Consider the following 54488-nt stretch of genomic DNA (forward strand, 5'->3'; position numbering starts at 1 on the left):
TGTTAAACACTGTTTAACAATTTTAATGTCTTTAAGAAAAGACATAGGTTGCAAAAATATAAGACTTTAAGTATTGCTTTGTACAAGGAAGAAATTGCATGGACTGATCCTATAGGAGCAGATTATCTCGAGGAGCAGCTTTTGAAACGCCATGGGATTAGGTTGAACTTTTCCCGCAGCGACACCTGTCAGCTGAGTTCCCGAAGTGCAACTGTATTCAACAAAAAGTAATGGCAACGTGGGAGTGAGGGACTCCTTTTCCCCCTTTTTCGAGAAGATTCATTCGATTTCTTTGTGGGCCCCCTGATGTACGTCTGTGCATCAGGGAGGCGTGGAGTCTGATTTTTAGAAGAAATTGATGACGATTTTTTGAGCATGAGACAAATCCATTTACATCTCTAAAATTGTTCTATAATTTTTAATTTGTGGCCTGTGTGGCTGTAGATAGTGATGTTTTGCATTTATACGTTTTTTAATTTTTTTAAAAAAAAGAGTGCTGTCTAACAAATAAAATGTGGTGAGTTTACAAATTTCTGTATTTTTGTTTTATCTGTCTCATGTGTTTTTTAACTCTAGGCAATCCATTCCTTTTCAGCTATTTATTTTTCTTTCAGGTTATTGCGACAACGCAAATCTTTTTAAATTATACTTTTGGCCATGTTTCGAATTAAGATGATACGTATCCGTTTACAGGATATTGTTATTCTAGTAATTTGTAATTGTTTCTTCTAAATTAATTCTTAATGGTTCATTCTAAATTAATTATTTAATCTTTTTTACTTATTAAACCTTTTTCCCTAAGCCATTAAGAACACACGTTATTAGGTAGTTTCCTAGAATTCGATGTCCACATATTTGTTACTTTTGCATCTTCCACATCAGGCAATCATAAAGTGTAAATATATACATAATTTGAACATTATTTTAAATCAAACAAACCTTATTTTAATTATTCGCATCAAATCTTATTTCTAATTCCCTAAAAACTTGAAACTAAAGATTCTAAACAAAATTAAAAGAACATCATTGTTAAAAAAATTATACTTAATATTAAAAGATATATTGTACTTTATACATCAGACAACCAATCGGTTATAGTGTAAGTAATATGTATAAATAAAACATCATTTTTATTAGATTTTAATTAGTAATTTAATATGTTTTTGAGAGATAATAGATTAGTTACAGCTTATTATTATAATAAAAGGAAATTGAGATTTTTCTTTTAATTTTTTGTGTGCAGAAGGGAACCAAGGCTCCTCAGGCAGCTGGTAGAATTCATACAGATTTTGAAAAGGGTTTTATTATGGCTGAGGTTATGAAATTTGATGACTTTAAAGAAGAAAAAACTGAAGCTGCTGTGAAGGTAAATTGGATGATTATTTTTATCTGTGTAAATTGAATCTGATATGTTTTTTTATCTCTGATACTTGTAAGTTTTTAGTTTTGAAACTGTAAAGTGAACAAAAGGTTATATTCCAACATCAGTAAACCCTCGTGTTAATCCACTCACAAGCAAAGTTGCAAACATTTTCCAAGTGTACCTGGAGTTCTCATGGGTATTCTTTTGGCAATGAAGGTGTATCAGGCTGACAACTGAAGATCACGACCAAACAACTGAGACAGTGTGTATCCAGTAGTCTCATAGACAGCCCTGTGATATACGGGCAGAAACAGCGGTAGCTTCAAGTTCTAATCTTCCTGATTCCTTGACACAAGAAATGGGTTATTCAAAATGGTTGAATTCCCAACTATATCTGCTCTGAGAATTTGACATAATCCTTAAAAATAGCTGAGGTAAAATCCGTTCCTCCGATGTGCCAAATAAGATACCCATTGCTATGCCAAGATTCCCATTGCTATATTCCCTTTTTCTTTATAACACGCCATTTCTAATACAGTCGAACCTCATCAATACGAAATTAGCAGGACTATCATAATTATTCCATGTTAACCATATTTCGTCTTATCCGACACATCATGAAAATAATTATGTACTATTAATATATATTTTGTACAGCATTAATATATGTAAACAATACTATTAAGTTCCAAACAAGTTGAAATATGCATAAAATTCTTAATTACTTTATAAATCTATTTTATTCATTTGCCCATCTGCTACTGCTAACAATGGAGGAAAATAGAAATAGCGTTCCTCAAAATTAATAATTAATACTACATTCTACATGCGTCCTCTCAGTACTGTGTCCAGTAAAATTTCATTTTAAACGTGTAAAATACAATAATAATTGATTGCTGTCTCACGGGACCAAACATGTTTCATGTAAAGCGATGTTTCGCATTAATGAGGTTGGACTGTGTAGAGTGGTCCCATAGAGTCCAATACTGTTTAGTAGTAAATAGAAATTCCTGCCAGCTTGGTCTTATACTTGCAGATTCCTTCATTTCAAGAATAGGCCTTTATATCAGGCAAGTGAATTTGGTTTGTCTTTTCCCTTCATCGCTCCATAGATCTGGTTTCAACATTGTTGGAGCTGTAACGTGGCGTAACACAGAATTTGTTAGACGATAATTCTTCTTTATTCTGGAGCAATGTTGGCAGCTTTCATCCCAAGGTTTCCACAATAATGGGTTAGAATTTTCATACAAAGTTCTCTTGCGATGATGAATTGTTTAAAATTCCCGAGTCTCATCTTCCGGATCACCATTTCTTCTGAACTTGAGTTTAATTTGTTTTTCTTTAACTCCAGCTTAAAATTATTTTCTTGTAAGAAGTAGATTTTGAGGATTAATTCGTCATTGATATCTGCCACATGATGGTAACTGGCACCTCTGAAAGTAATCTTAAAGTGAACTTTTCTGTGAATGTTGATTTTGTCACCAGTCACAGTCCATAGTGTGTGGGGCGAAGGTTGATTAATTTTTCACCTAGTTTCTGTGCTGAATCTGTTACGATAATGGTCATGATGGCCCCAGTTTCAACATACACCATGAAACTCCATAACGAAAAGTCCACTGCCGTCACCACTCAAAAAAGACATTTTTCAGCACTTTTACTCAAAACTTCTCACTTCCAACAACCCTAGGAGGTTTCGAGCAGTTTTTACATACATCAATATACTCTTACAGCTCTAACGTCTTGCTTTCTCTAAAAAGGTATTGATGAGTTTATGAGATTAATAATGCTGTTAAGAAATTGAGCATGCAATTTTATGTATAAGCCAGTTAAAATCATTAAACATATGTTCACTGTATGAACTCAAATTACACCTAATGAATTGTTATGCCAGTTCTTCATCTACATATTTATTTAAAATTACTTAAAATATTTATATACCCTCCCCCTCTGAAAAAGAGAAACTTATAAATATTTGTAATAATAATACCTATAAAAGCTATATATATATATATATAAAGTAATTTGGGCTCCCCCTAGGTAAATTATTGCAGAAGTTCTTTTCTAATAAACTATATTGAGGAATTTTGTAACTCTTGGGATGATCAAGATTTTTTTGAATTCTTGTATTTAAATAATATTTTAAAAAACATTCTTCTTATTTTAATAGGCTGCTGGAAAATATCGGCAACAAGGTAGAAATTACATTGTAGAAGATGGAGATATAATACTATTTAAATTTAATGCAGGTGCAGGTCTGCAAGCAAAGAAAAAGTGATGTAAATTGCAATACTCAGATCTAATAAATTCTTGTATTTATTATTATGTGTATTCATTGAACATATACACATGTCTGTAACTAGTCAACAAATAGATCAGTTGCAGAAATAATTTTAGTCTTAAAATATTGATTTCAGATAAAAGTGCTCTTTAAACAAATTTTCTGAAATTTCTAGGATGTCGAAATAAAATAATTCTAACTAGAATTAGCTATACAAATAAAAAAGATATCGCATAGATCCTCTCTGACACTAAGTAACTTAGGATATTAGGTATGCAACTTAATGAATAAGGATAATATTTTTTTGATGTATTTTTATTTTTCAATTAAATTGCTGGGAGATTACTCAGATATATAGATCTACAACAATGATTAAAATGTCTTAATCTTAACAGGGTTCTTGCTGTCCTAAAATGTCCTAAAAAAGTGCTAAAATTTTCCCCCAACTTTTTTAGGGCCTAAAAAGTGCTAAAAAAGTGCTAAATATTTTTTATTTTGGCGTTTTGAATCTTTTTTTGAGTGATCGGATTCCTTAAATCGGTTTCCCTAAATCCTTAAATTCTGTTGCCTTCAGCTCTCCTGCTGCCTCCATCTTTTTAGAAGATTCTTGGGCTTTGGAGAAAGAAGTTCTTTCTTCTGAGATTTTATGGGCTTTAAAAGTTGTAGAAAGCTACTACTCCTACAATTCTTCCAAAGACACTGGAAAATTATTTAGTACAATGTTTCTAGACAGTTCAATAGCACGTCATTTCACCTACAGTGAATCTAAGTGTGCATATCTCTGTCATTTTGGACTTGCACCTCATTTTAGCATGCTACTTCTGAAGTGCATTGATAATGCCAAGTTTTATACATTGCATTTTGATGAGTCTTTGAACAAAGCGACACAACAGAAGCAGTTGGATATACATATCCACTTTTGGAACCCAGTAAAGAACATTGTAGAGACGCCATACTTAACATCAGCTTTTCTGGGCCATTCTGTAGCAGATGACCTTTTGGCCTGTTTTTATGCATCAGTCAAAAATGTAGACCTTAAGAAATTATTGCAGATTTCTATGGACGGTCCTGCTGTCAATTGGAAGTTTTATAATAATATTCAAGAAGATTTGTTAAAAGAACATGGTGTTCAATGCAATGCAATAGGAAGTTGTGGGCTTCATATTTTAAATAACGCATTCTACAAAGGTGAATCTGAAACAGAATGGCTCATTGGTTCCATCCTGAGCTCAATCTTCTATCTTTTTAAAGATTCACCCACAAGAAAAGAAGATTTTATTAATCAATCAACTGAGAACAAATTACCACTAAAATTTTGTAACCACCGTTGGCTGGAAAATGCACCTGCAGCTGAAAGAGCAATATTGCTTTGGAATGATCTGAAATCTTATGTGAAAAATGTTGGCAAGTTTAGAAAAGTGAAATGTAAATCCTTTTTAACTTTACAAGAAGCAATAAAAGACAAATTAATTCTTGTTAAGCTGAACTTTTTCTTAAATGTGTCGGAGCTAGTTTCACCTTTTTTGAAACTGTATCAAGCAGATCGGCCACTTTTACCATTTTTTGCTGCAGATATCCAGGATTTGGTATTACATAGTGTGCAATTATATAACATTCTGAAGCCAGAATCTACAGAAAACTTAAATTCTCTGGAGAAACTGTGCCATTTTAATTTTTGTGATGAAAAGAATTATGTCTCTCTGACAAAAATCAGTGTAGGTTTTAAAGGTGACCAAATTTTAAAGCAGTTGGCCTCAAAAGTTATTTCTGACCGGGATCATATTAATATAAAGAAAGATTGCAGAAAGTTTATCACCAAAATGTTAGAAACTTTACTAGAGAAATGTCCAATAAACTATTCTGTTGTTAGAAATGTTGCTTGCATCAATCCAAAATTAATGTCAGAAAACAAAAGCAAGTGTGTTCTAAAAATGAGAAACATATTAAATTACTTAAGTCAAAAATAGAAAATTGAGGAAAAAGATTGTGACAAAATTAAGCTGCAATTTGCATCATGTATAGATTAATTATGTAATTTTTATTTCATGAATCGTGAAACACTTTATTTGTATTTTTTTAATATCATGTATAGATTAAGTATGTTATTTTTACTTTACATCAAGTGCTAATTTTTTTTTCTTAGTCCTAAAAAAGTCCTAATTTTTTTTGAAATAATTGAGCAAGAACCCTGCTTAAGTGTTAAGAATTAATCATACTCATTTCTTTTTTAATCTATTGAAAAATCTCACCTCTTGTCCATGGACTTAAATTTTTCATTTTTTCTTTTAATATTCTACATTATTCAGATTTCATAACACTTATATTCTTCCTCTACCTTAAACAAAAAGATTTTTGGTGTTAGTTTTTGATAATTTATGACATTTCAAGGAATAAATTCAAAAATTTTTAAATTTTAACTAGAAATTAAAAAGAATTGTGGTGATTTATACATAGCACTCTTTAAGTATTATGTATTCAAATTTGACCACTATATGCACACATCTGCTCAAAACATGACAGCTTGCCCTTAAGAACTACATTATCAGTTGAATTGAAATGAGTGACAACAATAAGTGAATTCCATGGATAACCCAAAAGATTACTTTTATTTTTTAAAACAATTCTTCAGTTGTAAATTTGGCTTTTTCTTTTTGTATTTATAAAACTGGTGGGCACGTCCCCTGCTCGCTCGCCAACCCCCAAAAATTGCTATGCAATCTTATATGGTTTGCTTCGCAAACCAAGCTCGCTACTAACTTAGGTACATTGCAAATGCACAAAATTCTAAGAATTCAAAACAATCATTCAAATCCATATAAAAACTTTTTTTTAAAAAAAATTTGAATTCAAATAAATGACATGTAATTCTTTAAACCTATGTGCTATAGTATAATTCGTGATATAAATAAAAAATACTCAAATAAATTCGTGGGGGAAAAAAAACGCTTTCGACAAGATACTAAAATAGAGATCTATCGACAAAGACTACTCACTTCTGCCTAGCTTAATAGTATGAAATTGCCGCAGCTGATGCTCACTGGTTATTTCAGTTTCCGTTTTTAAAAGCGCTATATGTTGAGCCACTTCAGCTAGATTTGGCATGTGACATTTTTAGCGGCAATCATTGGTCGATTTTCTAGCATTGCCATAAACTTTGTGTACCTAATTAAGTATCACAAGACAGAATTTGAAAGAATAAAAAAAAGGCATTGCAGAACTTAGTAAATATACAAAATACTAAAAGCATTCTAAAAATGCCAGAGTTGGTATTGGTTCTGAGATCACAGATAAACCAAAAAGAAGATATATTGAATGATATTGAGAGTTGACTGCATTTAAAAGTTAGATCTTGCTCTCTCTATTTACAGAATCAGTTTAATAAATTGAGTAGTAAATGGAATAGAGCAATTACAATGATTATTAAAAATAAATCAAAGAAGAAGAATGTTTTCTATATAAAAAACTTTTTTTTTTCCAAAAAAAATTTCTTTAAAAATCAGGACAATATATTTGATACAACAGGTTGCAGGAAGTACTGGCAAAGATAGTGTTTAAGTGTGGCCTTAAGTTTTAAACTAAATAAAAACTAATATCAGCCATATTGTATTGTTAAATTTTACACTAAATAAAATTTTGAAACTTATTATTAGTATTTTTTAAAACAATGTAACTCTATAACTTAATGAATATTCCTTCAAACAGCTTAAAATTTAACGGTGTATGTTTCTATTATACAAGTTAGTTACTTTTGATTTGACAAGCGTTTTCAAGGGTATTATTATGTCTAATAGCATTTTGAATAAGTCACCAATTTGTTAATTAAAAAACCTGTCCATGCAAAGCAAACTACAATCATATACTTTATTTTTAATTAAATTGTATAAAAGTTTGAAAAATATGAGATCCGTAATTAGCAAATGAAACTGGTTATATTTAAAAGAGAAAATCATTTTCTGGAATTTATTTTTCAAATTATAAATTAAATATTTCAGAAACAGATGTCATCTCTTGCTACACTACTGAGCGTACAATCACTTATATTGTACATTGGTGTGAAACAAACAAAAATGAACTTCAAAAAAGCTGCATGATGAGCCTAAGATAAAGTGACCACGTTTTTATTGAGACAAATGGGATGAAATGAGAATTACAATTTAGTCAAACTTTCAACACGCACAATATATATATATAAAAATACGAATAAATGTTTGCAAAAATATTTTCAACATCAACTGGAAGTAAGTCAGATGCTGTTTGAATAGTATAGGTATAGAATGTGCGCTGCACAACCTACTTCAATATTTTTTTGCTTCAAATGTTCATTAAGTTTCGTAAAAACGTTATTGATGCCTATTCTAGCCTTTCCACCAAAATTTACGTTAGTGTTATCAGCACAATGGGCAATAATTTTATTGTTTAAATTATTCTTTTTTAAATAAGTACTTATTAAATCAAAAATTATTTGTGAAGTTTCATCAGGCAATGAAACAAAATCTAATAATCTAATTTTAATTCTTGTTTCTGGATCAAAAAATCTAACACCTGTGGGAAATAATTTTAAATCTTTGTGGTTGGAAGCATCAGAATATATGGATATAAATGCGCAGTTTTCTAATTCTTTCTACAATTGTGAAAACGAATATCGTGAAAAAACATTACAAATGATTGCTTCGGTGTTTGTCCTTGCGCATGCATATTTTAAGTCATATAATGTTTTGATCACTTGCGACGTACAATTCATTGATCTGAAACTTTGATTGTGGTTTATGGTACGGAAAGCAAATAGCCCTTCCGCTAATGCTAGCTGTTTTTCCGTGTTGTTAAAGCTAGCACTGCGAAAAAACTGTTCCATTTTAGATGAGGAAGCGGCATTATTAAAAATTCTTTTGTGCCTCTTTGTCGCTAGATGTTTAGTAATATCGTTTTTTCTACCATGTGAGACCGAAAATTCAGTATTGCGTTTATCACACCGTACCATATTTTGGTTTTTTTAAAAAAAAAAATTCTCTGCTTAGCTCTTCATTAAATTTGCATCCTCTTTTTTTACTCATCTTTTATTTTGTGGGTAAATACTAGAAATAAATAAAAAAATTATTACAAAGGCTAAAAAAGAGTATTAAATTTTACCTTATTGACCGTTACTTTGTGGCGACTATTGCTCAACCTTTGTCAATCAAATAATGAGTCAAACCGAACGTCAAATTGAAAACAACAAACCGCACTGTCTAACGGCAGTCCGCACTTATCTGAATTAATCCGAGACATAAAGACAATGATCGCACACCTCCGAGTAAATCTAACTTGGTACATTGCCTAATTTAGTTTACTCTGCACGCATTTTATGTGTTTTTTATTTCTTTATATTCACCATAATATTTAATAAATAATAGGAATATATTTTTACAGTAAATTTTAAATAAGAAATGCAGATATTTTCTAAAAAGCGGGACATTTTTAAAAATCGGCGGGACAGTCCACCAAAAAGTGGGACTGTCCCGCCAAAATCGGGACGTGTGGTCACTTTAGCCTAAGACCCGAACAAAGTTTTGGAAAATAAATATAATTTAGCTTGTTTTTTTGGTTGATCACATAAAAGGAAAAAATATTAGCTTTGAACTTAGCTCTAGTTGCAAGCTGGTATTAATAAGAAAATTAGCAAATACAAAATCTTTTTAGCTGCCTTAAGAACATTGAACTAAAAATATTGATTAGCAGAGCATACGATTCCATGAAAAATTGAAAATTATTTATTTCCCACATTAAAATTTTTATTTCGGAATAGAATAAGAACAAACTTCAAATATTATGTAAATCAAGAATATACATCGAATAATGCAATTCTAAAATATTCCAAAAACTCAGAGTAGTTTTCTCCTTATTGATTGTATGTAGTTTAATATAAAGGGTGCTTTCTACAACATCAGATAACCTGAGTAGTTAGTTTTTTTTTTTTAAAAAAATAACGCCTTTTGTAGATACATATTTAGGTTTAATTACTGTCAAAAATTGAAATGTTATTAGAGTATATTTGTTATAAGAGTACAAACTGTAGATCAAAAAATATATTACCTACATGCAGTATTCAGAGATAACGTTACAAATTCCATCCAGCAATCAGGTGAATAAAGGCTGAAAGATCCAACACAATCAGAGCTGCAAATTATTTGAAAGGTGATATTGAATATATTTTTTTTTTTTTTTTGAAAAAATGAAAAGCATTAAAATAAGTTGCACATTGAAAAAATTTCTTTTCAATGAAGGAATAGAAAGATTTTGGTTACCCAATCCAATGAAAATATACCACTTTCAATGCATTAATTGGCAGTCCACTTAGATGGTCAACCGTTTTTGCCTGTTAGATGCTTGATCATTGTTAACGGGTTACACAATGAGCACCAACAATATTCAATCTTTAAACATCATAATTTTCTTCTAAATTACACGCATTTTTATCCGTAACAACAGCAATAAAATATTTTTAGAAAGATAATTTCCTTTTAGTTTAATAGAAAAACAAAAACATGGTTGCTACTCTAACAAAAAGAGTTAATTCTCGAACTTTTTCAAGTGCATTTTAAGATATATTAAATTCAAAAGTGAAGTCACTAGCCTGGGTGAGGACCAAATAATTACAACACCGATATGAAATAAACATTAAACCTCTCATGTAAAATAAATAACATAAAGAAATAATAAAATGTCAATGGCAAATCACAATAGCAGATTTCCAGATGAACCCCAATTACTTAAATTATTATTGAATATATATTCAATAATAATTTAAAAATTTATATAAGTATGAAGAATAATCATATAAATCTGTCTTACTCTTAAATTGATAAAAGAAATTTCTGACCTTCAGTTATAATGCCCGGAGGGAAAAAAAAGTGGTTCATAAGAGACGAGACCACCCATTTGATAAAAGTGATTAAAAAAAAGTCGATGCCTCATTCAATCGCCTATCAATTCCTTATCGTTATACTTCTTCAGCTTTAAAATAGCACAATTTGACTTCAGTTCTAAATATAATCATTTGCAGTAACATATTATTGTAGACAGAACTGTTGTGTTTCTGCAAAATGATGAAACAATTATGCTACCACTTTTTTGTTTTTAGAAAAGGAACCTTCCTTTTAAAAGAATGCTAGGCACAAATGCTAAAAAATTTGTTTATAATAAATTCATTAACTTAATTTAAATCTATAAATTATGTATGCATTTTCTAAATTGTTTATCTTTATGTTACTTGAAAGAAATTCTTTAATAAAATAGCACTGAAAACAAAAATGAATAAATTTTAGCACACTGAATAAGTTTTTATTAGACATGATTGGTTAAATAAAAGTTTTAATGCCTAAAAATACATTTAAACATACTCCTAGTAAAGTTGTGTGATTATTATACTGCTCAAACTCCTAGGATTTATAGAGTTATTCTAGATTTCCATGAAAACTCCAGATTCCCCCCCCCCCCCNTCCCCCCCCCCCCCGTGTTATTTTAAAACTCCCTGAGAATTCCAGGTATTCTTCACTTCTAGAAATAGTGACCACCAAGCACATCACTTTCCTGACACGCCATATTAAACTGTAATTTTTCTAAGGTTCAAACCAGGAAGAAGCATAAAACACAGCATTCAATTCATTCCAATTACAAAACAAAGAGGAAGTAAAAATAAACTTGCTTACCATTGAAATTATTAATCCTTATTAGCAAAAACTTTTCCCAATACTTATAAGCCCTGCAATTCAGCAAAAATTTTTCATTTGTCAGCACTCAATATCGATAATCAATGTACGTTTCAATGAATAGAGGTTAACAAGTAAAATTTAAACTTGTTTAGATAGTTAATCGAACGACACTAAAATTTATTGCGATTTAGATTTTGTACAGAATATGACTCAATCTGTTATTTATGTCTGCATGATTAGTAATCTACATGCCACAACTGATTTGAACTTCACTGTTTCAAATAAAACTGAAAAATAAATATTGTTTATTCTGGCAGTTCATTGTTCGAACAGTCATAATAGCATAAGTGTTGACTGCATTCATTGGCTAGGTAATAAAATCCAACACTAAAGTGAATGAGGAAATAAATAGGCGGCATGTCTCTAGCACAATTTGGGATTGTAGATCTTGTATGGTTATCTAAAGCTAAATCCCCTCCCAAGAGTTCAAAGTCCTCAATTGCATTACTAAGAGCCGTAGTGGCTCAGGGGATAGAACACTCGTCTACCAATAGTGTGACCCGGATTAAAATCAGAGCTATCACTGATCAATACGAATCTCTCACCAACCACAGAGCTGACGTAAAATATCCTCAATGGTAGACGGATCATGGGTTAGTCCCCTTGCTGCCAGGCTAACCGTGGGGATTCTCATAGTTTTTCATTCCATGTAACGCAAATGTTTCATCAAAAAGACCTCCAAGAAGGTTGACAAAATTCTTTAACGAGCACCAACTTCATAAATCTACCAAACGGTTTACGAGAACCATGATGGCTCAGGGGATAGACCGTTCCCCTTCCAATGCGGTGAACCGGATTTTAATCCCAGCGATGGTTGGTCGATACGAATTCTGCATCCGGCTTGCACCGACCACAACGACGTAAAATATCCTCAGAGGTAGACGGATCATGCATTAGAGTCCCCTTGCAATTAGGTTAACCATGAGAGGTTTTCGCCTCTATATGACGCATATGCAGATTAGTTCCATCAAAGAATCCTCCAGGAAGACAAATTTCTCTCAAAACTTGATCCAAGAGTTCCCTTGTCTTCTGGATTGGGTTCAAAATCACAAAGATAAGGAGTTGACCATTGATAGTCGTAAACTAAAAAAATTGGGTCGGTTGTTCAACAACGGTGATAAAATAAAATTGCATTATTACTTCGTACTGCATGAAAAACCAGGTGTTATTCAGCATTTACGCTCTCCCATCTCTGTTCCTTATTATTGCTAATGAACAAGTTTAGTAACGATTTTTAAACTTCATAACATATAAAGAAACATTTCCAAATTAAAAATTCTAATTAATTATACAAGATATTCAAGAATGACTACTCTTGTTTTTAGAATTTGAATCCATTTTAAGGAGAAAAAGTATCTAGTATACATATAGGAATCTCAAACTAATATGTGAGCTATGATATTCAGTTGACAAATCATACGGATGTATAAAACATATTTGATTACCAGTTTCAACTTAAAAGTGTTTCTTATAGTATTAGTAATATTTCCTATCCGAATCCTCCTCCAATGAAACAGTTTACGATTATTTAAATACCCTGAATAAGGTAGAAGTTTCAGGTTACTCGGAAGCATGCCGTACTTTTATTTTAGTTGTTATTTTGGCACAAGAAGTAACGAAATAAGATTGACAGAATTGAATTAAGAACACTAAAAATCTGATATTGATTTAATTAGTCACCCTCTAAACAGAATATTAAAACCACCTAAAAACTGAACTTGAAAACAAGAAAATACCAGACTAATAAAGACAAGTAATAATATTTATTAAATATTAAGTCATATATAAACAATTTGTTCTGTAAATAATCTATACAATTTTTCATATTTTTCTGCAGAAATTGGGAAAGGACTATACATAACATGGAAATCTGTACAATTTTGTACAAATATTCAAATACAATAGATCATTATATCTACACTTAAAATGCTTAGTAACATATACAAAAAGGAAATTACTTACCTAGTTGTTTGTAACAGCTTTTCATTTAAAAATTATTTTGAAGGGATATAAAGAAGTAATTTATAAAATGGACATATTATATTAATGAAACATAAAGTGAAAATATCAACAAGTAATAACGAATTACAGATATAACAAATAGACAAATGTAACGTTAATGAAAACATGAAAGAAGTATTATAGATAGTTACAAATCTTTACATGCTTGATTTTGGAGGTTTCAGTTTTAAATTAAAAATTGTTTTGTGAGGTTATCACATGCAAGAATTTTAGAGTTCTGAACAAAAACCAAGTTGATTTGCAATAAAATAAAATCAGTACTAACACATTCCTGTAAGAAAAATAAGATAGGCGACAATTCGCAGTGCAGGATAAATATGAAATAATCAATTAAAACAAATAATTTTGCTATACAAACAAATTTACAATTATTCAATCAAAACTGAATGATGGACTTAAAAAAAAATACAATGAAAATATAATATACATTAACTTATTACAAAATGAGACACAAAATAAAAACTTATATAAAAATCGGCAAAATATTTCATTATTGCCCAACATTTGAATAATTTATTTAATATCAAAAATTCATCAACCAATTCTATTCTTGCATGTCATATTAATGAATTATATAGCATTCAGTATTTAGGGCCAACTGAAAATGTACCATTTTTAATCACTAGTATGAAATTCTTTTAATTAACAATTTTATAAGTTTTTTACTTTTAAAAGTTATATTGAAACTATTGTTTTCAGATAGATTCTTTAATAAGATTTAGAATATTTTTGATTTCAACATTGGAGTTTAATGGTATGCAAGGCAAGGTGTTTTGCTATCAACATCCTTAATATATTGCTCTTTGAAACCCTGTCAGAAATGAAGTGAAAACAATTTACATATTTGAGGTGGCAATTAATATCTATTAAATCACTAGTATGGAAGGTGAAATTATAAAAATCAGAACATGTTTGATTACCTGATAAAGTTTGAAAGTGTTCATAAAAATCACCCTTCCATTCCTGTTTTCTTTGGCAATCAAAAAGGTTTTGATGGTTTCTGTCTCTCCTTCATTAGTAGTGATTTGTTAGATTTCATTTTTTCCTCTTTGCTTAAATGTTGATCCGCAACTCGTATTTTGCTTAACTTTGTAAATTCCTTTTTTAAAAATAAATTTGGAGAGTGCACACTGTTTTACTTACAGCCTCAAGTCTAAATGCATGCTGCACTAAGAATAAAATTTTAATATTTTTACACATTTAACTAACAAAGAAAATAAAGCTTTTTCAAAATAATACCAACTGCCCCAAAGTCTTATTAAATTAATCAAACCAGTCAGTAAACGATACTGAACAAACTTAATTGAAAGCAAAATTTTAAAACAAGAGTAACAAAAATAATTTCTGACATAACTATTTCGTTGACTTTGAAAAATAACTTAAATTTTCATAAGAGTCATTTAAAATTCGATGTTTTTTTTATTATTATTACTAAATTTTATTATTGTTATATTTTTTTATTATTATAATTATTTGTTACAATTTATTATTATTACAGTTGACAGAACTATTCAAATTTTCATTAAACTTTTGATTCTGGAAATCGTTATAATTAGAATCAGCGTGAAGTAGATTCAATTGTTTTTAATTGATAAGGGTATAAAAAACATATGATTATCGTAAACACAATTTTCAATTTTGACACAAATTAAGCTAGATTTATGATGTGTGATTAAGTAGCTTTCTAGTTATAAGGCTTTAAATATCTGACATTACTTTATGATCATACAATAAAATTTTCTACTTTAAGACTAATTTCATAATAAGTGATTAAGCTCAAAATTATTTTAAAGTATATTTTCATTTTATACATTTTAAAGTAGTATTGCCATTAATATTTTCATATAAAAATAATAACAGGATATAAACATTTAAGAACAACATTTATGAAAACTTTTTTTTTTAATTTTTATTTATGAAAACATTTTTAGCACTGATGGGTTAGATAGCATTAAAATAACAGGGAAGAAAAATATAGTAAAAAAGATTAGCCATTTAGACTTTTCATTATTGTCTTTTAAAATTTAGAACACTTTTTAAATGCTTTAATTGTATCAATCTCAGATTAGAAATACTAGATCGGCTTTTGATTGCAAGAGATTTGCTTGTAATTTAACTAAGACACTTTCTTATCAAAACTAATGTCTTGAAATTATCAAAGGAAGCATTTTTGCAAACTAAGTAGAGGAATCATATTGTTTGATAAAACACAAAAAACTTTAATTGAATATCAAATTCTGTTTGGAAAGCTATTAGATAAATACACTAACTTCTAGACTATTTAATGTAATTACCCCAAAGCTCATTCAAATTTTTACCTAATTAAAAACGAGAACATTTGGTACTATTCCACTCCAAAGGACCGTAAAAAACATACCACCTTAGTACCTATATTGATATATTAGGTACCCGTGATCACAATACAAAAAGTACCGATCACCGTAAGAGATTGAAAATTTCTTTACAGCCCCCAAATAACAAAATAGTACCCAAAATTAAGATAATTAGCATTAATATTTGATTAACAAATTTGAAGTTTCCAAAAATTATAACTAAATTTATATATAAAAAGGGTGAAGTTGTATTATAAAATGTGTATTTCAGTGAAGTAAACAATTGTTAGTATGATCATGATATGTCAATTGTCAGTTTAAATTTACATATTCTGAGAACTCTCCACTACATTCTCATTTATGGAAAGATCAATATCAGGTTCAACATCCACCGTCATAGAAAGGTCGCAGCTATCGGGAGCCATATCATCTGTTATTTCTCCTTCACTTTTTATATCAGATGGTAGACCTTTCTTTGTGAGATGAGTTTTTAAATGTTTAGAGAGATGATCGCTTCTCATAAATCTTTTCAAGCACTCTGCACACTGGAACCTCTTTTCTCCTATAAAAAAATAGAAAGAAAAACAATTTTTACAATGTAACTAAAAAAATATATTCAAAGTAGATATTCTGGTAAATTCTAAATCAATTATCGGAACCATTTTCAACAGAGAGAGGCCTGCGTCAGGGGGATTCCCTCGCCTGTCTACTCTTTAATCTAGCTCTGGAGAAATGCATCAGAGATAGTGGATTAGACCGAAAAGGCACCCTTTGGAATAGATCAGTTCAATTACTGGCATATGCCGATGACATCGATGTCATAGGAAGGTCAGAGAGAGAGGCCTTTCTGGCTCTTGAAACTTCTGCCACAAATATGGGCCTTACCATCAACAAAGATAAAACTAAATTTATAGAATCTCCAGCCACAACTGTAAATCATGATCCTTTATTCATAAATGGTTACACCTTTGAAAAGGTAAATGAATTCAAATACCTTGGAACAATGATCAATGACCAAAACAGCATAAAAACAGAAGTAGACAACCGAATTAAAATGGCAAACAAGTGTTTCTTTGGACTAAGAAAGCAATTAAGATCAAGCCTAATCAGTCGAAAAACCAAAATTAAAATTTATAAGACTCTTATTCTACCTGTATTGCTCTATGCAAGTGAAACATGGACACTAAACGCAGACACTCAGAGTACTCTTGGTGTTTTTGAAAGGAAAAACTTTAGAAATATTTTTGGCCCAGTACAGGAAAGATGCTGTTGGCAAATCAGATACAACTTTGAATTATATAGACTCTATGGACAGCCACAAATAGTGCAGGTCATCCGAAGCAATAGATTAAGATTGCTTGGACATATCTGGAGAGGTCCAGAAAACAATGCAGTATGAATCGCAACCTTTAAAAATCCTTCTGGATCTCGGGGCCAGAAGAAGACCTCCAACTAAATGGCTGGACGACATTAATAAAGATCTCAAAGTAATAAAGATTAACAACTGGAAAAAAGTCGCCATGGATAGGAGGTGTTGGAAGCTAAGCGTGGTTGAGGCAGCCAAGGCCTGTAAGGGGCTGTCGTGCTGAAGAAGAAACCAATAGTAACCGACCTACCCCTGAAGGAGTTTGCGGATAAAGGTTTCACACGTTTGCACGTGACTAAACACTACCTAACTACAGAAAAGTAAAAGTACAAAATTAAAAAGATTAAAACACATAGGAAAAATCCCAAAATCGAAAAAGTAAAATAAAAATAAAACAAAATAAAAATTAAAAGTGCTTAAAACATCAAAGTGGATAAAATCAACCGACAATAAAAGTGTCAAAAATACAGATAAAAACATATAAAAGTAAGGTCAGGTAAAACATCAAATGGTAAAATATGAAAAATCACATTAAAATTAAATAAGACTAAAATAAGCTTAGTGGAATAAATAAAATAGTCGACTAAAATTTCAAGTGTCTCCCTTTCAAGGCTAAGTGCCTCTAAGATTAAAAATGTTCTAAGGTAAACCAAAGTTTCACTGAGAGGATAACACTCAAAGATGACACCAGGTAAGACAGAGGGTGCTGAATTTGACCAAGAGCAAGATTTCATTTCGAATGTCCCATGTATAATGAAGATGCCAGTTCAAGGGGAGAATAAAGTCATGGAAACGGCAAGTGCCGAAGTAAAATACTAAAAGCAGAAATTTAACAAATTTAATCAACAGTGCTGAAGAAGAAGATATTCTGGTTTCTTTTAATGTGATCACCTTTTCATTTGGAATGTTTCCACTGTTTTTGTAAATACAGATAAACAGTAATTGGCAAAGTAAATTTTGCTACATTTTACGTAAGAATTTTAATGTTATTAGTTTTTCTTATTCTTTAAACATTTCACTCAATCCTTTATACAACAGAAGACCTTTATAACGTAAAATTTGAAGCATAGGCGTTATACCAAATTTCGTGTTATACACATCTCATTTCATGTATATTAAATTTACCTATTAAAAATGGCAATATATCAATGGAATTATTAAAATATATAGAATTGCATTATATAAAACACCTAATGTATTATTTTTATGACACACTTGGTCAAATTTATAAATAGTCTACTTGACAACTGACAGTTGTGATAATTTGCCCCAGTTTCAAAAAAGCTCTCACACTATTTTTAAAGTGTTTCTTTGGTAATGAAAAGCAAAAAATTTGGAATAAAACACAATCTAGTTTTACCAAGTGCAATATATTTTCACCAAAGCAATCAATGCACATCTAAGTAATTAACAAAAGATAATTTCCCTGCAATTAAAAAAATTCTAACAATCATCTTTACAGGGTATCTGCTACACTTTAGATTTTCAAATTCATGACTTTCCATGACTCATTCCAAGAATTTTTCATGACTTGACGAAGTTAATATTCATTATCTTCTTCTTCCTTATTCCCGAAATTAGTAGGGCTAAACAATGTCCATGAAATTCATGACCCGGAGAAAGTCGGCCACCAAAAGTGGGTTATAAAAAGCATTATAATAACATCAATTGAAAATAAAAGGTATAACCAAAACTGTTATACTCTGCATCTTCATATTTATAGATTTTTAATTTAAAAAACCGAGAAAATAAAGATTTGAAGCAATAAAATAGCTGAAAAAATACAAAGGTTATTTTTTTTTCCGCAGAATTATAATCTAAAGATATTTTTCTTGTTCAAGGGAAAGGAAAGAAATACTTCTGATTTTTCTGTTCTCATTTTGGAATAAAAATAATTCGCCAATCACTGGCTTGCTTCAGCTAGAATTTTAAATTGATAAAATAAAAAAATAAACAATAAAAATTCTGAAATCACAGAAGTTTAAAAGATAATTTGCTCTAAAATAGACGTTCCCCCCCCCCCCCCCCTTTTNTTTTGAAAGAACACAATTTTTAAAGAACATGATAAAAACATTTTATATTTTAATAAAATATGACTGTGAGTGGGGAGTTTGTTACAAATTCAGATATTCAGAACACCAAGAAATTGGGGGAGGGGTAAATACCAGTTTAATAATTAGATTTTTTTGGTGACCTAAATTCATGACTTTCCATGACTTCTTTTTAAAAAATAGTTAAAATCATGACAAATTTTGTTCAATACCAAAATTCATGACTTTCCATGATTTTTCATGACTTTCCAGGTGCGCAGATACCCTGTCTTTATAAAAAAGAGTAAAACAATAAAATTTTGCTATGGTATAAGTAGTCCAATTCATGAACACACAAAGAGCAAATTTCTCAACCATATTACAGATTTGACACTAACGTACCTGTGTGTGTTCTTCGATGGCGCTGTAGTTCGTCAGAACGTGTAAATCTTTTACCACAAAACATCCAACTGCATACAAATGGTCTCTCACCCGTGTGCCATCTGAGATGAGCTCGAAGATGAGATGTCTTACCATAAACTTTGTTGCAGCCAGGAACATGACAGATATGTTGTTTCTTTTTTGATTCACTATTTCTAAAATAAACAAAGGAAAGGATATTTGATTTAATAAAAAAACCTTAAACACAAAACAGTCAAAAACAAAGAATATTCAAATAAATTTATCTTTACAACAAAATTCAAATTAATATAGGAACTATATCCCTCCAGCAAAAGTGGCTATTCTCCTTTTAGCGAAAGGAAATTTTTTGAAAGAAACTTGAAAACTTTATTTGTTACATATAAACTTAAGTATCTCAATCATAAAGTGAAGTTTAATTTGAAATAATATGTGTTAAAACTGATCTAATTATCAAAAAAAACAAGACATTTTTAAACTTGAACCTTCAAGCATTGAGCCCCTTGGACCAAGCTATGCAAAAATTTAGATTAACAATACAATATTAATTTACAAACGAATTGTGAAATACTCGTTTTCAAAATTTCCTTCATAAATCTATGTGCTTTTTCATAGACTTTTTTTTCTAGTTACTGCTACCAATATCACGATTTTTTACTGTTTGATTGTGACGACTAACAAAATTTGAAAAAGGAAATAAAATGGGAAAATAGTGTCACTGTTCATATAATAAATATCGCAGAAATTCAGAAAAATAATATATAAATATCGCAGAAATTCAGAAAAATATATAAATATCGCAGAAATTCAGAAAAATAATATATAAATATCGCAGAAATTCAGAAAAATTCTGCCTCAAAGCAGCCTATAAACTTCAAATATTTTCCAGGGAAGGAGCCACAATGGGATCCTCACCTCAATCTTGAAATTTTATATCAGGCATAATTAGATTCTTTTAGTTAAAGAAAAAATTAAAGTTGGTTGAGGAAAAGCTTTATTTCTTTAAAAAATTAGTTTTTCTTCAGTAATCTATGAGTGAGAAACACCTGCTGTGCATGACTTATAAAAGTTGGGTTTAATACAAAATTTTTTGTTCCAACACGGATACAGCAATTCCTCCTTATGAGAAAAAATAAATAAATAAAAGGTTTTAATTTTTGCCGCTAACTTCTTTTTGTTTGATACACGTTTTTGATTTCTATTTTTGACAAAAACGTACTAATTTTGACATTGACGACAGGTCTAGTTTTACCTTTTTTTAATTAGAGAAAGAAATTTAAAAAAAAGGATCATCAGGAAAAAAAGCTAAAAATCAGGACAGAATATTTGGTATGAGGAAAATTACGAACTCCTTTTTTTTTTTTTTTTTTTTTTTTTTTTTTTTTTTTTTTTTTTTTTTTTTTTTTTTTTTTTTTNTTTTTTTTTTTAATTTAGATTTTTTTTTTCCCGGATTCTTCGGAAAATGTTGATTTTAATCCATGTGAATAAAGTTTATTTTATAAATTTTATTAAGTGTCAAAGTTTTGGAAAATGCTTTTTCGAGGATGAGGATTAATAACACTGTCAAAAAGTTTATAAATAAGAACATTACAGAAATATAAAGACTAATCAAAATAAACTTTAAACACATGGATTGAAATCAGTTGTCCACAACTAGGATTTTTCAACATTTCTTCATGGGTTTATTCAAATTAATTTTTGTAAAGCTATGAGTTTTGACAGTTAAACTAATATTACTATGATCAGTTTTGAAATCAAAGTCTTCAACAGTTATATTTATTGGCATTACTTTCTTTTAAATACTTTTAATTTAATGATTTCAAGATTTTTGTGAAGGATGGATTAAAATTTGCAATATCACACAACTAGTAACCCTCTCCCTTGTCCAAACTTCTTATTACTCCTTCAACAATGGTCAATTTTATTAAGTGACCCAATAATACAGAATTATCGCTCATTATACTAATGTAAAACAATAAAATGTGTAAACGAACCTTCCATCAGAATCTCTACAATTCGGACAAGTACAAGCCACTCTTCTCATTCTCCGGCCAGCAGCTGCTTCTGAACTAACTGGAGTACCGTCAGTTGGAGTTGCAGCAGATGGTGTTGGAGTGGTAGAGTTCTGAATCACTGCAGTCTGCTGCTGAGATGAGTTGACTACAGGATTCGTAGCTGTTGCCACTACTTGCCATTTATTAGGATCATTTGGATCTTGTTGTAACTGTTGAGCTAAAAACATAAAACGAGCACTTATAATACTTTAATCAAAAAACATTTCATAACAAAGCAAATTTTGCAACACTTATTTCTCAAGATTGCAAGTAGTAATCTTTGAAGTTCAGAATTTGTTATTTAAAAAGCAAATTTTATTTTACATTCTTTCAGTTTGAAAATCCAAAAATTTACCTTTAAATAAATTAATATGCTAGCTACTAAACTGCATGAAATATGAACTTTTTTTTAAGATCTTTGTTCTTTTCTTTAACGAAGTAAACTTGACTGAATTTCACAACAATTGTGATTTTTACTTAAAATGATTATATATTGACCAACAAAATAGTTAAAAGAAAAGAAAAAACTTAAGACCAACTTTTTTTTTATAATTGGCTAATAAACTTTGGATTGAACTACTTCTGATTATAAAATCACACAGAATTTGCAATTAATTTAAACATTTTACAGTCAAAATGAACCAAGGAGTTTAAAATATTTTTAAACTCAATATAGATGAGAGTAGTGATAACTATTATAGCTGAAAAGGTCCATTGTAAACTAGCTGCTTACTAAAAATAGAATTAGTAGACGAATACATTTTGTGCATTAATATTAGACATACACAATTTTGTTTATAATTCAACTAAATATTTGAAAAACATCTTTCTGGACTATATGTGTTTCCATATTTGCAAATTCCTGTTTAATAGTTCAGATAGTCGAAAGCATACTGTATTACAAAAACTTCCAATTATCTGATTATCAATTTACATAAAGTTTAACTTACTGATAATTTGTGCACCAGGATGAATTGTTTGAACAGGGCTTAAAGGTGGAATCTGCTGCTGATGTGTTGGAGTAGCTTGAACAGCAGTTGCAGCGAGAACATTGGGGCTTAAACCAAGACTCTGCAAAGTCTGAGCATTTGCTATAATTTGTTGCGCCTGGCCTCCCTGCACTTGAACCCCTTGTAATCCAGCAACAGGTAAACCCTGCACCTGTATTACATTAGCAGGTCTGAGTCCAGCGAGTGATTGTACACTTACAGGCGAACCTGGCCACCATGTTGCACCGCCACTACCAGCAATTATCTGACTAACCTGGCCTTGAACTATTTGTCCATTAGGTAACTGAAAATTTGTTAAGGTCATTTGTTGTTGTTGCTGCTGTTGTTGTTGTTGCTGCTGCTGTTGTTGTTGTTGTTGTTGTTGTTGCTGCTGTTGTTGTTGCTGCTGCTGTTGATGTGAACCATTAATGGATGCTGCTGATGTTGTGACTGTAACTGCTTGTCCTTGACCAGCATTCGCTGGTTCTGAAGAGGAAATAACTGAATTTCCACCAGAAGTTGTCCAAGTTGTTGTAGTAACTGCCTGAGAGTTTGCTTGTGACATATGAACTGGGGCCGCTACTTGAAGTTGTTGAACTTGTCCTTGTCCAGAAATCTAAAAGTAAAAAAATTAAGTTTAATATAAGAGATACAAGAAGGATGAATAAAAACTAAAAAGTATATGAACGTGAAGGTTACATTACAGAGTTTAATATGCAGGAACAATTTAATACTTACATTTCAAGAAAAACTGACCAACTGCGTACCTTGTACATTAATTATAAAAGTACCAAAATATAAATCTTGTTAAATTTAAGTTTTTGTTGTTAGCACATAATAGAAAAGAATCATGAAGTAGAAATTGCAAAGTTTAAATTATATAACATTTATCTATAAAAATAACTTTATAGTTACCATTTTGTTTTTCAAACCCGTTTAAAATTAGATTTATAATTAAAAATGTCTAACTAAATTCTTCCATATTAGGAATAGCTACAGCCAGAGAACAAAGATAAATATCTGAATGAGAATAAATTTAGACTTAGAACCCAAGCCTGTGAAAAACAGGATAAAAAATGGGTAGGTGTTATTTTGTTTGAGATGTTTTTTCTAATTCAACTTTCAACTCTAAAAAATCATTGATAGCATCGCCTCTAGTGCAATCTGACTGTAACACGAGGTTGTAGATCTCTTTCAGAGATCGTCATAAAGAGCTCTCTAAATAAGAGCCTCACACAAATATTTTGAATACATTTTAATTTACCTATTTATTTTGTTATTATTTTTGTTTTGATATTTTTGTGTTTCCTTATTTGACCTTTTCTGCTGCTCCTGGTGCAGAGGTTTACCCGGTCCGGTCCCTGGGAGAGGTTTTGATGGTCTTTCTTAAAGGTTTTCTTCAACACAGTCTATGGAAAAAATTCTGTGCCCCACAAAAGTGGTTGTAAATATAGAAGGTCAGTACATAGAGGTGGTTTTTCCAGGAGGTTTCACTGTATTATGTTTTAGTCAACTCTTATTTCTAAAAATCCTTTTTTGAGCACTTTGACAAAACCAGTATTTCCTTATGCTTTTTTTTTTTTTTTTTTTTTTTTTTTTTTTTTTTTTTTTTTTTTTTTTTTTNTTTTTTTTTTTTTAAAGATTTAATTTGGTGTTTCTACTCAATAAGTTAAACTGACCTTATTCCTTCCTACAAACTAGGAAATCCTTTCCCGGAGCAAAAACCTTTGATCTAGAACTTACAAAATTAAAGGTTTAAAATTAAAAGAAATACAAAGGTTTTTATGTATTATAAAAAAGACCATAAAATCTCATTTTACAAACATTACTTTTCATGTAAATATATCACCTCATTAAAAAGAAATAACATACAATGGTAGGCTATGATCTTTTTTCCTTTCTTAAAATTACAATACAAGCATAATATAATTATTTAAAAGAAGTACTAAACTAGTAAGAATCACAAGAAAATAATCATAAGAAAGAAAATAATAATAAGAAAATACTCAGGAATTATAAAAAAAATTATAATAATATACTAAATTTTTAAAAGTTGTGAAAAATAATATGAGTTCGGAGAAGGTGGAATATACTTTGACTACCTTAAAACTCCAGCATTAAGTACACAAAAAGGAATTAGCTTATGTAAATAGAAATTATCAGCAGACCATGTGAATTAGGGTTCAAATTATATAAGTAATGATAATAATTTTAATGTTAGAAGGTTTAGTTACATTGCTTAAAGTTATCTTTTGAGAATTGTTAAACAATAGCAATCCTAATGTCGCAGTTTTGAACAATCAAGTTAAAGAAGGAAAGAAAAAAAACAAGGATCACACGTTTCAAGTAACACATACCTGCCAACGTTGGAGAAATAAAATAATGGAGATTTTACTAGCAACATTTTTTAGGCTACAAGTAAAGTTTTGATACATCATGCATAATCATGAAAGTCAAGAGGAGAAATTCTAAATTGGAAATAATATAAGCACTTAGCGAAGTAAAAAATATGTATATAAATCTTAATCTAAAGAAGATTTTTTTAAACCATTATTTATAATTGCTTAAACTATAAACACTCAACATACTGCAGTATTGGCAATAGCACCACATCTGTTGAGGAATAAGAGAAGTATTTTTTGCCATCAGGGGATATTTTATTGCCAAAAAAAAATTTCTTTTTAATTTCTTCAACAAATGCGGAGAAATTTGAGAATTATGGGTAAATAGGAGATAGTAGCAAAATACAGGAGTCTGCGTTAATAAACAGGAGACTTGGCAGGTATGGATAAACCACCTGAAATTTTTGGACAAGCAGCTGATTAAATTCAGAGTTATTTATCAGATATTCTATCTCAATCTTTAATGTTAGGACTGTCTCAAGGTTTTTATTTTTTTTTTCTTCTTTTTTTTTAATTTTTTTTTTTAAGGAAATCTACTTTTATGGAATAGTACTCAGAGATGAATTTTAATTGAAGTAAGAGTATCTAAACTACATACCAAACTAAGACGAAAATTTATTCAAAAATATAATATTAAAAAATAAATAAAATAAATTTGCTAAAACTTGAAAAAAAGTGGTTTTAAGTGCCCCACCTTTCTGTAGCAAAAATGTATATGGTTATGCAGAAGGTATACAGTAAGCCAAGCATTAAATTTGGCTTCCTTGCAGAACATGTAAAGAATTCAATTTCATACATATGATTTTAATCTTTCTAAGTCATGAATTTCAATTTAAGCTGTTTGCAATTATTTCTATACATAGTCATCATAAATGTTTAATAATCCATTTACCAATTTTTGTCTAGTCAGGGCAGTCTTAAGTTGAACAAGACGTTCTTTTAAATCTCGCTCAACATCTTCCGGCTCCTCACTATCCTCCCTCTTTAAACTTAATTGTTTCTCCCATTTACCGCAATCCTCTTTTTCATTAACTTTGGGTTTGGTTGTAGAGTCTTCAGAATCATCTGAATCTGAAGATGAATCACAGTCATGTACAATTTTATTTTTCTCATCCTGAAATAGATGTCTGCAATTCTTAACTAATCAAATACTACATAGGTAGGCCATAATATATTAAATACAAAATTTCAGGAAAATTAATTTGGTGTGTAGTGAAACTTCCCAGATTTCATGAGGGCTATAATAGACTTTGCTTAAATTTACAATGTCTGTTACAATTTAAAATAATAGGTGTATTTCAGTTATTAGTCAAACCCTGAAACTAAACCCCTTTTTTTTCCAGAAATATATACTCAAGAATCTTTTTAAATTTACATGATTCTTTAAATTCAGAAAAAAATACAAATCTGTCTTAATGCCATATTATCATGAAAGTCAAAAAGCAAGTCACTAGGGGTCGTGAAAGTTAAGGCTCCACAATCTCAACACCAATGGCAGCAACTTGGTAATCATTGTGCAATATATGCCTTCATTTCACAGTAATTTTCATGAAAAAGTTTAATGTTCTATTCTAATATTCGAACTTATGCCCTAACAGCTCAGTATTAGAACTTTCTCATGATAGATTGAATTTTTAAATCGGTAATGACTTTCCCTGTTGAGATTGAAACAAGACAATCGAGCTGTTAAACACAGCAATTCTCATATACTAACCATCAATAATAAATAACATCCAATTTTGGTTTTTAGGAAAAATACCATTTTAAACTTAAATAATTTAGGACTAGAAATATAGAATAGAGCAAAAAAATAAATTATCTTAAAGACATGCACAGTAAATGCACTTTTAAACCGCCTACATCACATGACCAGTTTTCACAATTTCAACGCCAATAGTGGCAACATGGAATATGGTGGCATTGTGCAATATCTGTTTTTATTTCCCACTTATTTTCATGAAAAAGTTTAATGTTCTATTTTAATATTCAAACTTATGCCCTAACAGCTCAGTATTAGCTAGATCATGTTAGATTTTCTCATGCTAGATTTGATTCTTAAATCACAGTAATGCTCAGCTTATATAGAATTATTAAAACACTAAACACACTCTCAAGCTCTGAACAACCAGCGAATAGTAACTTCTATAAAATACTGAATTGCAGCATCCTAAGACTTCCTTTTTTTCCACAAGGTTTTCCTTTACACAACAAATTTGTTTAATGCAGCATAGATTTGCAATTCTTCTAGGAACATTAATGAAAGAAGCTAAGATCTAATGCTCTCAATAAAGCTTCTCTGGTCACAGTATTTTTTGATGCCTTGATTGGGAGCTTAGGTGCAGAGCTGTGCACTGGCGTCCTGCCCTATATGGTATATGTATACGGAACTAGGAAATGTCAGTGATGTCAAAGACAATTCATTTGACGGAACTTATTGAATATTATAATCTTCAGTATTGGTACCCAATACGTTGAAAAGACTTAGCAAAATTGTTTTCCTCTTAAAAGCTTATTAAATATTAACTTCTGTCTAAACAACTATGATAAAATAAAAATTTCTGTCTAAATTTTACCAGTGTGAATTTGAAAAGCCCTGACTTATCATATGAAGACATCAATTGAAATAAGGAAGGCTCAACTTAGATGGCTTTTAACAGAGAATTTCTAATGAGAGTTTTTAATCCAAACACTTGTTTGTTTTTTATATGCCTGTTGAAAGATTGGGTTAAACAGGAAGTATTTTAAAAGAAAATGTTCTATATTATTAAGTAATTCATTTATATAGTAAGCTTAGCAACTTTAGATTGAATATTCATAAAAAGAAAGAGAATAGCATAACACATCTTCTGCATAACCATATGAAAAATTGTGGGATAATGATCATTTATTGAGATTTAAAAAAAAAAAAATAAAGTAGAGCATAGAGATTTAGTGTAATAATACAAGCTTTTGAAAAAAGGACGTTTATAATACCCAGCTAAACTGACGTATCTTAATACATAACTGGAAAAAAGAAAATTTATAGATAACAGCAAATTTTGTAGAAAATGAACTTTGCTGTACTAGGTTCATGATTTTCAAATAGCTTACACTTACAAAAGCGCTTTATTTTTATAAAATTCGTCGAAATATCTTAGATTGATTTTTTTTTCCATATGAGAAACCTTAGGATGATTTTCTTAAAAAAATTAATACAGATTAGTAAGATTTTTTTTTAATATTTCGTAGTAATCTAACAGTATGACTAAACCTAAATAATATTATGTTAACAAATAAAACTTTTAATAAATTGCATTTTCAAGTACTTTTTGTGGATGCTTTTTGACTTACTTTTTGCTCTTGGATTAAATATCACAATGAATTGTAACAAGACGTGAAAAATAAACATCCAACTATTTCACAAAATACACACTTAAGTCTAAACAGGCATCCAGCATTATAACCAAAGCTTTTACCCCACACCATAATTCATTAAAATAAACACTTACCAGCATCATGACAAGACAAAACAGTTTCGGCCACCAGGTTAACAATTTAAAAAATACTTTTGAAGTTCTTTTAAGTAACAAAATAAACAAAAAAAATTTTTAAAAAACTCAGTTAATATTTACTTTTACACCTATCATTATAAAAAATAATTTTTATATTTAAATTTATAGCAATTAATGAAAGTTTTTTAATCATTTCTTAAAGGAAGTTTCACTACATAGAGATTAAAAGCCTTTTCATTAAAAAAAAAAAATGGAAAATAGAAATATTCCCGCTTAGAAATAAGCTTCTCAAATAAATTTAATTAATATTATTAAAAAATAAATAATTTTAATTATAATCACAAGCTTTATGAGGACACACAGATACACACAGCCAGGCTTGTATAAAACAAAAATCTTAATGCACACAGATATTTCAGACTAGTACAGGACCATAATGCACAGTTGATTAACAAAATATAATTTATGTTGGTCAAGTAACTATTTATTATGTTAGCATAGTAATACTAATAAAAAAAATTTAAAATTTTCATTAATGAGAATTTTTAAAAAATGTAAAAATTAAATCAGAATTAAAAACACATCTACATTCTGTTTATGGCATATCAGAATTTGATAACATACATACAAAATAAAACAAAAAGCATTTACAATTAAGCAAACACTATTGTATTCAACAAAAAGTCAAACTAATAATACACTGTAATAATTTAAATTTAATCCTGCCTCATAACACCTGATTTCTTATCTTATTAATTATAAAACTACTTTGCATTGCAAAATATCTTTTCTACTTACCTGAACTTTAATTAAATTCTAAACCTGTTTATATGTAGAGACTGTAGAGAAAGAATAACGTTACTTGGCAAAAAATTATATTGATTGCTCTGATACTATAGTATCTCACAGCTACTCTTTATTTTTATGAATAATTAAATTTTGATTTATATTTCAACTTATTATTATGTTTTATTATCAACATTGATTATTATGTTTTATTATCAACATTGATTTTCATGTTTTATTATCAACATTGATTTTCATGTTTTATTATCAACATTGATTTTTATATTGGTAAGCCTCAAGTCAATTTCGTTAATTTTTTAAATAATTGCAGTTAGCAAAACCATTGAAGCATCCTTAGAAGTAGAACATGAGCTTAAAAAGGTTCCGATAATCTGAACTCGAATATTTAGATCAAAGAAAAATTTATGAAGCAACTATATTTAACTTAGAAATAAAAGAAATTCAAAATAAAAACATCAATTTATAATGGCTATGGCAGTTGCTTGTTTTCCAGTGATTTTAAATTTATCATAAATAATCAAGCAGTCATCATATTCAGCCCTGTGGCAAAATTTTTTCGAGCTACCTGCGACAAAACTGTCTAGCACTAATATCCTTCTGTAAGATATTTTTAATAACAAACATATATGTTACTCATTCAAAACAACAAAAGCAACATGTTTACAAAAATAAAAACACTCTTTTAATTGAACATGTAATAATTTTTTATTTTAATATTATGGGTGATATCCTCGCATTTTGTTGGGGGGGGAGCACTAATTATATCCTTCGCATTTGGTAAATCTTCGCATCATCACAATAAAATATAAATAAAAATCGTGAAATCCATAGTAGTAATTGCCGAAAGTAAAGATCAAGAATGAAAACTCCTAAAAAATCAAATCGAACTCCTAAAAAAGAGATTACTCAAATGCATGTTTCGTTTCGAGATTAGTATGTCGTAATAAATAATACTGTAAAAAAATATCGGATTTAAAAACTAAGGAGAAAACAATAGCAATAACTGCCAAAAATTGATAGAATCATTGCCTTGAAGAGTAAATACTCAAATGCACAACTTGAATTTCCCATATTGTTTGAAATATATTGGGATATTAAAAAACCACGAGAAAATCAATATCAATAATTGCCGAAAATGCAATCGAAACATTACATCAATTTACGATACAATGACATAAATTGATAGCATCAAAATGTTATTACCTAAATGCATGATTCAAATTCCACATGTAAATTTCAGTAGAAAAGAAAACTAAAAATTTTTACTTTAAAAAAAAATCTTTCTGCAAGAGCTCTAACATTCTGCGACAATGTAGCTGTGCCCCTGCGATTCTGGCACGGGGATATTCAGTAATTAATTTTGCTTGAAAAAAAAAATTTTAATAATTTAAATTTCTTTCCTACAGAAATTTACCTGTATAATTTGAATCATTGAAATCATGTGGTTTTATCCCAATATATTTCAATCAATATGAAAAATTTGAAATGTGCATTTGAGTATCGACTTTTTAAGGTAATGATTGTATGGATTGTTTGGATGTAACTGATATTGTTTTTTCCAGCTCTCAGTTGATCTTTTTCAAATTCTTGAGAAAAATAAGATTTGGGTTTATGTTTTTTCCAACCCAGAACAAACTCGATTTAAAATTACACTGATATGAATTAAAATTATGTATCGCGTTCGCGATTCATATTTACACGATTTAAGATTCCACTGCGTGTTTCGTATTTTTGCGATTTTGTACTAAATATCGCAATTTAAAAGCCACTATATAATTTATATTCAAGTGTCTTAAAAATTATAAATCAGAATTCATATTCGCTTCATAAACCTTATCATGAATTATCATATTCATGAATTAAAATTATGTATCGCGATTCGTATTTACACGATTTAAGATTCCACAGCGTGTTTCGTATTTTTGCGATTTTGTAACAAATATCGCAATTTAAAAGTCACTATATAATTCATATTCAAGTGTCTTAAAAATTATAAATCAGAATTTATATTCACGCAATTTTAAAATCAAACCCAGAGATTGATATTTAAGAAATTTTAAAATCAAACATTAAGATTTCACATAATCTTAAAATTAAATACCTAGATTTGTATTCGCCTGGCTTAAAAATCAAACCTTGATATTCATTTTCACACAATTTAAATGAATAAATAAAATCCTGCATCAATATTTTTATTAAAACGTTAACAACATTCTGCGAATAAAGGCTCCCTACATACACTTTTACCTTGTCCAAATTTCTGGTATTTTTTCAATTATTCAAAAAGTGTTTTTGGATTTCTATTTTTAACTTTTTTACCAAACTCAACCGTGGAGTGAATTAATATGAAGTTCAATAAAAAGCAAAACATTTTTTTAAAAAATCTGATTTTCAAACAAATTTTGCGAAAATGAGGGGGTTGAAACTCCTTACAAGAAAGAGCTAATCAATATCTTCCAGAAAATTCATTTAATTGAGATTTTGTGTGCACAGAAAGTTTTTCATTTTACCATTCTGTTTATCAGAGTTATTGAAGTAAGTTTTGACTTAAGAAAGATAATACATTATCACACTGTACTCTACCAGTATTATTGATTTGATATACTTATGCATTTAAAAACTTTTAAAGGAATATTACATTATAATATTATTCTCTTATAACAAATGACTTTGTATCACAAATTGTATTCATCAAGAAAATATAGGGTGTACCAAATTTTTATACAATGAGGTCCATTCAATACTGTGTAAATTTGAGAACTTTTACAATCCAAACGAAAATATAATTTTTAATGACACAATTTATACTGCTTGCTACTTCTAACAACAGGCATTCTTAGTTTGTTTGAGAAATGAAAATTAGGTACAGTTAACTCTTCAGAAAATCAGAGATGCAACAGAATAAGAGGAGCATATTAACAAAAAGCCTGCAAGTCATAATTTTGGATTCTTTAAATAAAAACTTTAATTATATATTACAGTAGAACCTTGATCTCATTTCTCGTGGGAACAGTTACTACAAACCATAGATTCGAGGTAACGAATGTGGGTGAATTAAAAAATATTGATGAGTGATGAGACGGAATTATAGGAGTCAATATTTTGCTCGCAATAAGTTATTAACATTATCTAGTTCGCTTGTAGCAGATAAGAAACAGGGTAAATATTGTAATAAATCCGATAGTGGAGGATAAGATGCTGAATAAATGCATTTTTTCGTAAAGAACTAGATTATCTAGAAGACAAATCGAAGTACTTAATGGTTAAGAATTATAATATATAATGAAAATAAAATACCTACATTTATAAATAATACTACATTTATAAATAATAATGAAAATAAAACACCTAACCTCATAGTACAGATAGCAAGAAATGTTACGATTTTAATAAGATACAGTAAAAACATAACATCAGAATGATCAAAGAAATGTGTGACTTACCTGAGCGATAGGACCCATTTGAGATGCTATCTGAGATAACATATGTGCTGGTACATTAAGTGTGATGGGCTGGCCTTGAGATTGAAGAACATTAGCTCCAGGAACACCTTGCACAGTTTGCATGGGAATATGAACAGTCTGATATACAGTCTGACCATTGGCATTGGTTATAGGCACTTGTACGGGAAAGGTCTGTTGTATGGGCATAGGAAGTTGTAAAGCTTGAACCACATTGCCTTGACGAATTGTAACATTCTGGCCATTGATTTGGGCCACAGCAGTACCAGTCATCCCTTGAAGAACTGCTTGTGTACCATTTTGGACGGAAGTGGGCCCTTGAGCTCGTAGAAAGGTTTGACCAGGAGCCAATATAGTCTGATTGGTACCAGCGATTTGGAAAGTTTGTGGGACAGCAGGTATGTATATGGCTTCCTGCCCGTCGATCTGTATGTTTTGGATCTGTTGTGCGGGGATGACATTGTAGGTGATGTTTCCAGGACTGCCAGTAACTATCTGCGCTCCCTGGGGGAAGACTTGACCATTGACTGAAGCCACGTTTTGTGCTGTGGCTACGGTGGGTATGCTTTTAAGAGCAGCCACGTTGCCCGAGACATGGACATTGGCGGCCGCTGCAGTGGTCTGCTGCTGGACACCCGTGACTTGGGTGACTGTACCGTCGGGATTCAGGACTCCAACAGTTTGTGGCTGGAAAGGCAGGATGTGGGCTCCGGTGGCCGTGGCTATAATTTCAGCTCCGGATTGAATTACTTGGTGGTTAGGGCCCAAAACTTTGATCGGGGAAGTGCCCTGGGAAACACCCTCGTGCGTTGGTGACCCGATCTTGCTGCAAGTCGCGGCCAGGAGCGCCAACGGGGACGGCTGAGTGTCCTACATAGGCGGGGTCAAAAGAATAAAGGGGTGTGAAAATGGGTATGGCAAAGCAATCGCCATCTTGCCAGGAGTGAATTCCAGCAATGGCGAGGTAAAAGTTACTAAATACACCGAAAATTCACTTACCTGCGAATTACTCGTGGGTACTACGTATTCTTGTTGCTGTTTCCGCGACGCCACACTTGTCATTTCACGCTAAAACATCCGAAAATCGAAATTTCCTAACGGCAGACATCGAGCTCGTTATGGCGTCGACAACTAACCGCGGAATGATACACAAAAAGAGAAACGTGTCAGGTAGCACTGCCCTCGGGGAGGAAACGAATCCGCTTAGATAAGTAGTTCTGTCACATTTTCAATCCGTTTTTAATAATTGTTCCTTATTTTTCCGATACAATATTACAAAAATTTAATTCATAAAGCTTTTAAACTTGATACATTTTATAAAAACTTTTAAAGCTACTTTTACTGAATTGGAACGTGGGAATTTTCAGGGAGGTACATGTACAATATCGGGGGCAGCCAATGCAGTAGGCGTGGACGTTCAGGCGGGTCACAAAGAATTTCCATTGCACAAACAACACCGCCCAGCTACACTAGGATAAATGCAAAAAATCAACAATTTGTAATCAGGGACCGAATTATACTAAAAGTCGTGAATGCATCTTAAATAGTAGGAGGTCAAATTCTGATGTGTGCATTAGGCTTCACTTATCAGAATTCTTGATTAATCTCAAAACCATGAATAGAGAGTTTTAATTTTTTTTTTATTTTCCTATTTTGTAAAATTAATTGTCAGGAGCGTTCCACCTGGATAGTTTTCTCATTTCCTTTTAAAGAATCGTATTAAATGTGATACTATAAATAATAGATTCCGAGCCTCTTAATTTAAATTGTAAGTTTTGAAAATTCTATTTATATTTTATTAAATGGCAAGGTGATGTGTCTGTCTGGGGGAAAAAACCGGTTCCGCTAGTGAATAGCAAGATGAACTCAATTATTTTCTTATTTTACCTTTTCTTGTCGATAATTCCAATATATAGTTGTTTTTATATATTAAAAGTTGCTTTTATGTAGTAAATTTAAAAAGCATTAAGTTTTCTTTTTAAAGAATTTTTTTTTTCTAATTGAAAAAGAAAATTTGACTAAAATAAATTAGTGGAGCGAATACAAAATAAAATTAATTTACAACTTTGTATAGAATTGTTTTGTTTGTATTTTGTGGGATATCATTTATTATCCTTAAAACAAACAACAAAAAAATTCCTTTCTTGTTTTTATTTTGCTTATATTTTTTTCAAAGGAATGAAAAGTTATGATAATAAAATAAACACTACATTCGAAAGATATGAAGAAAAGAAATTAAATAACATTATTTGTAGCAAAACAATTAATATTCAGTATTATTAGAAGGAATCTGTTTTATATTTAATTAGTATCTTCGAATAATAATTTCCCAAAATTAATCACAAAAAAAAATTATAAGTGGCGTAATCTACTTTTTAAATTGAATACTAATTTCAAAATTTTGATCAAACTTCTTTCTTTTAGCAATTTAGGAATATTTTCGTAGCAATTTATTTCTTGTAATTTTTTTCTCTTTGAAATGTAAGATCCTTAATTAATACAGTAAAATGAGTTGTTATTTTTCTAAACCAATTAAAGCTAATTTTTTTCAAGGACGAAAAAAATTTTTTGGGTATTTTAGACCTTTATTAAATAATAGATCATCTCAATTCAAGCACGAAATACGACTGATATTGTTAATTTTGGGTTCTTACTGAACAACACAAATATGTATCAAAATAATACGCAGGGTGTTTCCGCAATCATAGCAATTAATATGTATTTTTAAAATCCTTGTTAAAGCTGAAGAAGCATATACGTTAAGGCTCATGAATTAAAAACAAATCTTATCAAATTCTAACGAATATAGTAATTCTCACTATCGAGGAAGTGAGAATTAAAAACAAAAAATCTTTTGATCACCCGAGAAAACGGAGAGGTGGTGCATGATTATGTTAGAGATACTTTCGCTTTTTAACCAGAAATCAAACTCTAATATTTGCAAACCCACTTTTCTCAAAAGTGATTGGTTATACTTTGATAAAGTTTTTGTTTTTCCCTTTCTTAATAAATTTCCAACCACACATTTGCGTAATTTTTCAAGCATTAGTATTTTCGTATTTTAACACGTATTCTAAAAATATAAATTTAAAGCAGTCATTACGAAACGCCCATTATCTGACAAACTAAATTATTAGAATAAGCATCTAAGCCTTAAAAATGATATACATGATTACAATATTATCTTCTGCCTGGTTTTATGTTTCCACCTACCATGTCTAGGCTGACCGCCTTTCTCCTGCATGGGAACCTCGTGTTTCAAGAAAATCTTCCCTAATTTTGATAATTTAAAACAATAAGTAATAAGAAAATCTGCTCTGTAAGTTTCTCTAAAATAAAAGTAAATAAAAATCTGTTCTTAATAGTTGGAATCGAAAAAACATGATGGTTGCTATTTATTAATATAATAACTTGAACCAATAATTAAATTATAACTAATTAATATAGTTTAATTCAGTACGGTGTAATTATAAATTATTACTCTAGGTGTTTTCGAAAAAAATAAAACCAGTTTAGTGTGTTTTTTTTTTCCGAAATGTAATCGATTTTATTATTTTTATTCGTGTTATCGTTGCAGTTTTCCATATTTTTTCAATTTTCCTCCTAACCCACATTCTTTTTTTTTCTTTTCTTTCTTTCCTTTTTTTTTTTTTTTTTTTTTTTTTTTTTTTTTTTTTTTTTTTTTTTGTTAGATTTGCACAAATTTTACGAATTTACGCTGGGTACCCCATAAATCTAACAATTAAATCCTATTCACGATTATTTCATATGATCTCACTAAACGAGTTTTAATTATTAGTTTCTAATTATAATGAAAATTATCAATATTTATTTTTACAGATTCGAGCAATTTTTCAGCACGTTGGTGGTTGTAAAACTTATGTTTCGTGGTTTTTATTTTATTCCCTAATGTTTCCTTTTATTTTTATTAAAATACTATACTGTTTAAACTGAGTTATGGAATGAACTATCTCACAATACTGACTATGGAACGATCGCAAAATATTTTAAACTAGAACTTATTGTCCTAAATATTGTATTAATATATAGTAAATAATATTGTATTAATATAATATTATATATATGTATTATATTAATATTTTATTTATATTTCCAAATATTGTATTAATATTTCCAAAATAATAATTTGTATTATTTTGTATTAATATTTTACGTAATAATTAATATTTCCCAATAAAATTTCAATTGTTATGAAATAACTTTCTAAATTATAAATGAATTTTTATAATTTAATGAGCCCCTAAACGCGTTAAACTTAAAGAATAAGTTCCATGATTTTAATTCTATTTTTTAATTAAACAAAACGCTGCTCAGATGGAATTAAGAAACATGCTATTTCGTCACTACTGTCTGGCTTTGCAATATTTACCGAAATAAAATCTGAAATTCATTTTAAATCGTGACATATTTCGCCAGCGGCGCCTACGTATTCATAACATTGTGCTGGAAAAGAGCTTTACTGTAGTAGATGCACCCGCGCTTTCGGAGAGAACAGGAAGAAACTACAGCTCCGTGCCGCTGACCTTGGAAAGAAAGATAAAAATAACAAAAAAGAGGAAGTTGTTGAGCTTGGCGAATGCGAAAAAAGTGGTGGAGAGCAAGGAACAGACTGCTCCGCGGCTCTAGCAAATAAAAAATCATAATTAAACTTCTTTTGCATTTCTGAGCATTGCATGTCTTGTTAATTAAAATTAACAATCCTCTAGGATTTTCCTTATTTGCGGGTCAAGAATATTTTTTTATCTGATGCAATGTGACAGCAAGAAAATATTATATTAATCAGTTGGAATAATTTAAATTTCGATTCTTATTCTAATTAATAATTTTTCTATTAGCTGTAAAAGAAAAGAAATAATTTAATAAATAATTCGTCGGTTCGAAATATCGTTTTCTTTTTATCGTTTTTATCTTCCTTTTTTTAAAGAAATAATTTAAAAAAATAATTCGTCGATTCAAAATATCGTTTTCTTTTTTATCATTTTTATCTTCCAGTTTTTAAAAAAAATCTTTTTTTTTTTTTTTTAAATGCGTCATTGTTAATTCTTTGCTATATACTTTGATGCAGCGTATCATCAAAGAAATATCGTCTCGTCAGATTCATTTTGAAATAAATGCAATTCTGATTCTTATTAATAATTATTCATCCATCGGCTGGTTTAAAAAGAGAATTATTTGTCAATTCAGTATATATATTGTATAAATATATTCTGTTTACATAAATACGAGATAAGAATATTCGCTGCTATGCTTCGATGCAGCGTGTCATCAAAAAAATATTCTCTGATTTAATTAACAGGATACTTATTTATCTGTTACCTGTTTTAAAAGGAATATAATTAGTTGATTCCAAAAATATCGTTTTATTTTTACATAAATAAGACAGTATTAATTTTCTGCAACGTTCAGATATAGCACAATTCCAAGAAAGTATTGCCCGATTCAGTTTGAAATAATTAAAAATTTAATTCTGATTCTAATTAGTAACATACTTTTAAATTGTTTTAAAAAGAAAACAATATCATGTGTTTCGAAATATCGTTTTCTTCTCATATATGTAAATTCGACCATACGTCTATTCAGTGCAATAAATTTAAAAAAAAAAAAATTGCGCAAAATAAACTCATTTTATTCCTGTTATTTTTATAATTAATATTATTTTTTAAAATTTTTATTAGCTGCTCATTTATTTTGGCTCCGAAAGTAATTTTTAATTTATCATATTTGAAAGCTTCATTTACTGTGAAATCGCAAAATTGGCAATCGCAAAATTGGCAGGACTCAAGATCAATGGCTCTCAAAAAGAAATGAAAAGAGGCCAGCGATCAAAGATTTAATAATCTGAAAGGAGAGAAAAAAAGAAGAAAAAAAACTCAGATTAATTGGGAAGTGCAATTTATTATTATTATTTTTATTTTATTTTTTCTTATTATTTCTTATATTTCTTATTATTTTTTCTTATTTTATTATTTCTTTGCTTGAACACTTTTTTTTTAAATTAAAACTAATTTTAATAAGCTTATAACACATGCAATAGGTTTGAAATTTAAGAAAAATCCAAATTTTGCCGAGTCTTAAATTAATAAAGATAATATGCAATTGTATGTTAGGGGATATTAATTACGTTACCTATGCATCTATGAGGGATGGGTAGCTGTAATTTGCTTATTTTTAGTGGAGAGGGACTGGTGTGAGCTATGTTTACGTAAGGCATTAGATTCCTTTTTTTAGGAGAAAAAAATTTCGATGCTAAATGAATGATATTTGGTTCTATTTCGTAAAAATCATTCAATAATAATTTACTTACGGAATCATTTAAATTAACATCATAAAAAAGAGACAAATATGCAAGAAACATTTAAAATAAAATCAATATTTCAATTTATATTTTTCGAAAATCTTAAGCAACCTATCTTGCAAATCTCGAATTCGAACTAATAAATAATCATTTGTTGATTATTGATATTAACAGCAATTTCATTAGGAGGAATGCGATTCGAAAATTAACATATATCATTAGAGGAAATCCCACAACAATGAGTGATAACTAGAGGTAGGCAATACAACATGAATTTTCGATATTTTTGTATCGATAATTTTGTAACGATATATTAATTTCTCGATAACGATATTTGAAGTATGTTCCCCCGATATATGACGTAAAGTAGCATGTACCTCGATATAATATATTCCACGATAAATATCGAAAAAAAGGTATACAGTAAGTATATATCACGATAATTATCTTATCAAACAATATTATCGTGATTGTACTGATTTCAAAAGACTATTTAAATATGATTAAATTGTTTAAGACAATTTTGAAAGAAAAAAAAAAACTTTTTATACCTTTAGCATAAAATTATTGATACTTAACGATGTATCGCGATATAATTCCGATGTGACTAATTTAAATTATTTTTATACTGTGAACTTTTTCTTTATGATTCGTGATATGCTGTCCACAAAATTATCGATCTTTACCAATAAATCGTTATTAATTTCCGATTTTACTGATTTACATTATTTTTACCAAAGACAATTTCTTTCGCTACATATTGTCATAAAATGATTGATATTTAACAATAAATCGCGATAGTTTTCTTGTCTTATTATTTCACATTATATTTAGGTTCTAAAAATTTTTTTTATTTTTATTATTATTATTTTTTTTTTTTTTTGCTATATAGTGACACATTGTTCCAAAATTATCGATATTTAACGATATATCGTGATTCAAAAATTCGGATATCGCCCAGCTCCAGTAATAACTCTGTATATGGGAGACTAAATAAAAATACTTTGCTTTATGTCATATTAAATGTAATACGCAAATACTGTTGAAAAAACAAAACAATAAAACCGCGAAAAACCACGTGTTCTATCAGATATTGGGATGTTCTGAAAGTAGCACAGCCCCCAATAGGCATATAAAAATTGGAGGGGGGGAAGCGAAAGTTTCGGGATGATAGATGTTAGGGAAGGGCTGGAACATTTCCACCATGTTCAATCCTCTTTATCACAGCTTAGACAAACCCTAATCCATCCTTCAATATAGATAAACTACAGGTGTGTAAAGTTTTCAAACATTCGGTTTTATATCATCTTTGATATAGTTCTCTGTTATTGTGTTGAAATCTTAGCTCAGCTTTACTTTTTTTTATTTACTTATCTTACACCCTGCTTTAAATTGACAGGATGCCTTAGTTTTTATTCAAAAAATAGACAAATAAATAAAGCCTTTTTTTTGTCTTTTTTTTTTTTTTTGTCTTCAGAAAAAAATAAAATATGTATTTTTCCAAAACAACCAATCACGAATTAAAAGAAAAAATAATGACTATTCATTTTTCGGCTTTTTTTTTCTTCCTCTTTTCTTTTCTTTTTTTCGTGAAACATTTGATATTTTGATTTGCTTATTTTTAAAAAAATCTGAAGCAGGTGAAACTCTTTAAATAATTAATTAATTTGACTTTAAAAAAGAAATAATGTTTTTTTTGTTAATTATTTTGTATTAAATATAGAGGTCTTGTTTTATAAGACTGAAATGTCCACTATCTTCTTTTGGATACACTTAAATAATATATTTTTATTTAGTTTTATATTTCAAAAAACCGATGAAGTTGAATAATTGGGGTGAAATTTTAAACATTAATTTTTATGTAATATGCCTTATCTTCAATCAGAAAATTTCGGATATAAGCGAAAACTTTATAAATCAGAATGTTTTTCCCTATTAAAATAGAATAAACAAAAAGTTTTTTGCGTCAAAAATTTTTTTCTCTTTTAGCTTCTTGCGTTAGAATATTTTTTCTTATGATAATTTTTCGCTGTATTTTATTATTATTATTTTTTTTTTTGAATTCATAAAATAAAACTAATTGTAATTAATAGCGTGTATAGCCGAATTAAAATTTCATAATAAAATATAACTCATTTCCCTTAGTCCATTGTAGTAATAAATTTTAGTAATAATGTGTTTTTAAGAGAGCTTAACTCTCAAAAAGAAATTTTTTAAAAATATTTTAAGTAAAGACGTTTTGAATTTTAGTAAACTTTTTTAAGATGCTTGTTTACCTGAGTTTTTACAAAAAATTTTACATTAAAAATACAAGAGTATGATAAATTAGAGTGAATGTTTTAGTATATTTTAAAAGTCATGGTGTGAGATAGCAATAAGTTACAAAAAAGAAAAAGTGGCAGCAAATTTGTGTTCAACTTTGAATAATTATATCCTCAAAATATCAAATGAGACATCTCACAATAACTGTTTTGTGTTTTAATTGAGCTTGAAAATAATAACGATGATAAAACTAATCTTGCCAACACTTTTTTTTTTTTAAATAAATACAAAAAGAACAAAAAGAAAAAAACGAAGAAAATTAAGAAAAACAATAAGTTTTATTTACTGCGCATAAGCTGCAAGTAAATAGAACTCATAAAATAAGTTCAAAATGTAGAGAAAACATGGAACAAATTACAGAACAATGAAAAAAGGGAGTAAGAAAAATAATAATAATAAAATAATCCGGAAAAAATCCGAAAAAAGGAAAAAAATTAAAAAATTTATTCTTTTTGTAGGTTGTAGCCATTATTTTGGATAATTTCAGACGATTTATTCTCAACGATCACTGTGATTTAATGATCGAATTTGTCTGTCCCTATTTTATCTTCCTAAAGAAATTCGGTTTAATTAAATGAAGTCGAAGAAACAGTTTTAGTGTCTCACAATGGTTCAATATATAAACACTAAAGTTTTTGTGTAACTTTAAATGTATAAAATATTTTTTTATATTGTGATAAACATTTGAACAGTTGAAAACAATTACTTTATCGGGCCAAAGGTAATATTAATTATAAATTTCAACGATAATTTCGAATACAATTTGTAGTTAAATGAAGAATATAATAAAAAAAATAGAATTAATTAAAAGTTATTTGCTCTTTTTGTTGCTTTATTATAACTTAATTATTATTTTAATGCTAAAGAGACAGCAGAAAAGTTATCGTTCATTGACTTGGGTGCGAATATTGGGTCCTTACTATTGATATTTATCATCAATGCCATCATACTTTTAAGATCATTCGGAAATGTGCGAAGAATTTACAGAATTACATTTAATCTGCTCCGGCTTGTTGTTATTAACTTTTATTAATAAGGCTATTTACTATAAGCGTTCAACTTTAGATATATTCCTAGAAATAAACTGCTCTGGGCTGTCTTAAATAAATCAGCTTTATTCAGCTAATTAGCTTAAAAGTAAAAAGAGACAGCAGAAAAGTTATCGTTCATTAACTTGGGTGCGAATATTGGGTCCTTTCTATTGATATTTATCATCGGCGTCAGTCTATTTTTAATATCATTTGGAAATGTGCGAAGACTTACTGAATCACATTAAATTTGCAGCGTTCAACTCTGGGTTAATTGCCCGAAATAAACTGCTCCGGGACTGTCTTAAATAATTCAGTTTTATTCAGCTAATTAGCTTAAAAGTACATAGGCTCAAAGCAATATGCCTAAAATGTGCTAGGCTGATTGTTTAAAAAGTGCTACGGACTTTTCAAATTGGCCTAGTGAATTTCAAAATGACTGTGGCTGTTTCCTTTTTTTTTTATAAGGTCAACTAGCCTACGACATTTCGATTATCTATAAAAATTTATAAGCAGGTAAGATATATTTTTTTTTTTTTTTTAAAGTTTAAAAGGTAGGAGGTACAAATTTCGTTTTTTTTTATACTTTATTTTTTATTTTATTTTTTTAAATGGCTACATGAATTTATTAATAAATAAGCTGAAAAATAAGTTAGGCAAACAATTATGCTGAATAATTTGGACTTGTTTAAGTTATAAAAAATAAATAGCTGCAGAAGTAAGATGCAGTAGTAAGAAGTTTTTGATGTCACAACTTTTTTTTTTTTTTTTAAATGACGCGTTTTTTTTTCTTTTAATTAAAAATAAGCAACACTTTAAAGAAGAAGCAGGATTTTTTTCTTTCTAAATGTCGTCGCATTTATAATTATTTCAATAATAAGAAGGCTGCTGCGGCGGAATGAGAATTACACGTGATTTTTCTTTCTTTTTTAGGAAAGTCATGGCACCACTTAAACCACTATCTACTCGGCTATCTATACCGTAAAATAATTATTATTTATCTGCTTTGCATACGTTTTTTTTTTTTTTTTTTTTTTTTTAAAAATTTNTTTTTTTTTTTTTTTTTTTTTTTTTTTATCTTTAAAAAGATTTTTATACACATGATCTAGATTTTTAAACAAAAGGAACATGCTATACTGTTACCCTTCATTTATTTTCTAAAATGTCCTGCATTCTTTTTTTTTCGTATTAAGCAGGATGTTACTTTGTAGAAGTAAAAAATATGTGTAAACATATTTATTAGTAACGTTTATTTCTATCACATTTCATTTTATTTCCACCTCTTTTACTTCTGATGTTTTATTACAGGTCTTCATTTTGCATTGTTTAAAATATCACTTTTTTGAAATAAAACTTTTAAAAGAAATAATAAAAAAAATATAGTACGCAGCATCAATGTTAACTAACAAATATTTTTAATCTATGTATATTTAAAATAAAATAATATGCATTTGCAAAATAAAGTAGGAAATTGACCATGCTTTTTATATTTTATAATTAAAAATAGCTTTAGATTTAAAAATTTAGTTTCCTTAGCCGTTGATTGAATGCCTCCTTTAGCCTGCCTGGAATCCCCCTTCCACAAATAACTTTTTTATATTTACATTTTAAAAAAAATTTTAAACATTTTTTAATTTTAATTTTTTAAATTTTTTTAATGTATTTAATATTAGAATTTAATAAAATGGACATAATCTTTGGTGGATATTCAATTCATTTGATAAAGCAGTTTTTTTTTCTTTTCTTCTTTATCTGTAATTAAGTTTCGAACGCTTGCTTTGAATATATAACTACTTAGCACATTATCAAACCCAAAAATTACATGAAATTCATTAGTCTAAAAAATACTAATCAAGGGTAGTTTGATAGCAAATGAGCAGTTGAACTCGCTCTTCAAAGTCAACTGAAAATTATTACTCAGTTTACCCTGACAGGCTTCTGAAATGCATCCAAGTATCACAAATCATCAAGTGTTCTGAATTTCAAAAACGAAAACGGAAAAAAAGAAGTTGCTCTCGTTGCATGGGGAGACACGCCCGGCAGATTATCGACTGGAATTCTTCCTGATCCCCCACCCCCATTTTGCGGGTGTCGGGAGAGCGGGGCGGAGACCCTGATTCAGGCTAACTAAAGGGCGTTTCAACCCGTCCCTCTACTCCTCCTACGCTTGGGGTGATTCTTTACACCCCCCACGTGGAGATGGACCGATGACGTCATTTTCAGTTTACATCTCATGCTAGTGATAACAGCTGCTCAGTTTTGATGGCTATCCCCCTCCCGCTTTAGGCGCCCTCGCTTTACCAGGGGCAGGTGACTTTGCGCGGGAAAATGCAAACGTGAAACTGATAATTCTGCGTCTGGAACATTATTGATTTAGGTATGCATATTTTTAAAAACGCATTCAATAGAGAAAATAGCCAACTTATTTATAGGCAATTGGACCGATTTTCGCCCTTAAAAATACAAATTTTTATTAAAGTCGAATTAAGAAATCTAATCCGAATGCAAGAAGTTTCTCAGTAAATAGAATTTGTTGCTAGGGCTTTTACTTTAATAAAGGTTAAATGTATGATAGTTAATTGTTTTATGTTAAGATTAATTGTCTATTTCAGCGAGATTAAAAATTATACCATAACCTTGTTACCATTGCATATTTTGTATGCATTTTGTCAATGCTACCACTCCCTAGTGCTTCGCCCAATTTTTAATTTATTTTTAGGTCTATTTTTTTCCTATTTAGAATGGAGTTTGCATGTTTTAGTATGCATAGGTTTCTTTCTCAAACATTTTTTTGTCTCAACATTACAATTTATTAATTTCATATTCCTATTGTTTAATTTATTTTATTATGATAATTTTTTTAAAATTTAAATACTATTTATTTTTGGTACTAAAAATTATTATAAATAGATAAAGTTCTTCCTCTATCGGGAATTTTTTGTTATTTTTGAGAATTTTTTATTAAAAGTTTTGATGGTACCTTATACTTTTAAAACATTTTTTAAATGCTCTGAGATTTTTTTAGGGATTCGTTGCTTTAGTTTATATTTTAAAAAGAAGAAGAAAAAAAAGCAAATAATGTAAACAATTTTAGTGCTCTGCCTTTCCTCCTATCTCTCGTACTTTATTTTTCTTTAAATTTTATATTTCGTATTGGATAAAGTACCTGTTTACTATTTTTAAAATTATGTTGTGTAATATTTTTGATGTATATATATATATTTTCTTTGCGTAATCTTCCGACACCGTATTACGTAATTTTATATTACTGTCATTTAATTACCTTTATTTTTTATATGTATTACAATTATTTTTTATTTTAACGTTATTTATTTTCGCTACCAAAAATTAAAATGATTATTTTAAGCTGTCAAGAAAAGTTTTAGATATTCAGGTCAAGTTTATTTTCCTATAATTTCCATTGCCTTTCCCTCTTTTCGATCCTTTTTTTTTTCATGTACTGAATTTTTTTTTAGGGTAAATTGCTTGTTACATATTTTTATTTTAAATTTTGATAAGCTTAAAAAACAAACTAAGTATAAAATGTTTAAGTTTTATTTACGAATCATTAGAAGAACTCATTCCTTCATTTTATAATGGTCGTTGAACAGCCGATCCAATTTTTGGGTTTACGACTTCTAATATTAAACTCCGTAGCCTTGTAATTTTGAACCCAATTCAGAAGACAAGGCAATTCCTGGAACGAGTATTGGAAGAAATTTGCCTTCGTGGAGGACCTTTTGATAGAGCTAACCAGCATTTGCGTTACATGGAGAGGAAGACCACGAGAACCTCCCACGGTTAGGCTGACGGCAAGGGGACTCTAACCCATGACCGTCTACCACTGAGGATATTTCGCGACAGCACTGTGGTCGGTGCAAGCCGGATGCGGAATTCGTATCGACTGGGATTCGAACCCGGTTCACTTCATTGGAAAGTGAACGCACTATCCCCTAAGCCAGTGTTTCCCAAACTTATGACTTTTGTGTACCCTTTCTAAATTTTTCGTAACGCTGTGTACCACTAATTAAAAATTGAATCTATTTTTTACTATAAAAAATTGCACAAAAGTTAAAAACCACAACTGGCTGTTGACACCACTAATTATTAACTGTTAACTCTGGAAAAAAATAGCCAATAGAAAAATACGTAATCATAAATTTTCATGGCTAGCTTTGTTTTCACAATTTTTTTTTTTTGTGACTTTCGTTTGTTGTAAGATATTTTGCATGAGAAACGTACCCCCGCTAAACTGTCCCCGTACCCCTTTGGGGTACGCGTACCACACTTTAGGAAACACTGTCCTAAGCCATTGCGGCTAAAAAAAACATTGAAAAAATTCAAGTTGGAAGTTTTTTGAATTATGAACTAGATGCAACTTAAATTACTTCAATATTTCAACAAATGAATTAATGCGATACAAAATTGGGTATACTATAGCCTACGTCACAGGTTGTGTTATTCCTACTAAATTTAATCCATGAACGGCATTTTCTGCTAGCCTAACTTCAAGCCACAAATAAACAAACGAAGTGCTTGATCGTTTAAATAGCTGCTAGCCAGATTTTATTGCATTATAAAGAAAAGTAATTGATATTCGATTTTTGATTAAAAATTGATTTATGTGGATAGTGGCATTTATGTGGGTAGTGGCATAGAATTTAGCATTGCGTCATGGTAAATGTTATTCCTACTAAGTGGAAGTAGTTGTGTTTTTTTATATTATACCCAATTATACAAAAAATTTTAACACAAATCTAAGAGAAAGGAAAAAAAGAAATAATGCATAGGAAAGCAATAAGCTGCGACAAGTGAATGCCTAGTGCGAAATACACTGTCTAATTCTTAGAAGGAAAGAAAGAAATAGATATTTTGTACTATTTAGATTGTGCTTAGCTGATTAATAAATAAAACAGAAAATGCAAGCACAAAGCTGAAAAAAAGGACGATTTTTTTTCAAATGAAAACGATCAGCAGCGAATGACTTTTAGCGAAATCTACTTTGAAATTTTTTGGAAATAAATTAAAACATTATTCAATAGCATTTAAATCACGATCAGCTGATTAATAAATAAATAACATACACAATTAAACAGGAAATTCTATCACAAAGCTATAAAAAAGCATTTTTTTATTAAACGAACATAAAAACAGCAAGCTGCAAAAAGCGAATGCTTCAAATCAAGAGCAGAAAAATCTTAGAAATAAATGAGATGATATTCCACTGCATTTAAATCAAGATCAGCTGCACAGTTCCCGTCGTTTTCTGAATGAAGTCCGCCTACGTCATATCGATTTCTCCAAACCAGAAAAGAGCTCGAAGTTCGTTTGAAGCCGCCTGAAGGTAGAGAAAGAGAGGTCGCGAAGGCGGGAAAAATAATCGATCGGAAGCCAACAGTTTTCCCGCCAATTTCACGTTTTATCCTTTCCCTCTTCGCATCGCTGGCCCTCACTGGGCAAGTGTCATTATTTTATTTATTTATCTTTTTCCCTAATCAATTTTTCCTCCTTTTTTTTAAACACGGTAACAATCTTTTTTTTATTTATTATTTTTTTTTTTTAATCTTACTCCAAGCGCCTGGTTTTCGGTTGCATTTTGATTAGGGTGAAGTGATAATTATAATTTCATAGACAGCTACTGCAGTTCTAATTATAATTCGGTAAAAATGTACTCAGATATTAAAATTTAAATTAAATAATTTAATTAAATATTTCGATATAAAATTTTTCTTTATTATCTATCCAATTAATTAGAAAAACATTTTCTACTTACTCTAATGGGGTTTTCTAAAATGTTAGTTTATAAAATAGATTACACACTATCATTTTAAAAAAAGAATTTTTAAATTATTGTTTATAATTTTTGCAATAAAAATGAGAATTTCAATTATAAAATAAAATTATCGCTACGTTAATTGTTTTAATACTCGAAAATGAGGTTTAAAGTGTCATTTATTTTTACTAGTGACTCAAGAACAGTTACGCTCAAAAATTTTACGAAATTTTGAAAGTTTCAAAAAATTTTAAAAAATAATGTTATACAATAAAACTTTTTTTAGACAATTGCTTATGGTTAGCACTTTAAATTGTTGAATCAACGATGAAAAATTCTCCAACTCAAACAAAGATGAAAAATATTAAACAAATACTTATTCTTATTTTTGTGATGCTGTCCACGCTAGGCTTTATCTTTGGATAACTTTTACTGAGTGCAATATTCAGCAATGAAAGTAACGCCTTTCCGGTGAAAGATTAGGACACGGTTGGTTAACTGATCTCGTTTAGAATCAACAGGCATAATAATACAGCCTTTTCAGTTATAAGATCGTTTTATAATCAAAATTTTAAAATCAATGTTAACCCATTTAAAAAAAAACAACAACACAGCTTTGTTTAGGTTTAGTAAAACAACTGGGGTTGAAAAATTAATCCCCGACTAGAAATAGTTGAATATCTGTTTATTTTTTATGATAAAAATTAACAGTTGATTGTGATTCAATTTTACTTAAATTGATTGAAATTTCACAAATTCGGTTTGGTTGTGATAAATCACTATAATTTAGAATCAATATGCTTGACATTATTTTCAATTTATTTTTTACTTAACTTATTATGTATGATTTTTATTTCTAAATACATAATATACCAATCTGTACTATTTGGACGAACAACAAACAATAAAACTTTTTCAACAACCAATATAAAGAAGTACGCAAAATCTTATAACTCTGAATTAATATCTTCTGCCACTTCAACGAGCCGGACCAGAAGCAGAAGTTATGAAAATTTGTCTAAAAATGCCCTCAAAAAATTAAAAATAAATAAATTATGTATTAAAAAAAATTATAAGTAAACAAATTTCAGATAAAAAAAAAAGACACGAAATTTTCGAACATAACTCAATAATTTTTGCCACAACACTTGAAGATTCAAATCTGCGGGCAGTTCATTCCGGTATATTTCTATAAAATTAGGAAAGGTTACTACTAGGCTGTTCAGTAAAATCTAGTTTTTTCAATTTTAATTATTTTTTCGGACAAATTTTGCATTTAAATATTATATTTACCTTTAATTTTTAATTTAACTTTTGGCCCATTGTGGCGGCAGAATTCAGAGCTGTGAGATTTTGTATAGTTCTTCATGACGATTATTGACTGCATTTCGTTTTACATTTCCACGCTGATATATTTATTCTTAAAATATGTTTTCTTTATTTGCAAATGTAATATTATCATTATGAAGATAATATATTTTTATACCAATATTCAAAAAAATGACAACATATATTTAGTTTTATTTTGTTTAGTATTTAAATAGTATCCGTAATTAAACTACAATAAAGTATAAATTTTAACTCTAAATATATAATATCAATCTGTTTTAAACCAAGAAAGTATACAATTTATTTATTATTGATAAATTATTTCATTATTATTAATAAATATTTACTCGTTATTAAATTTACTACTTATGATAGCTTATTCTTATACCCATAGTAAAAGAGAGAAAGCATATATTCATCTTTTTCTTCTTCTTAGTTGCTAATTTAATCTGTCCGTGTTAATTTAAGTTTTTTAAATTTAGAAAAAAAAATATAATTGAAACTCTACAGTTCTGATATTTCTGTTCATAAAAATACATTACATATATTTTTCTTTTTTCCCCTGTAATATTTCTTATTAATAATTTTCCAAAAATTAATTAAAGGAAAAAACATGACTTGTAATTATAATAACAAATAATTGATTATTTTCTTAAAGTTTTTATTCAGAAATATTAAAATGTTACATTGACATGAAATTCATTTTTATTTAATGTAAATTAATTTAAAAGATACATTTTGAATTTTTGTTCCAGATTTATTAGTTTATTTCTTACACATTAGAGGACGCTGCCACGATTTGAAATAAATCAATATTCGCAAAAGATAATTTTCTAGTTTTTTCTTTTACTTAGTAAATTATCAAATAAATTAGTTGGTTGAAGCATAATCATATAATTTAAAAGAAGTTTAAATTTTTCTCATTAATTTATTTAATGATGAGTAGAAAATAGCAGTATAAATTCAGCTTATTATTTAAAAAATAATATATATATACAATTTAGTAACTAAGCTTTGCCATAGATGGCGCTACGGTTCTTTCTGACATTTCACTTTCCACCTTTCGGTTTTTTTTTTCTAGTTCACCTTCAAATCGAAACTAGGAGTAATTAAAAATACGAATTTCATTTTAATTACAATTTAGTCTTGCACTCAATGGTTTTTCATCTTTTCAGACTTAATGGGATTTAATTCAAAATGTGAATTTTATTTTAACCATAAAAATTTTAGCTTAACCGTTTTTTAATGATGTGACCTAGTAGTGACAGATATCAGGATTTTCCAAGTTGAGGTGAATTTGACTAATAGTGTTTTTTTTTCCTTTCTTTTTTTTGCACAACGATAAAGAGGATAGAGGGAAAAATACTAATCTTAATGACTTTCGATCTATTCAACTTATTTTTACCAACATAGCTAAAACATTTTACTTTAATTACAACAATTAAAGCAATAATTAAAATTATTGTTAATTACAATAATTAAAAAAGCATTGAGGTCATGTCGTATTCGATTCGTAAAAGGCAACCATTCTTCGAATGGGAATAAAAAAAACTCCCGATTCTTAATTGAAGTGTGCACTTCAAATGAATTTTTACAGTCTATAAAAGTTTGAATTTTCACCTAAATATAAATATATATATATATATATATATATATATANATTATATATATATATAAGTTATTGTTGTAATAGTTATTGTTGCAATATCTTTATTTTAAAATATGACATTTTATCTTAAATTTTGTTAAAAAATTTATTCGATCAAAACTTAAAAATTTCATTAAACACAACCTGTGACTTTTCAATAATATCCTGTCCGTTTTCTTAACTTAGAGACCCATCAGTATAGTGTTTAAAAAATTTGAAAAGAGGAAGCAAAATCGAAAGGAATAAAATTGTTATAGCATATTCGTAATAGCCACAATCTCTGTAATTTCAATTGCATAATCATTGATGCTAAGTCAGTAGCTTTGTGGATTTAATTCGTAAGTGAAGGCTTTAATTTAAACTACCTACTTATAATAAATGAGTACCACTCTTTTTATTTATTTTTTTAAGCACCATGTGAATCCTGCCAGTAATCTTTACCCTTTGAGAGTGCGTGTTTTATTCTATTGCGATAAGTCTTAAACAAAAAATAATTAATAATGAATTAATTAAAAAAATTTATTAATTAAAAATTTTTTTTTTAATAAATTAAATAAATTATTTAATTTAATAAATTAAGTAATTTAATAAATTAAGTAATTTAATTAATTAATTTTATAATTAATAATTTATTAAATTAATTAATTTAAAATTATTAATTTTAAAATAATTAATTTAATAAATTAATTTACTGGTCGCATGCTGCATTAGAACATACAGGGTGTACTTTAAAGACTGCCCTTCATATATATTTGTGTCAAAAAATAAGCCAAAAGCCATTCTCAAAAATGATGCCGAAAAAATATGCACATCAGAGATCGCAAATTAATATTAATGCCATAAAAAACAACAAAAAAAAACTCAAAACAAATTTAACGAATCATTTTCGAGAAAGAAAGAATGAAAAGCATCAAAATAAGTTTGATTTCCTGATGAAACTTTGACGATGTCTTTCGCTTCTTCTCTGTTTTCTCTTGCAGGCAAGCAGGTTTCAATATTTTCAATCCTTTTTTAGTATTGATATATAAGATCTTGACTCCGTATTTGTTTTTTTCCAATTTTATTATTTACTCGTAGCTCCTAATGTGTATTTCCTAGTAATTAGTATTACTCGTGGCTCCTATTTTCACTTCATGTTTGACAAAGATTCTAAAAATACACATTAAGGGCTATCATTATGGAATACCCCAGATAATTTTAACGAATTTCCTATAGTAACTTAAAACTAAATTACTTGCTTTTACAGGGGTAAATTGGAAAAGTGGAAGAGGAATATTGAACAAACAAATTAGTTTTACTAACTCCTATCAACCAAAATATATTTATAAATTAAAGGAAATATATTTCGGTGCTGAAACTTAACAACTTAGTTACACTTTTTAGATTTTCTTTGTTGTAGCCAAACTTTTTTTAGTTGCATGAAGTAATACATCCCAAGAATTTCTAAATTTTTTTATGTGAAAAATTTCAAAAATTCTAGTGAAACACAAAACAATCATCCATTTGAAAAAGAATATATAATTAAAATATTTTTGTACTACGTCTTCTTGCACTTATTGAATATATAGTGGGTATCCACATGAAGGGTTCTTATGGAGCACATTTCACTAAACCTCTACCTTCTACCCTTGAATGTAGACTTAAAAAATGAAATTTGTTATTATTTAAATTTTATTTTACTCATTTATTTAATTTTTAGGGGGGTTTTTTTTAGAAAAAAAAAGGCATGCTGTTTATAAGATGATAATCATCTGAAATCAGAAAATTTTCTTCAACGTTTTAACAATGCGAATGATATGAATAATTAACAGGATAAAATGTATTAAAATTATATTAGAACAATTCTGTTATAATGTATTTTAAAACCTATGTTCGGAGTACTGTGAATCTTTGTTTTTCTTTCAATTTATAATTATTTTGCTATAAAGACACTATTAATGTTTATACTTTGAAAAATTAATGGACAATTTTAATTTTTATTTTAAGAGTTTTTAAATGGTTTACTTTCTCTCATTTTCTACATCCAATTGTTGTAGTTGTAGCTCATTTAAGTCGCACTAGAGCTGCACAATGGGCTTTTGGCGACGGGCTGGGAAACATCCCTGGGGATGATCCGAAGACATGCCATCACAATTTTGATCTTATGCAGAGAGAATGGCTCCCCCGCTTCTAAAGCCCTACGACCTGCACGAAATCGAGCTCTTTGCGGTAGAACAGTTTAACAAAGACCAAAACCGCTCACCCTCGGACCTTTCGTAGACTGATCCAAGTGGTCACCCACCCGCACTCTGACCGCAGTCAGTGATGCTTGTCTTCGGTGATCTACTGAGAACCGTGACTTAACGATCAGTCCACTGCGGGACTACATCCAAATCCAATATACATCCGAAATATTACTTTTAAAAAATAGTGATGGGTGATATCAGTATTTTAACATCGAGATACATCAGAAGAAGCATCGATATTCCTCGACATTTTCAATTTAACTAATTATTTTAATTGTAAATAATTTATTTTTACATTGGTTTTTGTAACCCAAATAAAATTTATCACAACACAATAATAATTTCCTGTTCGAAAATTATCCCTAAAATGCTCTTAACAATATCGTTATCGATAATTATTGTATATTTGATATTTATTGTAAAATAAGATATATCATGAGAGTAGTTTTTAAAACATCGTCATTGCAATATTAATAAATATCGAATTGCAATGTAGCATCTTTGATAATTTTCCTTATCAGAAATACTTATAACATTATCGTTATTGATATTTATCGTTGACGATACTGATCGTGAAGTTATATTTGTCGATAATTATCATCTAATCGACATTGGTTGTAAAATATGATAATCATGATACATCGCGACTAAAAAAATATAAAATATCGTTATCGCGATTACCCTTTTTTTAAATGTGTAAAATTTCCAGTAATTCGAGACAAGACTTGAAATCACGTAGCCAAAAATAAAGCTAATTAATGAAAGAATCAACTTATATGGCAACAGTAGCAGTAATTTTATTCTTACCTTTTTTGAGTTCCTATTTTCATCTCTTGCTAGTTTTGAGGTATTTTTTAGATGAAAGAAAAAAAATTGTTATCTTGGAAGTTTGTTATTAAAGACGGTATTTCAGTACAATACATTCTAATATTTTAGCCAAAAATGTAGTAATTAATTTGGGGGTACTTTTTAGGATACCAAAATAAAATTAGAATTTTTACGAACATCAAACTGAGCTTTTATTTTAGATTATTATTAAGATTATAAAGAAAACGATCTTTTACAAGCACACGACTTTTATTA

The 54488-nt window shown here is 29.1% G+C and overlaps 2 protein-coding genes across 4 annotated transcripts in view; one reads left to right on the forward strand and one right to left on the reverse strand.

Annotated features, from left to right (window-relative positions):
- The window catches only part of LOC107448640 (obg-like ATPase 1), a 41528-nt gene extending 37846 nt beyond the window's left edge, over nucleotides 1–3682 (forward strand). For both annotated transcript variants that reach the window (XM_016063921.3, XM_016063922.3), the window contains exons 11-12: nucleotides 1244–1366; nucleotides 3531–3682. In XM_016063921.3, coding sequence (XP_015919407.1) covers nucleotides 1244–1366; nucleotides 3531–3638 — 231 coding nt within the window. In that variant the 3' untranslated portion in view covers nucleotides 3639–3682. The remainder of the gene's footprint in view (nucleotides 1–1243; nucleotides 1367–3530) is intronic.
- Nucleotides 3683–13133: 9451 nt separating this feature from the next.
- On the reverse strand, nucleotides 13134–34357 carry LOC107448644 (transcription factor Sp2). 2 transcript variants are annotated; one of them, XM_043042195.2, is made up of 7 exons: nucleotides 33764–34357; nucleotides 32747–33634; nucleotides 25898–26119; nucleotides 22565–23219; nucleotides 21555–21792; nucleotides 19543–19736; nucleotides 13134–16306 (listed from the first exon to the last, which is right to left on the reverse strand). In XM_043042195.2, the coding sequence occupies exons 1-7, from the start codon at nucleotides 33824–33826 to the stop codon at nucleotides 16068–16070; spliced, it is 2499 nt and encodes an 832-aa protein (XP_042898129.1). In that variant the 5' UTR covers nucleotides 33827–34357; the 3' UTR covers nucleotides 13134–16067. The 2 variants fall into 2 exon arrangements, with proteins under 2 accessions (XP_042898129.1, XP_042898130.1); XM_043042196.2 differs by lacking the exon at nucleotides 25898–26119.
- Nucleotides 34358–54488: the final 20131 nt, after the last annotated feature.

The sequence above is a fragment of the Parasteatoda tepidariorum genome, chromosome 6 (assembly GCF_043381705.1).
Source record: "Parasteatoda tepidariorum isolate YZ-2023 chromosome 6, CAS_Ptep_4.0, whole genome shotgun sequence".
NCBI lineage: Eukaryota > Metazoa > Arthropoda > Arachnida > Araneae > Theridiidae > Parasteatoda > Parasteatoda tepidariorum.

Bases quoted from the DNA above. Each gene is read 5' to 3' on its own strand.
- LOC107448644 (XM_043042195.2), bottom strand. From the start codon at position 33,826: ATGACAAGTGTGGCGTCGCGGAAACAGCAACAAGAATACGTAGTACCC. The intron at 26,120-32,746 runs GTAAGTCACACA...CATCTATTTCAG, and splicing joins AAATGGGTCCTATCGCTCAG to GATGAGAAAAATAAAATTGT. The intron at 23,220-25,897 runs GTAAATGGATTA...TTTTACTTTTAG, and splicing joins CCCTGACTAGACAAAAATTG to ATTTCTGGACAAGGACAAGT.